This window comes from Oxyura jamaicensis, chromosome 1 (genome assembly GCF_011077185.1).
Source record: "Oxyura jamaicensis isolate SHBP4307 breed ruddy duck chromosome 1, BPBGC_Ojam_1.0, whole genome shotgun sequence".
Lineage (NCBI taxonomy): Eukaryota > Metazoa > Chordata > Aves > Anseriformes > Anatidae > Oxyura > Oxyura jamaicensis.
Window position 1 is genome coordinate 97,351,071 of NC_048893.1, and position 72,089 is coordinate 97,423,159.

A 72,089-nucleotide genomic window follows, 5' to 3' on the forward strand; every position below is an offset into this window, starting at 1 on the left:
GACAATATTAACCCATTAGGAGCTAGATTTGAAAAAGTTAATATTTAAGAAAGAACACAGTAGCTTCAAAAGTACTGAATACTGATGGACTGTTTATAGGACTATTTTCTTAGCTCATTGAATTCATTCTTGGAAGTAGTTTATGTCAGTGAGATTTTTAAAAAACAAGTACTAATGCAGAAAGGTATTTGGAGTCTGGCCTTTAAAGTTTATTTTTTAATGGAATACTTCAGCGGACCTTATTTTTGAAACTCTCCCCAAACAATGCTTAATTATTTCCGGGGAATAGATGCTTGTTTTGTTTCCTTCAGCTTTATGTCAAAATGTATTGGGCTTACATGTTAAGGTTTGATAGTGGGAGGGTTGCAGGGGTGGCCTCTGTGAGCTGAGCACAGCAGCTGCTCCATATTATGTAAGGCCCTGTTTCAGGTGGCTCCAAAGGGACTCACTGCTGGCCAGAGCTGAGCCTGGGAGTGAGACTGGTTAGGCCTCTAGGAGAGCAGAGTTAAGGATGGGAAATACTGCTGAGACACAGCAGCTGGGAGAGAGGAGTGAGAAAATGAGAGCAGCAGCCCTGCAGCCCCCAAGGTGAGTGCAGCAGGAGGGCCGGAGGTGCTCCAGGCAGGGAGCAGCAGTTCCCCTGTGGCCTGTGGAGAGGCCCCTGGTGGAGCAGGCTGTCCCCCTGCAGCCCATGGGTCCCACACAGAGCAGATCTCCACGCTGCAGCCCGTGGAGGAGCCCCCGCTGGAGCAGGTGGATGTGGCCTGGAGGAGGCTGTGGCCCATGGAGAGCCCCCGCAGGAGCAGGCCCCAGGCCAGAGCTGCAGCCCGTGGAGAGGAGCCCACACGGGAGCAGGGGGTCTGGGGGAGCTGCCGCCTGTGGGGGACCTGTGCTGGAGCAGTTTGCTCCTGGGGGATGGACCCCGTGGTACAGAGCCGTGTGGGAGCAGTGCTTGGAGAGCTGCTGCCTGTGGGCAGCCCCCGCAGGCTCAGGTCAGAAGGACGGCATCCGTGGGAGGGACCCCGCGGGGAGCAGGGGCAGGGAAGGACGGTGAGGGAGCAGCGGGGATGAAGCGTCAGGGACTGACCGCAGCCCCCATTCCGTGTTCCCCTGCCCCACTCGGGGGAAGGAGGTGAGAGAGGGTGGATGGGGTGAAGGTGTTTTTACTTTGCTTTTAGTTTCTTGCTGTTCTAGTATGCTAGTGATAGGCAATAAATTATGTTAATCTTCGTGTGCTGAGTTTGTTTTGCCCATGACAGTATTTGGTGGGTGATCTCCCCGTCCTTATGTCAACCCTTGGTCCCTTTGCATCGTATTTTCTCCCATTCCCTTTGAGAAGGGGGAGTGAGAGAGCGGTTGTGGTGGAGCTCTACTGCCCAGCAGGGTAAAACTGCCACACAAGAATTTTTGAGCATAGATTTTTGATACGTCTAATTTACAAAATGCCCAAATACAAAATAACTTAAAAATTGGAGGTAAGGGCTTTTGTTTTCTTGTTCTGCTCTATATCCACAGATATTTCATAGAATGAGTAGGAACAGAACAGACTGACTACATTCCCAAGGAGGGTTTTTTTTTCAGACAGTTTTGAATTGTTCATCTTATATCTAGTGACAGAAACAAAACTACAGCTGCATTGCAGATGCCAGCATTCCTCAAAGTACCATGTAATTTCAGAATATAATTTAAAATCATAAAATAGTGTTACAAAAACTTTTAATTGCAAAATTGTGAATATTTTTGTAGTCCGGAGGTAATTTTTTATAACATGCAACAAGTTTTATCTCACTTTAAGACAATTATGAGTATATATATATATATATATATATTATATGCATAGAATTGTAATACATAGCAATTACACATATTTTTATTTGCATATACCATTCTTTATTTGGAAACTTAAAGTATAATTATAGCATAGTACTTTATTGATCCGGTTGTGTTTTAGAGCTTAACTGAAGTGGAAAATAGGACTAGTCAAATGGTCGCTTTTATTGTTTCTAAACTTTTTCACCAAATATATCTTCTTTATTATGTCAGATCAAGATAGAAATGTGATAGAAATCGAGACCTTAAGATTTTCTCCAACATTTTCCAACACCTTCCAGGTATTTAGAATAGGTACCAAATCTTCATTTTCTACAGCTCAATGAATTTCAGACACTTAGGGTGAATGTCTTTGTCTTTGTCTTTACAGATCTAATCACCTTACATTACTTTTATAGTTGATGAGAAGAAATATGTACTTTTAGTGTCTGATCTGTTTTAAACATCTAATTTCAGACGTGATGAACTGTGCCTTAGCCGCTAGCTAACATGATCAGGTTCCACTGACTATAAAGGGAGCCTAGGAACACTAGATCAAATGCAAATGTCCATTTTAAATCAAGCGATTTCAGCCTTAGTGACAAAATTAATCTATCTTACTTGACTGTTTCACTTTGTAGGCACAGACATTCAGGGTTAGCTGCATTTTCTACTGATAGCAACAGAAATACAGTAATGTATATAGGGACCAAAATATCTCTTGCACTTTATATCACAGAAAAATACTCCAAAAGAATGTATCAAATAACTCAAATGCATTCTGTCTCAGGTGAACGGTTAACTATTACCTAATTTCAGTTTTGCTAAGGTTAGACGATAAGTTAAGAACATATAAAAACTGCAACTTTTAATAAAAGTAATCCGTAGCAAACTTCAACTGCCTACTAGAGGTGGACATCATCTGTTCTAATCATAAATCTACAGAAGCTGCAACTCTGCATTTTTAATCTGACTTCTTAAAGAAATGAATTTTATCTGAGCATCACGAGTGTGAGTCTGAGGTGAGGAAGCCCATGTCATAGACACCTACATATAGATGAAATCCATGCCAAACTTCATTAGTTCTGCTGATTGTTTGAATAATAATGATAATAAAAAAGCTGTAATAAAACTACGAGTTTTATTTGAGCCATTGTGGTGGTTTTACCGTGCTAGGCAGTTGAACACCGCAACCGCTCTCTCACTCCCCCTCCTCAGATGAGGAGGGGAAGAAGTAAAGGAAAGAACAACTCACGGGTTGAGATAAGGATGATTTAATTAAAGAGGGAAATATATATATATATATATATATATATATATATATATAGCAGCATCCCCCAGGGCTCGGTGCTGGGGCCGGTCCTCTTTAACATCTTCATCAATGATCTGGACGAGGGCATTGAGTGCACCCTCAGTAAGTTTGCAGATGACACCAAGTTAGGTGCGAGTGTCGATCTGCTCGAGGGTAGGAAGGCTCTGCAGGAGGATCTGGATAGGCTGCACCGATGGGCTGGGGTCAACTGCATGAAGTTTAACAAGGCCAAGTGCCGGGTCCTGCACCTGGGGCGTAATAACCCCAAGCAGAGCTACAGGCTGGGAGATGAGTGGTTGGAGAGCTGCCAGGCGGAGAAGGACCTGGGAGTGATAGTGGACAGTCGGCTGAATATGAGCCAGCAGTGTGCTCAGGTGGCCAAGAAGGCCAACGGCATCCTGGCTTGTATCAGAAATAGTGTGACCAGCAGGGCTAGGGAGGTGATCGTCCCCCTGTACTCGGCTCTGGTGAGGCCGTACCTCGAGTACTGTGTTCAGTTTTGGGCCCCTCGCTACAAGAAGGACATCGAGGTGCTTGAGCGGGTCCAAAGAAGGGCGACGAAGCTGGTGAGGGGCCTGGAGAACAAGTCCTACGAGGAGCGACTGAGGGAGCTGGGCTTATTCAGCCTGGAGAAGAGGAGGCTCAGGGGCGACCTTATCGCTCTCTACAGATACCTTAAAGGAGGCTGTAGAGAGGTGGGGGTTGGCCTGTTCTCCCACGTGCCTGGTGACAGGACGAGGGGGAATGGGCTAAAGTTGCGCCAGGGGAGTTTTAGGTCAGATGTTAGGAAGAGCTTCTTTACTGAAAGGGTTGTGAGGCATTGGAACAGGCTGCCCAGGGAGGTGGTGGAGTCACCATCCCTGGAAGTCTTCAAAAGACGTTTAGATGTAGAGCTTAGGGATATGGTTTAGTGGGGACTGTTAGTGTTAGGTTAGAGGTTGGACTCGATGATCTTGAGGTCTCTTCCAACCTAGAAATTCTGTGATTCTGTGATTCTGTGATAATTAAGGAAATATTATTATTAATTAAACAATTCAACTAAAGGGAAAAAAAAAGGGAAAGGGGAAGAGGAAGGGGGAAAGGGAATAACTAAACAAAACAAGTAAAGGCTATGTGGAAGTGCAGAGGAAAGAAATTACTCTCTACTTCCCACAAATGAGCGATGCTTGACCACGTCCTTGAAGCAGGGCCTCAACGCACGTAGCCGGTGTTCGGGAGGAGGACAGACGTTTTCGCAACGAGAGCCCACCCCTCCCCTCTTCTTCCTTTTTCCACCTTTTATTGCTGAGTGTGACATCATATGGTATGGAATATCCCTTTGGTTGGTTTAGGTCAGCTGCCCTGCTGATGTTTCTTTCTCACTTTTTGCCCACCCCCTAGGAGGGTCAGAGAGAGTCCTGATGCTGTGCCAGCACTGCTCAGCAGCAGACACAACACCGGTGTGATACCACTGCTGTTCTAGCTACAAGTGCAGAGTGCAGCAATGTATGGGCTGCTGCAGGGAAAGTTAACATCCCAGCCAGACCCAGTACAACCATCACAATCCATTGTATAATAGAGTAAAAAGACAGGGAAAAAAAAACACAACAACAAATCCTCATGTAATTTTTCTTGCACCAAATCCGGAGATAACTGGATATTAATTTACATTTTTCCTTACCTGGTTACCCTTTGCATTGGATGAAGTGTCTGCTTAGTCACAAAGGATTTAATAAAACATTTCATCCTAAATGTGCTGAAATTCATTTGGTTCCAATAAGATTAATGGTGTGCTTAAAATTAAGTGCTTAGGTAAGGTGTTGCTATTAGAGTTGTGTCACTCAGCAAAGAGCAGACCAACTGAAAATAAACATTCATGCACATGCATGAAGGGGAAAAAAATAAAGCCATATTGTTTGTACACTGTATACAGAAAATAAAGAGTGAATATATTTGTTCTGCAGCTTGGGATCCCAAACTTTTCATGGTTTTTATTAAGCACTATTGGATCACAATTCTCATTCAGAGACAATGTGGACAGACATCTCAATATATACTCTCTAGTTAAATATATGCAACAAACATCAAGGTCAGCCTCTGTTAAGACCAGATTGAATCACCTGTTCATACCCATGTGATCACATAGCGCCTGGATTCCCTGCAGACCATTTCTGTGAGAAAGTTTTTCCATCAGTGTCCAAGAGTTTGTAATTTGGTCTAGTGTAATGGATCTGTCTATGTAAAATAACCTGGTGTATGTCCAGTCTCCTGTCTATCATCATTTGGGTTTGATATCATTTCTCAATTTCCTTAACTGGATTTTTTTTCCCTAACAATTTCTTCTTGCCTGGAGAAAACATTCAGTAGTGAGTGTAAATGCAAGTTAAATATATGTGTTTCCAGCTCTCTCTCTCTCTCTTTTTTTTTTTTTTTTTTTTGTAATCAAGTAAATACAATTAACTTAGCCCACTTACCATTTTAACAGTTTGTCATCCAGCCTCAAGATAATATTTAGCAAAGATAAACATTTAAAGTTTTTTTTTTTTATTTGTAATAAATTTTGCTTGCTGTATATCTGACAACTGAAGCCTGATAAATGAGAGTAAATGAAATCCTAATGACTTTGAGAAATTTGTAATGATTCATTTGTTCACTTTTGTTGTCAAAGTTTTCTAGTCACAAGTGAGAATATATTCTAAGTAGGGTTAAAATGTGTTGCTGTAAGTGTTACGGTGGCTGGGAAAGCAATTTGCAAAGAACAATAAGTGCCAAAGATAGAAGACAAGCGCACTGGCTACCAGCAAAACAAAACACTAACCTAGCAAAGGGTTTGTTTAGCTCTATTCCAGATGGCTAGAATTTTCCAAAACAGCCCATCTTTTGCAATCATTACTGCAAACATACGCATTTTTTCTCTAATAAAGTTATGACTCAAAGTATTCCTATATGATTTGCAGATCTAAACTTTGAACCTATGTATTTCTAACCACTAGGGTAATGTTTTTCAGGTATGTAGTTAGGCAGAAATCAAATGTGTTAGGAAGGAATTGCAGTATATCATGATTTAATACCAAATTGATCAATGAATTATTGAATGGAATTTGATGCTGTAGTGTTCTGTTTAATCATTCTGCAAAGTGGCTAATTAGTTAATATGCTAATTTTCTAATGTGCTCTCTTTGGTATTGGATACTTTGCATGCAAGTGAAACCCAAATTTTTGTACAATAAGGATTCTGTTTCAATGCTTCTAAAATAAAATGAAAAAGTTATTGAAGCGATCACAAGGCATTTTCTAAAGCATGCTGTAACTCAATTATAGTTGTAAGTGATTTTGAACATCTTTTTGTGTGGGAAAGCACAAGTATATTAAAATTTTGGGGTATTGGATTTCAGAGATTTTTTTAATTATTATTTCAATAGATATAAAAAAAATCTTTGTTAGGGAAATCTACACAGTGAAAGTCAGTGTTCAATGAAACTGTATACCTTCTCTTTAATTCCAGTGAATTTTTACCATTTTAATGTACCATTTTAGTAAATAAATTGTGTGGTTTGATATTTAGTTTGAATTATATCAAAACATTTGTTAATTCTTTATTTTGATAGTTTCAGCAGCTGTGATCATTATTCTGTGATGTGTGACAATGTGTTGTATGTTGTCTGTAATTTAATGATTTGCCTTTTTTTTTTTTGTCCTTGTAGCTGTAACCTTTTCAGTATTCAATGGCAAAAATGGCCCACGGGAATTTTCTGATTAACATGCAAGAACAAGTGGCAAGGTAAGCATGTGCTAAAACCTTTGCATTCTGTGATTTGCAGTTTAAAAATATGGTACCAACTTGAACATATCTGACTCCCTCACATGGCAAACTCCTATAACTCTGCAGGGAAGAAATGGAAGCTTAATGTTAAACAAAAAGTATGCTAAATCTTTTGGAGGGAAAAATTAAAAAGCTGATGAAAGAGGAAACATCTAATGAGAAAATTAGTCTAAAACACATTTTAATAGCACCATTTGCTTCATAGCAACTGAGTGTATAACGTGGGTCAGGATGGTGAAAAGAAAGTGCATCTTTATACTCTTAGATAGATGGATTTAACCAAAAGAATTCTGGTTTTAGACGTGTTCTACTCTTAGACGTTTTGTACTTTGTGCCAGTATCCTTCATTCTGATCAACAAAATTCAGACATCTGTCCTTCAGCATCCCCAGCCAGGGAGTTGCTTTGAACCACCTCGTCTGTTTATGTTGAGTTCAGCCACATGTTGATTTTGCTCCTCTGTTTTCATGCTGTCACTCTCCCTGCTCTTTCCACTTCTGGTACCAAAGTCAGTTAAAGGCAACCTCTGTCAGTGAGATACAGTTACACAAAATGAAAAAAATACATATATATATTTTTTCTGTGCTAGGCAACGAATCTAGAGGTCTGTCATCTTCGTATCCTTATTACATCACCCTTTTCCATAAGGATTCAAATTCATTAATAACGTTAATGTTAAGGACAGTACAAGGGAGTTAGAGAACTGTATGTTTCCTAAGCTTTGAAAACAGATAGGACTGAAATTTGTATCGAGCCAAGGTCATTTGGTCATCCAAAATTTCACCAAGGATTTAGGATAGGATAAATGTTCTTGCGTGTGAATAGCTTAATGAAGAGACAGACATTGAAAACATTCTGGAAGAAACAACAGCACATGGATATTGTGAGGAGGAGAAGAAGAAAAATAACTGAGAGGATTTAGGCCCGCACATACTAGGAGCATATGTAGTCATTGACTCTAATAATGAGGAAGTTAGAGCATGTAAGCATTTTTTTTTTTTTCCTAGGGAACATAATTACTTTTGTGATACGGCATTGTTCCCACTGAGCTGACACCAGATGCCTGTGTAGTTTAACAAACAGCACTGATAAGTGGCACTTTTGATAGGAATGAGCCAGTTGCATATGCTAAATAAAGTAGCCAGCAGAGACTCTAACTTTTTAAAGAGATTCCAAAAGACACCAGAGAGGGATTATAAATTGCTTCTGGTGTCAGTATGATTTAATCATCCCGAGGTCCGAATTTCATTATGGAAAGTAACAGTGCCATTGGCTTTGAGTATCAAAAACATTGTAACCTTCAGAAACAAAAGTTCAGTCATGGGATGTTGTTCCTTTGATATAGATATTCTTCAAGAAAAGGAAACTGCAATCTTATTACTGCTTTTTTTTTTTTTTTTTTTTTTTTTCCATAAAATGCTTTCTGTGTAAACACGTGCGTTTGCTCCCAGTGCATAATACAAAATATATTTTAATACGATTTATCTATTAGTTATGTGAGCTCACAATTCAGTGACATACATGTCATGGTTGATCTGTATCAAGATATTTGTAGAGGTGAGTTACCGAGTTACAAATTGAATTGTCTGTATGAAATGCTCCTATCTTTGAATGAAGGAGAAACCAAAGTTTCAAGAAACAGGTATCGTGCCACAAAGCCACATGTAGCCAAAGCTCAAAAAAGCATTAAATCTGTTCAAAATCAAGGGTTGAAACATTACATTCAAAAAGATCCTGTGCCATGTAGTTTAACTTCTTTACCTCCACAATCAGAATAAATCTGGTGACCATCTACAGGTAATGGGAAAAAGATGGGACCTGGGGGAGGTTATGGTAAAGCTGCACCTACACAATGAGGCAAATTTGGACTTCGGCATTGGAGCAAAGCACGCTGAGTCTTACAGAGAGCTGTAGGAGGCCTCATGGCCAATCTGCCCTCTTTATGCGGGAACTTCTACCAGCCCACTGGGGAGCAAACAGTATACACAGGTTTCAGCCTAGAAGATGGTATGTTTGTACTGCCAACCTTGCTTTACCAACTAAAAAGATCTTTACACTAAAATTAATGACATTTTTGTAGCTAAGTTATTACCTATTAAGATATCCTGATGTTGGAAAGGGAGATGGTCCCGGAGTAACGATGCAACCTCGATGCGAGTATAATCATCCTCCTTTTCATCTTTTGAATCCTCCGTTATAGTCCTTTCCCACGTGGTATTCCCAAATTCTCGCCATTCTGTAACAGGGAACAGCAAGGCAGTCTCTCTGAAATGTCCTCATCGTTGTTCTAACTTGATCAATTTGATCAGTTTCTTTCCCGTTGTCTCAATACCTCTCTTAGAGAGTATCCCAACGAGCAATGATGCTGCAGCCTCCACTTCCATGGCTGCACTTCCTCTGAGAGGTAGGGAGCGACCCTGACGCGTGTCTGCCAAGCAGCACCCTCTCAGCCGTTTATTTTCCCAATCCCCTCCTCTAGCTGCTTACCGCAGTCTCGGAGACCTCAGTCGAGCTGAACTATCTGGCGAGTAACCATCCTCTGCTACCAGATGTTGGAAAGGGAGATGGTCCCGGAGTAACGATGCAACCTCGATGCAAGTATAATCGTCCTCCTTTATTGCATGTTCTAACAGAGTATATATAGGCAACTAACTACAGCACGCGCTGAAAACAGCTTATCATTGGTCTAGCTTCTCCGTGCACTTGTCTCTAGCTTGTTTCCTCATTATCTCTAATTCAGGGACGTGGGAAACAGCGCAAAGCCACCTGCGAATTCCTTTCCCACATCCTGAAAGTTATGTTTTCTGCTAGACAGTACCCAGGTCCAAGATGGACCCCCAGATATGGCTCCCCCAAAAGTGGCCAGGAGTGAAAGGTTTTGGTAGCCCTGGTGATTCTTTGTACCTGCTTCGTAGCCCCATAATGACTGGGGCTCTGGGCTTTCCCTCTTGCAAAACTTTAATCCTAACCCTAGACAGTGCCCAGGTCCAAGGTGAAACCCTAGATCTGGCTGCCACCATAATGAGCTTGGTGTAGAAGCTTTTGTCATCGGTCCTGTCTCCTTGGCAGCTTTTTACTGTTGTTTCTCTGTGGTGTGATGGGGCCCCCACTGCAGGTCGAGCCCTGTCCCTCACCCAGTACAGACTTCACCTGACACCAATAGCCCAGGCCACAGTGCAGTGATGCTGCCCGCTGATGACCCTGGTGGCAGTCATCATCCCCCCCCCCCCCCCACTGTCACAGGCACCACAGCCAGCATTCCCTCTCTCCTCTCCTTCTTTCCTGCTCTTTGCTTTTCTTCAACATTTTCTTTTCCCCTTTTTTCCCCATTTCCTTTCTGTCACAGCAGCCCTTAGGTCTGCCATGGAGCAGATATACAGGCTTCAGCCCATGGAGGATGCTGTGCTGGGGCAGGTGGATGTTGCCAGGAGGTCCTGTGGCCTTCAGAAGAGGACCCAGGGAACTGCAGTGCAGTTGGCCTCATCTTGATCCCTGGCAAGGCTGTGGAGCAGCTAGCCCTGGAGGCCATTTCCAGGCACATGAAAGACAAGAAAACCATCAGAAGTAGTCAGTGTGGATTCACCAAGGGGAAGTCATGCTTGCTGAACTTGATAAACTTCTATGGTGAAATGACTGCTTGATAGACAAGGGGAGGGCGGTGGAGATTGTCTACCTAGACAAAGTAAGGCTTTCAACACTGTCTCCCATAGAATGCTTATACCAAAACTGGTGAAGAATGGGCTGGATGAGCAGGTGGTGAGGTAGACTGAAAAGTGGCTGAGCAGCCAGGTCCAGAGGGTGGTGATCTCTTGTTGGAGGCCTATAACTAGCAGCATAACTGGGGTCCTGTTTCAACAGTTTAATTAATAATCTGGATGATGGGACAGTGTGTATTCTTAAAGAGACTTGTAGGTGGCACAAAATTGGGAGGAGTATCTGATATGCCAGTGGGATGTGCTGACATCCAGGGGGAATGGGAGAGGCTGGAGAAATGGCCTGACAGGAATCTCAAGACGGTCAGGAAGGGGAAGTGCAAAGTCCTGCACCTGGGGAGGAAAAACCCAGGTACCAGTATGGGCTGGGGGCCGATAAGATGGAAAGCAGCTTTTCAGGAAAGGCCCTGAGGGAAAGGTGTAAGGAAGACAGAGGCAGGCTCTTTTCAGTGGTGCCCAGTGACAGGACAAGAGGCAACGGACACAAACAGAAACACGGGAGGTTCTGTATCCAAAATGTCAGGAAATGGGTATATTGCTCCAAGGGTTGCTGCACGCTGGCACAGGTTCTCCAGAGGGTTTGTGGTGTCCTTGGAGATGGTCAGAGGCCATCTGCACATGGTCCTAGGCAGCCTGCTCTAGGTGGCCCTACCTGAAGCAGGGGGGTTGGACAAAGTGATCTCCAGAGGTCCCTTCCAACCTCAGCCAGTCAGTTCAGGAAAACACTTCCCAATTCTGTGGCAGCAGTGCACTCAGAACCCTGTGCCCACGTTTGATCCCCCACAAAGTGATGCGCAGACACTCTACAGCGTTTGATCACACAAGCAATTTATTGGAATCAGTGTATATGATGAAGCTCCTGGAGGGAATCTCTTGGGAACTCTTTCCAGGAGTTGGGGTGGTCACTGCCTGGAAGAAGTTGAGCAGTCCAGCTGTCTGGGAGGCCGGGGACACCACCATCCATCTCCTCAGGTACCCTCTCGTTGCCTTTCCTCTCAAGGAAGCGGTCGAGGTGTTTCTTCTCCAGGCAGCAGCAGAGGCACCGCAGGAGGTCATCCAGGCGCAGGGGGCAACCTTTCCTCTGCCAGGCTTGCCAGGGCTGTGGCTTTCAGGTGGTGAATCACAGCTGTCTTCAGGGCAGGGGGGAAAGCCTTCGCTCACCAGCATACGGGCGCAGGTCTGCAGATGTTTGAGGTGGAAGCTGTGGGGTCGGGCATGCCTGGCCGTGTGCCCGACAGACTGCATCTCTGCCACAGCGCAGCTCTTGGGCGGCGCCGTGCTGCTGGTGAAGCTGGCCGCGGCTACTCCAGGCTGAGGAAGGTGTCCGAGTCGTCTAGCCGCACCCCAAGCGTGATCTCAATGGAGAGGGTGCTCTCGGAGGCGTTGGCCAGCCTGAGCTTGCAGGAGCGGCGGGAGGGCAGCACCGTCAGGCGGCAGTGGCGTGACTGCGGCAGGAGCTCCCAGGCTGCTTTCACTGAGTTCTGGAACCAGCGGGTGGTTTCCTCCACGTCCAGGTAGGAGCCGGTGCAGAGGGTGCGCAGCAGGCTGGGCTCCTGTCTTCTCTTCAGCTCGTCCTCGGGGTGGTGGAGGAAGCACAGCATGTCCCCCACCAGCCGCTCCCTCGCGCAGGCGCACTCCAGCTCCACGCGCAGGCCGGGGTTCTTCGCTGGCGTCTCCCCCTCGGCGCCCAGCTCCGGGTGGAAGGCGTGCCCGGGGGGAGGCCTCAGGGGCACGAGCAGGCGGTACAGGACGTTGTCCCCCCGGGCACTCCAGCCTTCGTGGAGGCAGCCCACGCCGATGGCTGGCTGCAGCTGTGGCTTGAAGAGAGATTTCCCGGAGAGTCTTCGGCAGGCCCCAAGAAGCTCATCCACCAGCTCCTCCACCACCTTGCACTTGTCGTCCATGTACGGCGCTGGCCACTGGGTATGACCGGCCCAAACCCTGCCCAGATCCCAGGTGTCATCGGTGTCGCTGCTCCCTTCTACACAATCCTTCTTCTTCTCCTCCTCCTTCTTCCTTGCGGAGCTGCCCTGCTTGCTTCCACTGCCTGGCACACGTCTCCTTTTCCTGAGCCACCGGCAGAGCCCGAAGAGCAGGACAAGCAGGTCAATAAAGGTCCAGAGCTGCCACTGCTGCAAGGCAGTGAAGAGCAGGGCTCCCAGGGCCACCCCGCTCTGCTCCTGGCTCCTCTCCTCCATGTCGTGCAGCAGCTGAGCCATGCCTTCAATCAGCTGCTCCGCATGCTGCTGCATTCTCTCATTTACATCCGCATCCGTATCCACATGATCATCCACGAACCACGGCTTCTGGGCAATGCCCAGCACAGCCAGGGCGAGGAAGATCAGCCGAGCCATGGCTTGCAGGAGGTGCGAACTGCACTCACCGACAGCCGAGGCCACAGTGTGGTGGCGCTGCTGCTGCTGGCCCTGATGACAGCTCCCCCGCTGTGACTCGTCCTTTGTGATGTCACAGGCACCACAGCTGCAGCACGGCAACCTGTCCCCTCTCCTCTCCCTCTCCTCTCCCTCTCTTCTCCCTCTCCTCTCCCTTTCCTCTCCCCCCTCTCCTCTCCCTCTCCTTTTCAAAGGTGAAGAGAACCTCTCATGGGTGAATGTTGAAGAGAGAGAGTCAAAAGCCATCTGGACATGGAATCACAGACTGTCCCGACTTGGAAGGGACCCATGAGGATCATCGCGTTGAGCTCCTGGATCCACACAGGACCGTCCAAAAATCAAACCATAAGTCTGAGAGCACTGTCCAGTTGCTGCATTAGGAGAAGTATTGCCAGGAGGGCAAGGGAGGTGATCCTTTTCTCTTCAGTTCTTGTAAGACCGTATTTGGAGTACTGTGTCTAGTTCTTTGCTCTGCAGTGCAAGAGAGCAATGGACTTAGTGGAAAGAAATAAGGGCCTTGGAAATGATTAAGGGACTGAAGGATCCCTAATATGAGGAAAGGCTGAATGTGCTGGGACTTTTCATGCTGTAGAGGATAATTCTCAGGTGGGATCTTAACGACGTATATAAAGACCTGAAGGAAGGGTGCAGAGAAGGTGCAGGCAGACTCTTTTCAATGGAGCTCAGTGACAGGAGACAAGAGGCCATGCACAGGACTTGGAACACAGGAGGTTCGGAGGTTCTGACTGTACATCAGGAAACACATTTTACTGTGCAGGTGATTGAGCACTGAAACAGTTTGCCCAGAGAGGTCAGGCATTCTCCATTCTTGTAGATATTCAAAGCCAGCTGGACATGGTCCTGGGCAAATAGCTGTAGGTGCCCCTGCTTGAACATGAGGATTGCACCAGATGACCTCCAGAGGTCTCTTCTCACCTCAGCCACTCTATGATTTGATTAAATGCAGCATGTATCCTGTAGCCATCTGATTGACATAACATCGAATTTGTCTTTAGCCCAGCTTAATGGATATGCTCAAATTCATGATTCTTTGTCAAGCTTCCTGTGTTCTGAAGTGTCATAATTTCTCCGTTAAAGATGATGTCATGTGATATTTACTATTTTCCTGGAGCTATTTAGAATCTTTTCTACTTTTCTTGTTTGTACACTGCAAATAAGAAAATGTCTAAAACTCATACAATCAAAAACTCTGGTTTAGTATTTTGTGTTGACTTCTGCATTGCTGTAAGCTATATGATTATTATTATTTTTTTTTTTTTTCTGAAATCAGAGTGGAAGAAAAGCTTTTAAAACAGACTATTCGTACTGTAGTTTGCATGGAATAATTCTCTGGATTGGAAGTTATGAAAGTCAGAAACTGCTAAGTAACATGAGAAAAGGTCGTGAATGTGGTCTTTTTGTCATTAACATTACTTGCCAAAGCTGCTTTCTTTAGGAGTGGTAATTCTTGGAAATGAGCAGTTTTAACTTCATTTTTGAGACAATTAAGTGGAATTTATTAGTGAGATATTGCAGTGAGGAACAGGAAGAGTTTTGTTTATGTTTGTCTGTTTTAATAGTATAATTTTTGCAGTGATAGAGGCAGAGGACAGAGATCTGAGAATGTCCTTCAGAGCATTTAAAGTTTTTCCTTGTGTTGTGACAGACTTCTGAGTAGGGAGTGTAATCTGAGAATCAGAGTCCTTTCATGAGTCACTTCATGAACTTCATGAAACCATGTCTTTGTTTAAATCTGGAATCTGACATTGCTCCAGATTTGTGTCCTGGTGAGTTCTATTAGACCTGGAGTACTCCAACGGAAGAATTTGACTAGGTCAATATATTTAATGAAGATTTGGTGTCAGAGTCTGCGTTGGCCTTTCACATCTGCATCACAGTGTAAACCACAGATATCCTAGACAGAATTCTGGTCTTGAAATTTAAGAAGTGCGAGAATTTAAAATTTCAAAAAATCTTCCTGACAGAGACCTGGATTATCAGAAGGTATTCATAGGCATCTAGATAGGTCCAGAAGCAGACAGATAAAATTGGAATAAACTCTTCTAAATGTGTTGGTGAAACTAAATTTACGAAAAACACTACAACCCCCTCCCCCCCACACAGACTACAAAGCCATTTTTACCCTGTCACATCTCTTAATTTTCCCAGATTTTGGATCCTAAATGGCTTTTCAAAAATCATCGAATTGTCTAAGTGGCCTAATTGTGTAAAACATGACTAATGTCTGAATTGTGAGTTTTCTGATTGTCTCCCTTAATTTTTTGCTGTGAAAACTCCAGATATTTAAATCTTTATAATGCTCCTTTATTTCTCAAGTATTTTTACAGTGAATAGCTATCTGCTAGGCTGGTGCTTTGGTGCTCTGAATTCAGAGCTAAAAAGCTTTATTTTCATTTGAAATCCTAGAAAGCATTTTGTCGTTGTGTTCAATATCCCATCACCTATTTACATATCCAGCCAGGCACATAATGTATTTTAGACCGCTTCTACGATGACTGGCCCCTCTTTGCATGAGTAGGTTCATAGAAATGATCTGTTTGATGAGCCTGAAAATATAACGGGCAAAATCAGGGTTTCTTTTCAGAACCCACTGAATTCAGAACATTGTCTTCAGCCCTGCCTGGCCATAAAGATCATGTAAGATCAGATGCGTGTCATATTTTACAGAAATGCAGAGTCTGACCTACCTACTCTTCAAATAACCCTCTTGAAACCATTGGGGTACGGTGCCAAAACCAGAAGTGTTTGTAGCAGCTGTTGAATTGATAGAGTTGGAGTGCCTGTTGAGAAAAGCGTGGAACAGTTAGAAGGACGAAAAACAGAACAGCTGAGCTGAACAATGACAACAGTCTAAGAGTCCTGGGATGTATGAAGAGGCAAAATTGCTGGATGCATTACCAAGGACAGAATATGAGAAACCAGTGAATAGAAGTATCCTGTTAAAATTATTTGGACCAATTGCAGAGTAAAGTGCTGTTTAACATGGACCAGCTGCTACTGCTTCCCCTATTGCATGGCGTCATACATTCTGGAACCATCAGATTTCCTCTCCATTCTTCTGAACTTGCTGCAGGATTTCTCTTTTCATAACCTTACTGAGACCACTCCTTTGATTTCTATGGGTATGTCTTTTGGTCTAGCTCTTTCTTCTCTTCCATCCTTTTCAGGAGTCACCTTTACAGTCATTATTCACCTTACCAGCTACACTGGGTGATTTAGGGTGTGTAAGTGGTGTTCAGCAGTGAGTTAGGTCTTCAAGAAAGTCTAAGCATATATATTTTATAATACGTATTATTCAATCAGTTCCAGTTTAGAGGTCTTACATGTAGAGAAAGTCGTGTGGTGGATTCAGCATTAGAAAACCAGATGGTAAAGAAGAAACTGGAAATAGAACAGATGGACAATAAATGATATGCAAATTAAATAAGGCTTGAAAGATCTTGGGATTTAATTGTAGTTTTAAAGAGGAAGTACCTATTAAGTTTTATTTTATCATTTTATACTTTTTATACTGTGATACCTTTTTTGAAAATAGAAATCATATTCCCTCTACTCTTTTGAATAAGATTCAAATGAATACATAAGGAAAAATAAGTTATGTTTTGTTTCGTCAGTACAGCACCAGTTACCAGTTCCTGAAATTATATACTATATAAGCTATAATAAGTCACACACACACACATTCATGCAAACCAAACAGGTGATCGCTCTCTAAAGGTATTAATTTTTTGTTGGTTAGATTACCTGTACATTTTCTTTAGCTTAAAATCCATGCTTATGAGATACGTCAATGGAAGGTAACTAGCAAAAGGTTTATAATCATGGCTTCAAATACATGCTTGCATTGACTCAATTTGGTGCTTTGCAACTTCCCTTACAAACAAAAATAAAGTGTAGCTACATCATTATCAGGAAGAAAGGAGGTAGAAAAAAGTTCTGCTTTGATCTGCAATGGCTGAAAAGTCCCTGTTCAAGTTGGTCATAATTTGAGTCTCCTAAGCAATGTTAGAAGACGAGTCATTCTATTCACAATATTACTATCTGTATTACTCAAACTTAATAGAGCAGATTTATCTAAATAGCAATACCCTATTTTTATGCCACAAATAATGCTATTTGTTTCTGACAGTTTCTGAAAAACTGTTTGTTTCTTAGATGAAAAAATGACACCTGAACTGTTATTAATCAGAACCTTTATCAGTAAAAGGTTGAGTGATTTGGGAAAAATGTGCCACTTCCACCCTCTGAGAAAAATGAATGCAGGCTTCTACATTCTGCCTAACATATTATTCTGTTAGCAGAAATAAAATCTGAAGTACACTTACACCTTTAAAATCTGAAGTACACTTACACCTTTCTGTGGATGGTGTTGGATCTCCGTATTCTTCAGTTTTTCATTTTTATGTTTTTCTGTGTTTTTAACTAGTGGAGTAAAATGCATACACCTTCAACATCCAACTAAAAAAAAAAGTGAATATAACTTCATTATTGGTAAGGAGCAAGAATGTATTAGCAGAGCACCCTAAATTTTCCTGAATTTATGCATAAGCAAGGAACAAGACGCTTTATATACAAAAGAGGTGATTTTAGGTTCTGCCTTTAAATGCACACCACAGGAAATTGTGGTACTTTATTGCACAGTGCTCATAACACCAGTGTTGCTTATAAAGCCTGTATAGTGAACATGTACACAGCTATAGGGTGACCAAAGGGTCTTTTCAAAAATACTTCCTCATTTACGGTATTTCCTTTTCCCTCATTGTAAGTGGTAATCAAGCACAGATTTACCTTCAAGTTAGCGAAAGCACGAGCATAGTTCAGAATTATTTTTTTTTCAAATTATGTTAATCAGCTAAAATGTTAATCCTGCTTAACCAAAACAATACTATCTGCTAAATATTCTGTACAAAGTAGGCACAAATCTATAGGTATTGTCAGTGTTTGTTTTTTTGTTTGTTTGTTTGTTTTTCTTGAAGTTCGGTTTTGTCAAATTTTTTAACTGAGAAGACATCACAAAATGCAGATCTCTCATTATGATACAGTTTCATGGAGGCCAAGCTAAAAGTTTAGATTCTTCTCATGCAAAACTTATCTGTTAATTTTCTGTTTGTCCTGTGCATCTAATGGGTGTAAGAGGAGGAAGTAACTGCTTTATGTATTATTTAAGGTAGCATCTGATGCCATACCTAAAATACAGAGATGTTACCCGAAAAACCCATGATTTACAGGGTAAGAGTTTGACAATCAAGTGTCAAATTCTTAATTATCACAGATTAAAGTTTATTTTAGGTTTCAAGGCAATGTGGCTGAAGACAACGGTCTTGAAAATTTAGTTTTAATTCTACATTCATCTATTCCTCCATAATAAAGGTTATGACAGATTCCAATTAATTTGGTATTAATTTTGAAGTTCTTTTCAGCTATGTATGTTGAGGGAAATGTGACCTGCAAGTCTGTATTGATGTGATTTGATCTATTTTCAGAACTTTAAATACTTTACTCATGGGAACATTATTGATATGTAGGTATTGTGGTAATCTAATACAACTTGAACTTTCAGTTTAAGGTTTTGTTTCAGATTTACTGATGTTACGTAACAATATCAAGCATTATTCCATTTTGACATTTATCACGTAGTATAAGGCATTGGGAATAAATTCCTCTCTTAGAAACGTGTTTATTTTAACATATATTCCCGTAATTTCTGTGGAGAAAAATAACTACTATCCAACTTTTCCCACGTACACTTACAGTGCATTGATCTAAATAATGCACTATGGCAGATGATAAATTTGTCATGGGGTTTTGTTTACGTTACATTTGAAGCTGTTTAACTGGAAAATCTGTTGGCGAAAGAGTGAGGTTGATTTCTTTACATGATTTAGTTGGCTTTTCTTTTTCTAACAGTGAGGTCCATATTATGGCAAAGACATTAGCTTCTATTTCTGGAGAGAGAAATGTATTAGCCAGCAAATGAAAATGGACAGCCTTGAATTCTTAAAAAACAAACAAACAAAAACCAACCACACACACACAAACCAACAGCGAAGGCAACTGTTGAATGTAAACTTCCTCAAGCATGTTCTCCAAGAACCTGAATCATAGAAAGAGAAATATATTTTGGAATGCTTTTAAAGTAAAAATATATATATGTATATATATATATATTAACAATAGCAGTAAAGGAGGACTGACAAAGCAGGAGCATTTGCAGCCAGAACAGTTTCACAGATTTTCAGCAGGGAGGAAAAGCAGCTGCAGAACTCGATGAAAAATTGCTTTGGGATAGGAGTTGCTGCTTGCTCTTGCTTTGTTAGCAAACAGCTGGTATGGGGGCTGTAGGGTGAGTAACTCCGAGCACTGGGGTACACACTGCCCTTTGCCCACCTTTTTTCACCAATACTGGTGAAACATTAGCCCATCAAAAGTGCATTTGAAGATGAAGAGCGTTACAGTTTTACTTTACAAAACTTGTCTGGGAGGATATGAAGTACTGCTACAACCAATTTATGACAACATCTTATGCTTTTTTTTCCAGAAGTATGACTATTCTACATCAATGGCATCTATACTGACTTTGTCTTGCCAGGAAGTATTGCAAATAGTGACAACAGTGGCAGAAATTGGGGTTTTGGAAACTCTTTGCTGAGAAAGACCTTATGGTCAGCCCGTTAATATATTTTTTGAATGTATTACCGAACTTCTATCTGTGCATAAATTGTCATTACTAAAACCCATCCAAATAATGTTTAATATTAATATATTAATATTAATAACATACTTTACATTTCAGAAATACTATCACAGCTATGAATATGCATAAACATGGATAGGACTAATTTTGCCGGAAAGGTGATACCAGAATCACAACACAAAGATAAACTAGTCGTCTTTTGGTACATATTTGTACCTGAATGGTCTGGACAAGTTCTGATATGTAATTTTAGACTATTATATACTTCATTCTGAGCATACATTTTTTTACCTGAATTCCAGCCTTGAAAAATGTTCTTTCCAATCTGTCTCATTTTATGAGGCATGGAAATACATTTTTGCACAATGTGATTAAGTTACAGAACTCTTTGCCCCAGAATGCTATGTATGTCAAAGTGCACTTATGAAGTAAAGGAATAAAATTAAAAGTTCAAGCACATGGTGAAGAAGCAGTTTTGGCTCAAAAAATCCTTATGTCTCAGGTAGCTGGGATGAGTAACTGCCACTGTAGGAAATATCACTATATTCTGTTTTTATTCTCTATTCAGATTGTCTTTACTAGTCAAATAATCATTATTAGCCATTTCTAGAGGCAATATCATAGGCTAAATAGACATTTAATCCAACCAAGTTCAGCTACAGAAGCTGTCCTTTCTTGGTAGCTCCACCTAGATGTCTAAACTTGGAATATGGAAAAGATTCACTTCTCATTACAACATTAGGACAAGATACTTCACACTATATGGATATTTTATTGAGAAGGTGTATCTCCTTTATTTCCACTCTACAGCTGCTAAATGACATTTTCTATTTTCAGTTATAAAAGATAGCTCTGAGTGGCAAAAGGAATTCCTACTCCTTTCCACCTCCTGAGATGTCTGGCTGAGAGCTTGTATTTGAAACGCATCCCCAGTACAATTTGGGTCATTATTAGTAAAGCTAAGATCATACATAACTCGGTATAATGAAGATACCACACTATGTGCTTTTCCAGCTTACTCCAACAGTGTGAATCTGTGTGTTTCACTCCAAAGTGTTATGCCACTTTTTGACTTCTAAGGAAATTTTCATAATTTTGTATCATTCTTTAGGTGGGAGCAAAAAAATTCAAGACCTTACCAAATGGGAAGAAATCCTACTGTAAGACCCTGGAACACAGACATTTTGATGATGATTACACCTAGAGGGAATGAGGTTCTGTGCACAAAGCCTGCTAATAAGGATTAGCTTTTAGGTAGTATGGACTAGCCTACTACCTTATAGTGGCTTTCCGGTACCTAAAGAGGGCCTACAAGAAATCTGGAGAGGGACTCCTTGTCAGGGATCATAGTGATAGAACAAGGGATAATGTCTTTAGACTAAAAGAGAGTAGGTTTAGGTTAGATATAAGGAAGAAATTCTTTACTGTGAGGGTGGTGAGGCCCTGGAACAGGCTGCCCAGAGAAGCTGTGGATGCCCCATCCCTGGAGGTGCTCAAGGCCAGGCTGGATGGGGCTTTGGGCAACCTGGTCTGGTGTGAGGTGTCCCTGCCCTTGGCAGGGGGGTGGAACTGGGTGGACTTTAAGATCCCTTCCAATCCAAACCATTCTATGGTTCTAAGATAACGAAACCCAATAAAACATATTTGATAAAAATATTAAATTAGAGAACTTCCTAGATAATGCATCTGATACGCTTACTTATTCAGTTGAAGGACAAAGTAACAGGTAGTAACAGGTAGGCTTTCACAATAGCTACGTAACATTTCCTGTAATATATCAGTGGTAGATGCTCCCACAATATGTCTACTGCCAAGTAAGTACATAATGCTTTTCATTAACAAGCCTGCTAAGAAACACGAAGAGTTGTGCAATAGAGAACAGGTATTTCTAGGGTACTTTAAGAAAATGCATGGAATCCTTTTTTGAAATACCATACTTTATGATTTCTAGGAAAATACATGCATAAATCATGAAATGCCAGGAATTATGATATGCTAACCAACTGGAAAAGTTTGATTATTTGATACCATTATCAAATGGTATTAAAGCCTTAGAGAATAAAGGCATTAGAGAATAAGAAAAACAGTTATTAAAGGGATTCAGGCCATAGGGATTCATACAAGAGAGATTTCTGTTGCTGTAGTGGAAGATATGGAACAGCTTGTATTCACACTTCTTAGAACAAACAAATCTTGTGGCAGGTTGGCCTCACCATCACCGAAGCTGACTAGGAGCACTCCTGTGTAGGATAACTGCGGTGGTTGCACACTGATGTATAGCTAAACTCTAGCACAGGGGAATGGGGGCTGCGGTCAGTCCCTGATGCTTCATCCCCGCCGCTCCCTCTCGGTCCCTCCCTGCCCTTGCTCCCTGCAGGGTCCCTCCCACGGATGCCGTCCTTCTGAACTGAGCCTGCGGGGGCTGCCCACAGGCAGCAGCTCTCCAAGCACTGCTCCCACACGGCTCCGTACAGCATGGAGATCTGCTCCATGTGGGACCCATGGGCTGCAGGGGGACAGCCTGCTCCCCCAGGGGCCTCTGCACAGGCCGCAGGGGAACTGCTGCTCCCTGCCTGGAGCACTTCCAGCCCTCCTGCCTCACTGATGTTGGCATCTGCAGGGCTGGTTTTTTTCCACATCTTCTCATCCATCTCCCTGCTGCTTCTGTGCAACAGATTTTTCCCCTCTTAAATATGCTCTCACAAAGATGCAACTTGGTTCATGTGTTGCTCAACCTCAGTTAGCTGGTTCCTAGGCTGGTGGAATAGAGAAATGGTGCCAGAAGAGTGATATCTTGGTAGCACCATAGTGGATCAGGAGAAAAAGCAGGGAGAGAATGAAGGACATGTAAGGTAGGTGACAGGTTTGCTTCTTTTCCAGAATGGTGCTGTGTAAAAACAGCAAGTGCTGTCTCTGGCAGCTGCAGTCCTTTGTTTCAAGATTCTGTGGAAATGACTATTTTTTCCTCCTGAGGAGCAGACTCCCGCTAAAAGAAGTAGTTGTTCTATGACCCATGCAGAGGTGATGCCTGGCAGCTTATGCCTGTGCACAGTTTATAGATGTTTGTCTCACTTTGATGGTCCTAAGTGTGTACGATTTGGGGTTATTGGTCTCACTTTTTGTTCTTGGCCAGCAGAAACCAGATCTGCAACACAGCTTTTTGTTATGCAGATCCGTTCTCTGGCTATCCCATCAGATGAGCTGGTAATGGGAGCCTGCCAGGTACAGAAGCTGTTGTTCCCCCGTGTAGCTTGTGCCCTGCTTGTTCTAGCTTGCTCTCTGTCATTCTTTGTCTGCCCCCAGACATGGTCAGTAACCCCAGCCTCCTTCCTGCCTTGCTCCCTGTCCTCAGTCAGACGTAAGGAAAGCTGAGCATTTGCCACAGCTGCTTTCTTGCGGTGGTCCCAAAGGTCCTGCTCTGGTCATGTATGCCAAGCTGCTCAAGACCTCTAGCTGGCAATCATCATTAACAAGTTGGTCCTCAGGGAGATTTGATGTTCGAGTTGACATGACTGGCAATGTGTTCCTACCCTGTAGCCTCAGACAGTCCAGCCACTTCCCGTGGAGCAGCAGGCCTGACCCTGACAACGGGAAGGCTCCTGGGGCCTCACCGTACCCCACACAAGTGGTCTCAGGTGCTCAGGCCTCTTCTGGCTTCTGGGATCCCTTCTGTGGTGATACAACATTTTTTGCTCCCTTCTTCAGTGAACCAGATGGCCTGAAATAATGAGTGCTGGTTGCGGTAGAATTGTGGTTTTGGAACACAGTATGAAGAATGAAAGCTGTGACACTCAGGAAGTGGTATGGGTGTCTGTGACAGTGAATTGTACTGCTGCTTTGGGAGGACTCCTCTAAAATGTAGGATTCATTTCCTGTGATGGTCCTATACATACTGACTGCATGTGAATTCAGTCTTGATAAGGTTTCTTTTCATAAGTAGTTACAAGGCTGTCTCCAAAAGACAGCCCAAGAGCAAACTAGCATGCATGCATGCAGTGTGAAATATCAGAGAAGTGATGTTTTACCAAAGACTGAAATGAGACGTTAGCCAAATTGATGGATTGATGGTGTAGATATGGTTATAATTTAGAGAATTTCAAAAATAAATTAATATTTTGTATCTTCTAGCAACAGCACTCGTTGTTGCAATCTTGTGCCTTCTCACACAGTGCATCTCATGTAACAATAATAGAGATAATTATGATAATTATAATAAAAATTAATAATACTTGCCCTTTTTCAGTGGATTTTAAAGTGCTTTTCAACATTGACTAATTAAGTCTAACAATATGCTGCGAGGTGGGTAGCAGGTGTTTGTTCATCTCTCTGGATCATGTCACCCACCGTAGTAATACAGCTGCTTGTACTTAAGTCTCATTGACTTCTAAATTATCATTATGGTTTTCAGTAGATAATTTTCTTGCATTCTCTCCATAGTGTGTAGAGAAGTGGAAGCCCTTTCTTACATGACTGCTGTTTTGACAGTAAAATTTTACACGGGGAGGATTTGTGGCCGTACCCAGTCATGACTGTATCCAGCACGATGGGAATGGGAGCCTGTGCAGCCATGCAAACCCAGTCGTGCCTGCTGCATAAAGAGGTGCAGAGTATTTTGGCAGCAAGGCATGAATAGCCCCTAGACTATCCAAGAAGGTCACCTCTTAGATTACTCGTCTGGTTACTCAAATAATCAAGTGTTTCCAGACTGGTTCCTTAGAAGAAAGTTTTAATGTAGGTTTGGTGATATTCATACACATTAATAAAAACATAGGGAGTCACTTTTTTTTTTTTTTTTTCCTTTTTATCTCTTTCCCTTCTCTTGTTCTTTACTCTTATCTCCCTAAGCATGTACATGCACACACAGTTAATTTACTTTCAGATGTTAACAGAGAGATTATTTATGAGGTAAACTAATCTGAGATGCAACCTGTTTCTCCTAATAATCATGGTATAATCTGGATTCTTTGCAGCAAAAAAAGGATTTTGAGAAGGATATGAAACGGCAGATGCTTGATTAAATTTTTAAAGGGTAAAGTGGAGGATGTAGGGTAAATTTTCTGAACAGTGTACAGAAGACTCAACACAAATCCCATTATTAGTTTACAACATATGTGGGTGTTAAGTAATAACAGGATTCCTACACAGACATCTCTAATATACTGCTGTACAAATTTACACCCATGCTTTCAATGAGTTTAGACACTGAAAACTGGTATCAGTCTTACAGTTCTTATACACTAGCAAAATTAATGTTATTCTTCACTTTCTTAAGTAGCGCAGCATGATTTTCAAGAATAACACTACATAAAAGGACCGGTTCTAACTCTGGCCTTCAGGAAATTAATGATGATAGATAATAAATAATACATCATGAACTTTGAATATGGAATATCTGGCCCTTTTTACACCTGATCAGCCAAGTACCTTTGCCCAGGAGAGCACTTACGCATCTACCATGTCAGAAAGTACTAAAATCAGATAGTATGTAAATTATTGCTGTCCTGAACAGGATGAATTTGAGCATTTATGTTGGATTTCTCCTGAACTAAGTGTTTATACAGTCATGTGAGATGTTTTTATTTTCCTCACAAATACTGCAAATTGTAGGAAGAGATGACCACAAATTTCCTCATGTGACCTCTCAAAAGAGTGAATGTCGTACTAGAACATCTGGGTAATCCTGAAGCACTGTTTCCAGAGATTATAGAAGTCTAGACAGACAGAAAGCATCTAAAATGGAGAAAAAGTATTCCATGAAACTAACATGGAGATGTCAGGAATATCAATTAATTAAGAAGTGAAAAAGAAGTGTCTCTGTCTGGTATTAACAAAATGTCTGTAAGGTATTTGATTAGGGATTAATAAATGCGATGTAGATGAACTCCACACCTTTATAACAAATTTTTAAAATCATTAAAGCTTACATATCTCTCCCAATACTCTGAAGTGGCTGGGTACTACTGTATCTAAATCTTAATAATTATTTAAAAATCCAATTTTCAAGTACCTTTACTTGTTTCTCAACACATTATTAATGGCTTAGCCTATATATAGCAAAACAAAGTTTAAAATAAAATGTATTTCTACAATTGTATGTCTTCTTACTATGCATACTCTACTGTTAAAGCACAGTGCGTAGCAGAATGACATACTAAAGTTGGAAGTCAACTCATTTTAGAAGTCTTCTAATGCTTGTTAGAAGAAAAAAATGACAAGTATCTTTCTGCTGATTGCAAAACAAATTACTGTACCTACAGATTCAGAAGGATGTACTTTGTAAGGTGTCCACAGAAAGTAGGTTCTGAAAGCTGATTCCTTTCCTTCAGTGTGATGTTGGTGGAAGATTCTGACAGTTCACTCCAGGAAACTGCAAGCCCTCAGAACTAGTATTTTAATAATAATAATAATAATAAAAATAATGTATAAGTGGGGCTGTAATGTGTCCTGGGCATTAGGAGACTTTTTGACTTTAACCTTAATGAGCCTTAGTGAATTTCACTTTGATTTTTGGCAGAATTGAAAGGTTAAGAGCCAGGGCCATGATGATGGATTTGACAAGTCCTTGAAATGGAAGAGTCCCGTTGTAATTCAAGGGTATAATCCAACTAAAGAAACCCTCTTTATCTGTTTATATACATGCAAATAAATATATCGGTAGCATAAGGCCTTTCTGATTTGCTGCCGCAAATCAAACAGTAACCGATTTGGGAAGTTTTAGACTTGAGCAGTTCATCATCTTTAGTTTGTTGGTTGCAGAGCATGGGGAGGCTTCTTGCCAGACATGCCACGTCTTTGAGTCAATATGACATATCTAAGGTTTTCTCTTGTATATAACATCCTTGCCTTTTCAATAAATGGCTTAGGCACTGATATGTGAAAGCATCCCAGTTCTGAACAACTCTTGAAGCATTTGCTTAATGTTCTGCATAGGGGTGGATTCAAGCATACACTTAGGGGCTTTCAGAATTCAAGCGGAGTACCTGGCCTAATACCTGAAAGAATAAAACTCCACGTGTCATTAACCTTCCTATCTTGCTCCCATAAAAAAGAAGATCTAACTGATCAATTTCAATTGCAGTGACTGGAAAAAGATATAGGGTTAGAAATGAAGCCAATGGCAAGTTTAATACTAGAAACTTGATGTAAATCATGCAGGGCTTTAGCAGAGTTATGATACATGCTGTCAGAGGAGATCGCAACAGTCTTGCTTTCAATAGAGGAATGAAGTACACTTTTTTTTTTTTTTTTTTTTTTTTTTTTTTTCCTGGTGGCTGTTATGTTCCCGTCATTAAAAGAACTAATATGAACAGTCTCCAATTCTATAAAAGTGTTAGAACACAGAAACAGACATTATGATTTACAAGGCAGATCTTTTCCAAAGAAAAAGCAGTTATTTTAGTCTTTGAAAATATATAGCCTGCCTGGAACAACTACGTAGAGATGGGCTAGACATGTTTGAGCAAGATATTACAGAGCATGATCTCAGATGCAACGCAGAGCCAGGAAGCTGGTACTTTGAGTTTTAATCATTTTTTTCTTACATTAGTTTGGACTAACATCTTGCCCAAATCAAATAAAGATAAATCTAATCTAGGAAATGTAACTCAACATCTGCACCTTTTGTTTTAAGCTAAACAGTGCAGGACACAGTGTAGGAAAACATCCAAAATATGACACCATTTTCACAGAATTCATGAAGTGGGATATTGTCTTTTACAAACTATATTGAAAGGAATTAAGTAAAAGCCTTTAAAGACTGGTTCAAAAAATCTATCCATGAAGGTTTTTTTCCTCTTGGTTTTCTTTCTGAAGTAATTTCAGAAGAAGTTCAATCCTTTTTTTTTTTTTTTTTTTTTTTTAGACTTGTATCTAATTCTTTCCTGTCCATCTGTGAAAGGCCAGGAAGCTCAGTATGTTCAATCTATTACTTTTGGCAGCTATTATACTCCTTTAGTAGATAAAACTTGCTTATAGCTGCTTTCTAGCTTCAACCTGAGCCAACCTTTCCAGACCTTTTAAGTTGTCCCAGTTCCTTCAGTGACTTGGCATTTTAATTTTCATTTTAGAAATATTCATTTAGAAAATCTGACTGCAAACTAAAATAGTGAAAAAATGCACGAGCACTTCAAGTACCCCCTTCATGTTCTTTGTCCTCAAGGCTGTTTCTTTGCAACTGGTCCTTTGCTTATCTTACTTGGATAGGGAAATCAATTAGCCAAAGAATTTTAATAACGGTGTAAATGTATAGCATTTGTTTCTGTATCAATGACAGTGTTCGTTCATACACCATCGTTTGGTCCTTTCATTCCTTTTGGTTTGTATTCATAAGGCTGTATAGATTTATTAGATGATTTGACATTCTGCATGATAGAGACATCTGCTTTTATGTAGTTAACCCAGTATTATGTTCAACAACGCGTACACATTGAAACCAGGTTTTCCAGAAAATCTCTTAGACTGGATCAGAAATCATGACAGGAAAAGTCCATCATTTTGCATAGCGATTTGTCCAAATACATAAATATTTCACCATCAATCATGTGCCTAAATCCTTATTTAAACCTGGCTGATTCTAATATCCAACCACAGCTTCTTGGCATGACTTTTCTCTTGAGTAAAGAGCTCTCTGCTATCATTTTCCCTCAGGAAGTATGACCAATCAGCAGTCATTCAATACAATCGTGATGGTTTTATTTTGGATAAACCCGTGAGACTGAACTTTCTTATATATACAAGGCATTTTTTTTCTCACCCATCATTTATTTGTGTGACACAAGTTCCATGTTTTCAATGTCCCTTTTGAAATGGGAGCAGTGCAGCTGAACATAATCTTTTATTGCCGCCTTCGCCAGCGCTATTTAGGAAGATAAAATTACTGAATTGATCCAACTCACCATTCAACTGTTTATGCATTAAAAAGTGGTATTAACCTTTTTTTTTTTTTTTACCAACCATTTATTGTTATTATTATTTTTAAGTTGAAGAATTTTGTTGAACATTTTTAAAAATCCAACCCATTTTCGAAGTCCCTGTTTTTCAGAAATATAGTATCTCACGCTGTAAATATTGTCTACATTTTTAAAAGATACATGAAAATAATAGTTTCTTAACTGGGTTCATCATACAAACTAATTCACACAGTTCAAAAGAATTGCTGCTAGGCACAATGTATCTGCCATAAAATAGTATAATCTATAAGATTATAGGAATTCATAGATGTTCCTTCACACATTTCTTATATGGATGTTCTGGAAAATCATTTTCCCTAACAGTTATAAGAAGATTAACTCCATCTCTTCTCCGGTTCTTTTCTGGTGTTAAATTAATTCTGTTCTCAGATGTGTCTGTGTCTTTAGACAATGCTGTGGAAGTGGAAATGCATTTTGCATTTCTGTGGTTAGTATTAGTCTTTGGTCCAGTCATTACAAGTACCACCATTCACTACATGCAATGAATTTCTGAGCAATTGCATTTGGGAAAAAGTATGTACCCAAGAAGACTCAGGGCATCTGGTCTGGAATCAACCACAGATGGAAACGAATGAACCCGTACTGCTTTTTGTATAGTGCTGAAGGATAAGCGTGTCATCTCCAGCTTTCACAGACTTGTATTTCAGCCTTGTTATGACAGATAACAGTTCAACTACTAGAGAAGCAAATCTCTTTTGAGAAACATCCTTTATTCTATGCTATAGGGAATATGAAAATGAACAAACTTTGTACCAGTGTTTGAAAATATAAAGAAAAAAGCATCATGTCTCTTGGGGGCTTCCTGAAAACAAGGGCTACTTAAATGTGTCCTTAAAGTAAATTTGTCAGACGCTAGAGCTCTGTGTTGCCAATCCAAGTGTCAGCTCTGTGGTTTAAATGAGTTTGGACTGATTGAGCAGAACTGCTGCTTATGCCTGTGCAAATGGGAACATCACAGCAAGAGCACTTCCTCTTAGAAAGCTGTGGCAGAAAAAGGCTATTACAAAATTTGCTAACGGTTCTCACATACCAGTATCAAACATCTCCTGTAGCTTGAACTATGTGCTTGTGTGCAGCAGTCTGCCTAACAAGAGATAACAATTCATGGGTATTATTCCTGTCATTTCCATGCTTTTTGTTTCTAAGTGCATGGGTTCCTCACCATTACCATATGCATCATCTTTATGATGCCAACTGCATCTTAGAGTGCTGTATGCTTGTATCGAACTGACAGAAAGACTAACATTTCAGAAAAGGAGAACCTGAAGTGAACGCTGAATGCAATTATGACGTTTTATTACAGACCTATCAATTTATTAATCTACTTTTGATGGCAAATTGCAATTATATAACTAAGATAACCATATATATGTGATCTATTCCACATATTCCCCTTATTTAATTTGCAAATTACAGTGAATTGAAATCTTGCTTTTTTTTTTTTTTTTTTCCCAAATATATTTGCAGTTCACAATGTTGTTCTGGATAATATCAGTGAATAATATTTGTAGTTTTGTTTTTCTTTTACAATATTTATGTTTTAGCTGTGTCATTCAGCTACATTGCCTGCATGATATTTTGTTTGGAATGGAATATAACAGAGGTAGCCTTCATAGATAAATTAGAAGATCTTTCTTTAATATAGTTTGTATCATCTCCTTATACTTTTCTATTGTACTCCATATTTATGCTATCTTATTTCACAAGTTGCCCAAATAAAATATATATATATATAATAAAATAAAATACAAGAACATAACAAGGTGTAGTCACAGACATATGAAAAGATGTTAGAGAGTCATAAGCTCAACAGCATGTCCTAACTGAATTCTGATACTATCAGAAAGATGAACCTAGGGTTCTTTGGGTGTAAATACGAGACTTGACCCGTTTATATAAGCTGTACAATTGGGACCTGCAGCAGTCAGTTGTCAGCTCAGAGAAGGAAAAAAAATTCAGTTGTAGAGGAAACCAAATAATCATTTCATCAGAAAACATCAATAGTGGAAGGAATTTAATGTAATTTTTCTAAAACTTTAATAGTTTTTTACACAGACATTTAGCTATGCCTTGTTATAACTTAATTCGTCAACTCTTTTTTTTTTCTCATTTTCATCTCATTTCTTGGAAATGGAATATATCTGTTGGAGGAAATAGGAGGCAAAAAAGACTGCAATTGAATTCAACAAAGAAGGGCATAGTGTTAATGAAATAGTTTGTGCAATAGTTGGTTATTTCAGTAAGAAAGCAACGTACATCTCTTTTTTCTTCCAGAGTAACATATCAAACAATGGTCATGTCTAGTCCAATGCCTTCGATCTAAACAACTCTTAGAGAGTTGTCATCCGTAATAATTGTAGTGATGCACTGCTGAAGCAACTGTCACCATCAGGAGTCAGGTGCTAGCAGAAGTTGGGACTCCTGACATGACAGGATATTGCAGTAAATACTTAAGAATTGCTTGCATTTTTAAAATTTATTTTTAAAAATATTATTTTTTATTTTAAGAGCTTTTCATGTAACAAAGAATATTTAACTTCAGCACATTTGACAGAGTATGATTGACATTTTGCAGAGATGAGCTGCAGATATGAATGCAAGATACCGTGTTCTGTTCACATATATTTATGACTGAATTTAAATCTCTGCTGCCTTGCATCCTGTATAGGTGCTTATTCCAGTTCACAGTGAGTGTAACAGCACAAGTACTATTAAATCTGGTAGCATTTAACACCTGTTTTGCATAAAATAAAAGGTTTTCCAGATGGAAGTGATAGAAAATCAATCTGAAAGGCAAAATGATTCATTACTGGCGTTAATTTATGGTGTTGTTTGATGTCACAGCTAAGCTAGTGGCTAGCAGCTGCCAGAAGGAGTGATCCTGCTCCCCCCTTCTCACCTCTGGCCACATAATTCTACCACTCCTTGTGCTCCAGCAGCATCAGACTTCAGAGCCAGCTGTCAGGATAGTAATCCAAGAGCAACTAATTTATTTATTTATTTTAATATATTTCTGTAGATTTTTGGGTGATGTTTTCTTTCAGAGGCAGCTGGCTGCTAAATTGGCTACCAAACTGTCCTTGGTCTGGATCAGTAATTATCTATTTGACCGTATCAGAGTGAATAAGGTGTGCTTGGAACAGGTGGAACATGTAAACAAAACAATAAAAGTAACCAAAATGGTTGCTTTTATTTACATTTGTAAATGCAGACTGTAAAGCTCTTATTCAATAGTAAAAACAAACAAACAACAACAACACCAAAACTTTCTTTGTGTAAAGATGTTCATGTTACTGCTACCACATGCAACAGAGCTCACGCAGCCCAGTCTTGTCCACGCAAAAAGGCCAGTCTTCCAACCAGGTTTTCAAAACCTTTATATTAGAGTAAAAGAATTCATCACTCAGATCTAAAGAAAATTAAATTCTTTGGCTACATAATGAATATTTCCAATTAATTGCCATGCTTGGCACATGGGGAACATCAAGCTATTTATCCCTAAATAAGGCATAGAATTAATTATGGGCAAAAGAAAATTGGCTGAAACCATTTTACAGGAATGAGTCAATATTCTTATTTAAAAGGAAAAAAAAAATACCCCTAACATACTACAATATTATGATTATATCAATAGGAAAGTTAATTGACGTATTCAAAGATATTAATAGTAATTCACTTGGCTGAAAAACTCTTCTGTAAAACCTTTCACAAAAAGCTATTATGGAAACTTAGTTTCATATCCTTTCAAAGGTTGTTTTAAATGTATTGTATTGTGAATATGTCACTTTGACATCAATTACATTTTGTAGATTTAAGACCTGTATTTTTTAAATAAGAGGCAACCTTTATTTAAGTGTAAAGATAAAGTACACAGAGTAATATTTATTTATTTATTTATTTATTTTAGAATAGCAAAAGGATGATAGAAGATGCCCCAATATTTTAATATATTTTCCTAGATCTGGAAAGTAATGAATAGAAAATGTGATAACATTTTAGATAAGTGAATTCAGAAGAAATGTTGGGTAGCATTAGAGTATCATTGACAAACCTAACTAAAAGGTTAACTGAAGAAACATTCATTTTTGATAAATGCATGAAAAATACCCAACAGCAGGAATAATTGGTCTATTCATACAAGTTTTTGTATTACAAAAAATAGCTTAGGGCCACTGAGGAAAAAAAGAAGAGACAAAAAAAAAAGCCAACAACCCACCGATAAGGGAATTATTGTATCAAGTTCAGGGAAAAGTTCTTCTTGAATGTATAGTGATGATATAACATAAACAAATTAAAATCAAATCTCATAGAAAATCAGAAGCCTTAAAAATAGCAGAGGAAATAACCATTCATACTTTAATTTTAGCATGCATGCATGTCATACAGATAATATGTATTTATTTCCAGTTTATTGCAAAATAAAGATGATTTAGGGATGGATTATTGGAAATCTCATAACAATTATTTGTAAGCAGAAAAGGTTACTTCAAAGGGACAACAGGACTTAGGACAACGGCATTTAAGCATTTCTGTTACTTTAAAAGTATAGATAATTTTTGTCCATTATTTATATTTTCTAATAGCTTTTTTTTTTTTTTTTTGCTTCAAAGTGTTTCCTAAGAAACATTTCTACCTTTCTCAAACATATGTTCTTCTACTTGTTGCTGTTGTTTTTTCTTTATCTACCACAAAACTAAGATAATCTTATGTGTTTACCTAAGGTTACCTCTTAGCCACGTTCATTATGATGTTTTACTTTTGAGCCTTCAAGTCTTTAATCAATGCTTTGTGAAAATGTTTTGTCATTTCCTGCTTGCTTGAAATTTTTGTTTGTTTTTGAATATTTGTTGTCAGTTGCAGCTTTAAGATCACACGAATACTTCAGGCAACGATAAACTTCATTTCAATGTTGGGAGAATCAAATATGGTTTTGAAACTCATTTTAGTTTTCACACATAGTGAATCTCATGTTTCTGCTGAATTAAAATACAGTAGGATCAAATTTTAAGGTATTGATTGTCACCACCAGTTGTCACACGTTTTTAAGTTGTCACGCTGAAGTTATAACAAGTGGCTGTGTTCTGTGTTCTTTTATTTTGCTCATAATTCAGGCAAAATATTGCAAAGTGGTATTTCAAGAATAGAGTCAGTTCTAAAAAAAATCTGAAAAAAATAGTTTTGATACATACTTTTGAAGAACTTGCTTACTATGCCAGATATATGCTACTTCTAAGGGAAATAAAAACTTAGGAAAATTCTTGTTTTGAAAATTGTCTGTATTTAATTTTGTTTTCTTTTGTTTATCAGTGTTCTGTAAAGACTGAAATTAAGCACAATTAGTGGCAGTAAATCCAAGAGTCAATTAATACCAGGGGATTTGAATTTTGAAGTTCATTTTTTGTTCAGTTCAGTTTGTTTGTTTTTCCACAGGCGAGATTGCATCATGTTAATTTCAGTGACCTTTTAAAGACAGGAAATTCAACTTGCTTTCCAATAGATTTAGTGTCAGTATCAGTATTTACTTATTTCTTTATTTTTATTTTTTGTATACAGTGGTAAAATAGACATGCAGGCACGGGGAAGTGGGTTTTACATTTCTGAAGACAGAATAGAAATGAAAGGTAAGGAGCTTGCTTGGGCTGAGCCATTGGCATGAGCCCCCTTCTTGTAGCAAACGCCCTGCAAAGTGTCAGGAGGAACTTATACCATCCTTTGGAGGAAGGACTCCTTATGATCTTGCATCAGCTAACAGTGAAATGCCCAGTTGTTTTTTGAACTCTATAGGCATTTTATATATATATTTTTGTGTGTGTGTGTGAATTTCGAACAAAAAAGAAATCAAGGTTTGGCAACAGTTGGGTTGACCTGGTATAGTGCCCTGGAGAACAGGCCAGTGATAGTTCAGTGACAAACGAGCATAGGTGGCAGTTTAGCAGAGCATTGTGTCTGTATTAGGGATTGGCTCGGTTGTTTTGGAGCAATGCACCTGATACTAGGCTCAGACAGGATTTTTTATTTTACATTACAGTGTATTTTATGATTTTTAACTATATTTTGGTCAGATTGTTTTGCTGGTTTGTTTCTGTAGATGGAAGCACAAAGATCCCATTTGGTTGGTTCTGTTAAGTATGTACATTCATGACTGAGCTATTCTCCCATTGTTTTTGAAGTCAACACGTTGTTTATTCCCTTTTCTTCTAAGATGAGACAACTTTTGAGAATGTGATGCAACTTTTGAGAATGTGATTCTCAAGTGGAGAATCTTAATAGGAGTCAGACATCCCATATTTTCTGACATCCCATGGTTTCTGACATCCCATGTTTTGCAGGGAGTGTTCTTTAGGTGATGAGGTGACGGAAGACGTATCGGTACAATTTGAGGAAAAAAAAGAAAAAAAAAAAAACAACTTATTTTCTACCTCAGGTATTTTTGTGATATGTATTTTGCAGTATGGAGCATACAGTCTGACCTCTGTAGATTTCTAAACTGAAGAAGACTCTGAAATTGGAACAGACAGGAGACAAAGGTTGGCACAAATATTATGGAGAAGATCCATGTAGTGGGTTGACCCAGACCCAGCACAACCCACATTTCCAAAGTTAATTTTACCATATTTAAGTTAGCAAACCGTGCTGTTTTACACTAATGAAGAAGTTGAGGACCTCATTCTTTTCAGGAGACCAATCCTGGACTTTTGTTCAATATTAGGCATTAGGTATATTGGGACATAATTAATAAAACAAGTTTAATATTTCAACTATGCACTTTACTGACATATTGAAAGTCAGCTCTACTCAGAAATACTAATTAAATTAACCACCAAAATATAGAGTTCGTTCAGCACAAGAGATTTTATGTATGCTCATCAGCAAAAGGTTAACAGATTTATAGCGTTAAGCCTTTTTTTTTTTTTTTTTTTTTTTTAATAAAAAATCAGCATCCTTATAAAAAAATCCCTCTTACAGGCCAGACAATCTCCTTTGTGAGCTGTGGCAACAGAGCACAACACAATCCATTTTCTCAGGATGAACATTTGACTCTTCTGTTATCTAGAATGAGCTCATAAAACTCTTCCTTATATGCTGTCTGCAACAGCTGCTAACACATTGGTCCTTTCCATTAACAATACTACTTCCTGAAGGCTATATGAATTTCACTGAATCTGTTTGAAGGATTTGAAATCTGAGCAAAATACTGGAGTATTCATGTTTTGTGCTGCTGAGAAGAAAATAGGAACACTGAACAGTAAGTTGCAATACTGTCAAAGCCAAAAGCAGGGTATTTTTAAAGGATTTTCTCTGACTTTACTAACATGCACAGTCCTAATGAATCAGGAAATAGGCAGGGCAAATCTTAGCAATCATGTCCTTTAGTCACACAAGGGATGACTCTCAGTACTTTATTGATGTTGGATAAATGTTCCCTGTCTTAGGGAACAATCTAACCGAAGAGAAGCAAAATACCTGTAATGAATTCTAATAAAAGAAGAAAAAATGAAGGCAATAGGGAAGACAAGTAAAAAAAATGCTGTTTTCTTCACCTAACTGCATGTTTCTTTATCAACATGGATATATCATCTTTAAACTCAATAGTACATTGAATCAAGTATCTCCTTTGTAAGTAAATTAGATTTAAAGAATATTATTTTCTGAAATCAATGTCTCTTCTTATGTCGCAGACAATGTCGCAGAAATTATTCATGAGCAAAAGGGCTCTGTTTAATTGTTGGAGAATTCTTTTCAGTTTATAATGAGCAACCTAGACAATGTATAGATAAATGAGTGAGCAATCTTTTCAAGTCTGCTGTAACAAAATAAAGTATTTAGGCCTGTTAATTAAAAGTATTAAAGGCGTATTCTTGCAACAAGCAATTATTCAATTGAAAATAGTCTTAAAAATTAATTAAGTTGAACTATCCCTCTTTGTTTACCAAGATAAATTTGTTTCCTCACCAGAACAGTGGAACTTCAAGATTGTTAATTTGACACTATATTTGAAGACACAATTATAGCCTTAAATTTCAAATCACAGCAGATTTTCATTTTTCCATTATGTTTATTTTAAGAAAAAATGAAATCCCGTTACATTAGCTATCATATTTATTTTCACCGGTGTATTCTGTAGGCCAGATGATTTTGTTAGTGTTGGAAAGTGAAATCTAAAACTTGTTTTTTCAATATAACCAAGCTGAACCTATAATATACTAATAGGGAACATCTGAGGCGTTTTAATTTGAAAATACTGACCTCTTAAGGAATTATGCCATTTATGTGCTTTTCTGCAGTAATTATAATTCATTATTGTAGTGTAACTTTGATATGATTCTTAATAAAATTCTTAAGTTTTGGGACAGATTTGGAGGTTACTGCCACCAAGTCCTTCAGATTCTGTTAGTGTGTACAGATTATTAGGTGGAAGGGATATTGTTTTTATGTAAAATGGCACTGGCTTATTCTGGAAAACCACCGCTGTACCCTTACTCACCAAACTCAACAAACCAGACAACAAAAAATAAATGAAAAACATAAATTATTTTTTAATACATACTTCCTAAGGGGAACTAAGAAACTGGCTCAGGTTAGTTTTGAAAGGAGCAAACTATAGGATTTTTTTTATTATTATGCTATAATCTTAGACTCAAGTATGAAGCACCTGTAATGCTTTCCTTAGCTCAGTGCTTCTGTAATATGTCAGCTCAAACATACTTAGCTTGTGAATAGGCAAACCGTATTCCTATACCCTTTGTGATTGGATCAGTAGAAGCATCTTTAATATTTACAATTTCACTTACTAGGTTGTTAAATACACTTACTGAGGTAACTCTTTAATTTTTTTTCAGAATTCAAGAAAAGTTTTATAAATTTAAAAAGTAACTTAATTTTGAACTTAATTTTAAAGCAAGTTATAAACTGTGCATAGTCATTCAGGAAGCCCTTTCTGAATTTGTAGATCATTGTCTCCTTTTTACTTTGGTGCTGAACTACTTGCACACTTCTAAATATGTAACTCTATAATCAAGATAAATACTTTATGATCAGATGGCTTCTGTAAACTCATAACCAGTTGTAGTGTGGCCACTGTCCTACATATTGGAATATAAAATATGTTATTGTTTCCATAGCACTGATATTAGGATGTTACTAGACTAGCTACCTAAATTTACAAACAAAATATTTCTAAGCATACCACTTCGGACGTTTATGTCATCTTTCAATATTAAAGTATTTGTAATTTTTTTCACCATTAAGAGAAAACATGATGTTCCAATAACCAAAATATCCTCAAAAGGGAAAAGTATCCATTAATGTTAAACGGATACTTTACAGTGCCGTTAAAATAAGTTATTTTCTATAATATAACGATCCATATGGGGGTTGTAAAATAGTTTTTTACTTGAAATATATGGAAAGAAAATCCTCCTTTTACAGTACAGTTTATGGCTTTTGATAACATATTCCTCATATTTTTGTTTCTCTGAAATATCCATAGTAAAGCCTGCTTGAATTTTCACAAATACTCTTACTTGAAATAGAACTATATACCTATACTATACTACCTACAATAGGTAGGATATAAAAAATTGGGCTTTTTTTTTTTTTTTTTTTTTTTTTTAGTTTTGCAAAAGATAATCTCAGTTGTCTCCCTTCCTTGTGATCAAAAGGCTTTTAGGATTACATGATACCATACCATTTCACATTTTAATTTAAAGATAGCTTGACAGATATTCATAATAAGTAACACTATCAGTCCTCATATGCGTATTTCTAAACATGCCATGAAAATATTATATAATATTATAGCACAACAGAGGCTAAAAATGTCTTTTATTTCCTTTGTAAGCACATTTGCATAAAGTAAATACAGTTTAATGCCCAAAGGTAATTTATTTCCATTTAAGATGATGAAAACCTCCCAGGCTGAAAGAAAGTTGGTCCCAAAAGTTACTGTAATTAGCTCGATGATTCCAGTTAATGAAGTACCCCCCCATATAAGACTGCATGTTTTCCTCCGTAACCATATTAGTTACAAAATTAATTGCTATCACTTTGTAACACTCAGTGAAAGTACAAACAAATTTGTAATAACATGATGTTAAAATACTGATTAACTTATGTATGATAGTTATTAACTAATTTCTGGATCAGCTTTGTACTGCATAGTAAGAGAAAATAATATTTTAGATAATTATAATTGATATATGGATAAGGAAATTAAGATTTGTTTTTATTTAAAATGCTTACCTGCCTGGTCATGTGTATGTAATGTGAATTAGTAGTGCATCTGCTGTACTAGATCACGATACTGAAGAGGTTATAATCTCTATATTATTTGCCCTATCCAGGAAATTTATGCAATTTTCTCACTCAAGGAATTGGACTTCTGTTTAATTAGGTAGAAGCTTAAAATGTGCTATATAGTTTTAGCCCTATTAAGACTGAAATGTAACATTCTAGTTATATCTGCACTGTTTATATTCAAATGGTGGCTCCTTACGTAGCATACCAGTCATAAGATCTTCAAAGCCAAGGTTAAAAAGCATATGGCATTACCAGACCGCTCTTTCTCCATTTGAAGACACGCAGTTTTACTTGACACTGAAGCAAACGCCGTGTAGGAGAGAGCACCTTAGGGCCTGAGCACTGCTTGAGAAGAGGTGTACATTTGCATATTATCAAGCGTCATGAAGACATAACATATGACCTTTAAAAAAAAAAAACAAAAACAACAAAAAGAAAATAAAAAAGTGAATTTTTATGCCCTAGGGCACTTACAGTAAAATAAAAATTCAGTAGGCCTGCAAGTAGCAGAGCAGTTTTGAAAATAATGCCCCAAATTTCCATTTTGGATCATAAAAAAAAGTAAACATTAATACCTCTGAGTTGAAACAATACATATGAGTAGCAAGGTTGCTTCCAGGATTTGGAAAGGAACACTGGCTGAGTTTTCACCTAGAGTCAGCTACATTTTCTGATTCTGTGCAGATCTATTTTGTATGAGTTCTGACATTGACATGAAATTATATTCCAATTAAACTGCATCTCAGTTAAGAATTTTCTAAGAGGTACACTTAGCTGAAGGTGCAAAGCTGATTTTCTTTAGCACTGTAAGAAAACATTTAATGCATAAAAATGTGGAAAATACTTTTCTTTGTAAGTATCTATGTTTTGCAAATATCTGTCCCTGCAATCACTTACACAGTTTTAATTTTCCTATTAAAATATCTTGTTAACTGTCATGTTAATAATGGTTCATTTAAGTGGTATACATGTTTCTCTTGGATAAGGTTCACGCACTGAGCAGGCTGAGAGAACTTAGGTCATCAGTAGAGTAATTTCTTTAATACTGAAAATGTGGTCAGAAGTCAAAGAGAAAAAATGTTTCTATCTTTGTATGTATACATACCTACTATAAAGCATACATCTATTAAGTATAATCTATAATTAATATATAAACCACAATGGATAACAATGTATAACGTAATTAATATATAATACAACATATATAATATATACACCTACATAATGTTCAGATATTCCAGAGGAATTCATCAAAGCAGGATCTAGGCAGTAAATCTGCTATAAAATTGTTTTGAACACACAGATGGTGATGCATGATTTTATTGTTGCATTTATTGATTTTATTGTGGTACAGTACAAATCTGCCAGCAATAAAATAGAATATGATGATACCAAAATGTATGAAGAGATATTTCACTTCATGCATAATGAAGAAAGTTGTTGAACCAATATGTTAGAAATGTGTGATTTACAGAGAAATAATGATTTGTTATTTCTTACTTATTTGGCCTGTGTGGCTTAAGTTTAAGAAAAAAAAATCAAGCATTTCAAGTATCATCATTCAGGGCAGCTTTAGTAGCAGGCATTCCTATTCTTGTGTGAAATATTGTTTGCTAATAGTGAATAGAGAACCTTGAGATTTTATTTCCTACATTTTAAGTATTCCAACTCAAATGATAAACCAGAAAACTACAGTCATTGGAACACTTTGAGCTTTGATTACACCGCATGTGTTACACCTGTTCCTCAAAGAACTCATTCAACCAGTACAGAATGTGCCCCAGAACAATTTTCCCTTTTTTCTCGCATTGCATCTTTTACATTAGCTTATGCCGTAACATTCCATACGAACGCTTCTGACATTTTGTGCTGAGACATATGAAAATTGATTAAGCTTCTCTAGGAATGCTACCTCGTTTAGCAGTGTTTCTGCTTTGTTTTGAAAACAGGGAAATGTGAACTCTCCAATCTGAGGGAAAGATTCATTATGATGATTGGGAGCTGCTAAATCACCCACCTGCTTCCCCAGCTGACCAACAAAGAGGGAGAATATCATACAGGTAAGGAATGATTTCTATTCATCTGCTTCAATGAAAGATGCATTATACGGTTATTTATGACAATGACCAAATCAGGAGAAGATGCCTGGATTTTACTGCTTAGAAGGCCTTGCAATGAACTGGCCATTGTCAAGGGAGTAGTTTGTTGCTTTTTGATATCTTTCCAATATCACGAATTGCTTGACTGTAGAATGAGATTTCTAAAGTTTCATAGCATGTCCTAATGATGAATTGCCATTATAGCTAGTCCTCACAATAAGAAAAAAGCTTTGCCTATAAAGTGGTCTCTCCTAGCATCTCTAGTTTTGTATTCTAATAGTCAAACTTCAATTCATACTTCCTTATGTGGATGGTTAAGCTTGGAGAAATTGCTGAGTATCCAATAAGAAAGACAATGTTTGCTGGGAGATTTATATTTTAAAAGAGAAAGTGAATGAAATGTAATGAGTCCAGAGGCAGATTTCTTTGTTCCAATTTTCCAAAGTACACAAGCAGCCTGTGGTTTCTATTTACATAACAGGTATATGTTTGGTGAAGAAGAGAATGTAAATAATTTTATGCATGTTGTATCACATAATCATGGACTACTGAGATCCCTAGAACTTCAAAAAGGACTTTGAGATACATTTCTCTTTCAGGAAACTTTAATGCATGATTGCATTCATGATACAAGTGTGGCACTGCACAGGTACATTGCCATGAAACTGATAGGAAAAGGGAATAAATGGAGACAAGAAAACCTTAAGCCTCCTTTGAACCCTTTTGCTTTCCTCTCATGCTTCTCAGAGGGTGCATCCACACCTTCCTGTTTACTCCCAATGTCCAGGGCACCCTGGGGAAGCTTGCAGTCTCCTGACTTGCTTCTGCCCTCCTTGGCCTCTTCCATGTTGCCCTGGAGGAGCCAGCACAGAACACTGCTTTGAACAAATATCCCCTATGCACCACCACAGCTCGTAGTGTCTTCCAGGCGACCTGTCTGTCAAGCAGTCATTAGTCGTATTCAGTCTGTGTGCTTAGTTTCTGCATTTAACTTATCAAGTCACTTTTTGAGTGTCTAGATTGATAGACTCAGAAGTGGAAGTTAAGTGTTTCATGCTTCAACCTGCAAGGCATTGTAAGCTCCTACTCTTATTGTACAAGATATCAAGGTATTATCTCAGAAGTATCAGAGCTTAGGGAATCAAATGCTCAGATGCCCAGCTGAGACAGACTGCTGTCATGCACACAAGCATCACGAGAACCAGCAAGGCTGCATTTCCTGCACCAGATCCCCTGAGGGACTGTCTCCTGGCGGTGTACTCAGAGCATGTAAAACACACTGTGGTGAGGGCACAGCTCTCACAAAACAGCATGGCAGCTGTCATGTTTGTTCAGAAACATGGCTAGCAGCATACATGATGTTTGTTTTCGACCCTTTCCCTTCATCCTTAATACCAGTGGGATGCCTGGATGCTTTTCTATTATTTTTCTGCATGTTTGCATGCTTAAATCTCTTACAAGGTAGAAGGCAGTGCTAATCACTGGGTTGCTGACAAGCCTGGCATGCCAGAGTATGCTTCCACAGCCTTTCCTTGAAACTGTTTTACTTTCCAGAGAATAATTTAAAGATTCAGAGATAAAATATCAAAGAAAAGGAGAGAAAGAACGGGTAAGGAGCAATGGGCTGGGAAGGGAGATAAGGGCTGTTCCTGGAACAGGGACTGATTTTTTGGGCAGGCTCTGAGAACAACTGCTGGCTTTGAGCATTATGGGTGAAGAAAGCAGGAAGGCAGCCATTCTGCTGGAGCTCTCCAGGGCACTATGGAGCCAAAAGCATATATTTTTTTTTTTTTTTTAGTATTCAAGCAATTATAAAATTGAAACTGTAAGGATCATTGGACATAATGTGTCTTTAGGCACAGGCAGGAGTTAGTCAGTGATCTTGATAACTGATATGGAGATAGGGGCTGAAAATTGCAATTATATGTATTAATCCTCCCAAGTGTTGTTACAAATCTAAACCCTACAGTCTAAGCTCTAAATGTTTTCATTGTGAATAGATATGCAAAACTTGGTTCATTAAAGTACATTTACCAAAGATTTTATGAAGGTTTTTTTATATATGTAGTATAGAAAGGTGCTACTAAAAGACACTCTAGGATGACACAATAGATTTTGTTTCACAGTACACACATTAAGCTACCAGAGATTCCTCCAATATATGAAATATGAAAACTGCTACTATGCATCAAAAGTACTGAAGAATGAGTATTGTGAATTTTATGTAAACAAGAAAAATACAAATAACTTTTTTCAAAAATCAGATCTACCTTACAACAACACTTTTTGTTTTCTCAGTTAGAAGTACACTACTTAAAGACTTACTGTTTTTATTTATTTATTTTTAATATTCTTTTCATTGGAAAATACCATTTAATGAATGCAAAGCTTCTTTTGTGGAAGAATATTGGTACTGATGAAATGGGAATTGTGCAGGTTTCTCACATTCAAGATGTAATTTCTGCTTAAAACAGCAGAAAAGCAGAGACAGATGTATTTGGGGTATTGAGCAAGTGCTTAGAATAGTGACTTAGTCCTTGAAAGTTCAGGTGGGCATTATGTTGCCCAAGCTAAGAGATATTCTAGGACAGAACTACCTGAATAATTTGTAAGATTTTGTACATAAATATTTATTAATCTGGACTAATTCTGAAACCTAACTAGCATGTACTTTTACAAGATCTGGGAAAAAAAAAAAAAATGCACTTCATTCTGATTCAATTCAACTGGAACTAAACTTCAATTTCATAAAGCTCAGGTCGGATCTCTGGCCTGCACATGGTTGCTGAAAACATTTTTCCCCATCCTAATTCAACATTTTGGGTTGGAATCTTTGGCCAAATATGTTTTTGTAGCTTTCATAAAATGCTAGCATTTTTATGAAGGGTAAGCACTGACTTTGCTCCCTGTGAGTTAGGAAAAGGACTGATCTTGCACCTGACCGGTATACTTTTTTACTTCTTGGCTATTATACAGTGGGCAATAGACTTTATCTCCTCAAATTTTACAAAAAAGTATTAGAAATTTCAAATCTTTGAGTTACACAAAAAAAATCAGAAGTCTTGAATAACTTACTAAACCAGGAGACATTGTCCTCTTGCCTCTCTGCCTCTTTTTCTTTTATTTTTTTATTTTTTTTTTCTGTATATTTACACACATTTATTTAAGATATCTTCTGCTTTGTGATGCATTATGATTTTAGAGATACTTGCTATACTTCAATTAGGAAGCGATAACTAGTGAGTTAACTTTTTTAGCTCAGCATATGTGGGTATGTACAAACTCATGCATAAACATAAACCAAACTACCCTTGTGGAAAAAAAGGCTAATACCTTTTTAGAGCATAAGTGAAAAATAGCAACCAATGAAAACTAAAGACTGCATGATCCTAATTGCTGAGAGAATGACTTATTTGTCCAAGCCGCCTAAGAAGACAGAAAGCTGAGGAGTGGGTAGACATGTGAGTAACAAAAGATAACTTTACAGTACATCAGCTCTGAGAGTTTAATGCACTTGTATTAAAGCATGAGTGTGTGGAGGCGTATGCAGTGACAGGCGAAGAGAGCCGTGTCTGTTATGCAAGTGGAATGAAGCCAAGCACAGAAGATGGGGATTTTTTTTCTCCATTGACTTCAAGCTCTGAGTTTACACGCACTGTTATAAAAGCAAATTTGCAATTCAGCTAACAGCCATTGCTTACACAGTGACAGAAATATACACCAAACTAATGTAAATGATCTTAGTATTTAGTAATCATGTTCTCTCTGACCTTGGAAAACATGCTTTTGCCTCCCTCATATTTCTTCTGAGTTCTGCAGCAAGGATTGCTTTCCTGCCTTGTCATTTTGATTGGATTAGTTGGTGAGAACCTTTACATCTCGCAACTAGCTCCCCTTTTTAACATGTCAGATACTGTGTTTTGATTTTACTTTCAAGACTCAAAGACTCTTTAAGACTTCTTATTCTCTTCCAATAAACTTGTTTCCCAGTGCTGAGAAATCAGTTTTCGCCCCAATTGATACTAATTGCCATTGTTTCTCTGCTAAGTCTCCAAACAAATGCTTTTCTACCATTTCTCATGATGACCCTGAAGTGTGGCAGACTGTCTTCATAAATGCCAGCTAACTCCTCAAAAGTCTCTTTTGCCATGCTGTCTACAAAAAGCCTGACATATATTTGCTAAGATCATTGTGAGCAGTCATTTAAATGTGGAATTCACTTGACTTCATTTTACTGATGAAAGGATTTGCCGGTGAGCTGTGTAGCCATTGGCTTTGATTAGGGATCACCTGCATTCTCTGTTCCTTTTATCTGTAACTTTGACATATTGTTGCTTTTCTTTGACTGTTTAGGTTGTATGAAAAGACTGTCTTCCCATTTTTGTTGCTTACGGGAAAAAGGGTTAAGCCAAACAATCAAATGATCAGTTTGCTATACCCATCTTTGCAACATGCAAAAGTCTGCTTTTGACAGAAGAAATGAAAACTATTCACTACTCCAAGGTCAAATGTTACAAGAGAAATGTCAAAGACATTTGAAAAGGCTTGAAAGAGCTGCAATTCATTAAGTTCGTCAAAGAAGATTACAAAAGAGAGAATATGTCTGCCTGACTGCTAAATGGAAGGAGAAGTAGGCCAGCTGGAAATGGGTGCAATAGGACCATAGTAAAAATGACAAAAATCTTAGGCAATATATTGTTGTTATATAGATCAAAAAGCAGGATAAAAACAGCAGCTGCTCTGAGAATGGAGAGTTGGAATAGAAGCTACAAATGAAGGATGGAGAGGAATGCAGTAGTGCCTACAACTGAAATGCCTATTGCAGCAGCTATTTCTCATTTCCTTTCCTCTGCAGCCCATTAGATTCAGCAGCAGGACTAACACCTTCCACGAACTTGCCATCACCCAATGGAGAACTTTCTTCACTTACAATCATCTGTGTTTGTGATTCCAATGCTCAAACTGACAAATCATCTCAAAGAGTGCATAATACTGATAATTCCATGTAGTTAAGAACTTCCTGTGTAGTTAAGAATAACTTAGGTTATCTGAAAGTATTTCAGTCATAAGACTGGTTGAGGTCATAAGACTAGTTCTACAACTAGTTCTACAACTACAGGCAGACCAAGAAATCAAAATTAAACAGAAAAGAGAAAGAACTCCAGAGAGCAGGTGTACCAGGAGCATACACCTGGTACAAATCAAAAATAGAAGTAGAAGAAAGGAAGTAGTAAATTTTTACATTAACTTTATTGTTTTTAAGTTTCTTGCAGTACACAAAACTATAGACCAATTTCTGCTCTGGAAAACAAACAAAAAAAACATATTTAGGCAACTTTATTTTATTTTTTACCTTGTGCTGCAACAAAATATAGAGGGACATTGAACAGTATGGCTCCCATGGAGACTTTGTGAAGACTTAGACACCCGTATATGATTCACAGATTAAGTTTAAAGTAGAGAAAGCCAGTCAATGAGCTAGTCAATGGAAAACACTGAAAAAAAAGTGATCTCAAATTTCTTCCTCTTCAAGGCTCCTTTCTGTCAGGGTTTATGTCCTAAATCTCCTTCTGAAAGGCAAGTGCTAAATCTTTTCATTTACCAATAGAGCTGGATTTGTACCTTCAAGAGGAGGAAAACATGGTTCATTCTCTGCAACCTAAAATCTCAGTGTATAGACTGAAGAGAAAGCGTTAGCAAAGTGATAAAAGGTATTTGGGAGCTCAAGAGAGGACACATCTTCTACCCTTTCTATTAGAGCTGTTCAATCTTTCACTTAAAATCAACCAACACCAGCCCCCTCCCCCCTTTTCTCTTTCCCCTTAGATTCAGGAGGCTGAACAGAAAGCACGAAAAGAAGGAAATCTTTTCATTTTGGTAATAAAGACAGTTATACGTAGAAAAGATCTACTCCAGTGGCTTTATCAAGACCTGGTTCATTATTTTACCCAGTACTTCTAAAACACATTCCAGATAGAAGGAAGTCCAATTAGGGACCTAAAACAGGCTATATATTGAACTAATTTTTTGGTTTGGTCAAGAATGATATACCTCTATAAGACTTTAGGTCCCTGAGGTACTAAAAAATCGAATTGAGGTGCCTGTTGGAATATGCTAGCCTCAGTAATTAGGTAACAACGAGGTGGATATTTTCTTGACTGCAGTTTTTAATCTAGATATCTAAATTGTGCAAGAAATTACTACTTTCCATGTATGGGTAGTAAATTTGGGGTTCTAAGAGATCGAGGTTCATTGTTTACACAATGGGTATTTGCTAAATTTTAATCAACTGAAGTAGACCCTAAAAACATCAAATCTTTTTAAAAACTGCATTTTTTTAAAAAAACAATTACATGGCTTTTATTGGTAATATATAATTACTCCTTAAGAATGATATTTAAGAAGAAAAGCCTGCTTCATGTGAGTCCCCTCTGAGTTCGTTTATCAAATTTGTTTTGATACATTACATTGAAATGGTTTACATTGAAAGAGGTTTACATTGAAAACCTCTTCTGTGCTAAGATGTTTAATTCTATCAAATATTAAAAATCATAATCTCCTTGTTAAATTTATGACGTATTTTAGAAATTCCAGCTCTGGCTAACTTTAGATTTTTTTTTTTTCCTCATATGCTCAACCTGGAAAAAGAGTCCTAAAATAATACAACTATAATCTCTCTCTCTCTGTCTTTTCTTTTTTTTTACTTAATATATTAAACAGTCTTTTAAGAAAAATTATATGCCCCTATAAAATTGTCCTTATGCATAACATTAGACCAAAACACCTATAAAACCACCACTGCTAGAAAACTTCCTGAGTGTCTTAAGAGTACATAAAGTATCTGCCCATCTGCTTTTTCCACAAACTAACAGATTTTATATTATATAGTTATATATGTGACACGTGATAATATATATTTTTGTGATATATAAAATATAGAAGTATATAAACAGTATATAAAACTATACATTTAATTTAAAATATGAAAAAAAATGTATGTTGCAATTATGTCATAAGTGTATCATAAACGTACCATAATGTAGCATAATTCATAATATACTATAACTAATAATATATAAAATGATACAAATAATATACAATACATTCATTTCTTGAGAGTATCATGGAAGACGTTTGGCTTGTTTTTTAAGTCAGTATTCAATGTTAAAATTTCACAGTCATACAAGATTTTGGACTTCATTTAAAATCAATTAGAATTTGGAGTTAAGTTACATTCTTTATGATAAACACATGTAGCAATTGTTTTTAACTTCATATAAGTGAATCTATTCTCAGATGTATAATTTTATTTATTTTTTAAATTCACGGTAGTCTTGGTTAAAAAAAAAAAAAAGGAGGGGGGGTAAAGGGGAAGCTGAAGTACAACATTATTTATTCTACGGCTCATGAGGTTCCTTTTGTCCTCAGGTTAATTGTTCACACCTGTGTGCAATTCATTCAGGTTAATCCAGAGCATGTGATGCTTCAATTTGTACTAACCTCAAAGATGATAACTTGCAGCTGTTCTTTAAGATATGTGGTAGCATAAAAAGTAGAGGCCTATGAAATATGAAGAAGTTGAATGTTTCTTGATTTTTAAATTGGTTGATATTTAGAACTGTTACCTAATCATTAACTTAAATGACCAAGTCTTACTAGTATATAAATATGATTGAAAAAAAGGTGATCTTTCTAATCAGAGGTAGAGCCGCTTTGTCTGTAGTACTTAAATAGACTTGTTTCAATTATTATTTATTTCATTGTTTCTATGTTGATGGAGAGAATTAGAAATTAGATTCGGCTTTTTTTTCCCTCCAATTTGAGTGATAAATAACATTTTCAAGTTTTCTGAATTTCACATATTAATAAAACTTTCTCAAATAGGTCCCTTTATTTTTGTTGCTAAATATCTAACTTCTCAAAGCTTTTAGCATTTCATAATTTCTAAAATCTGATGGTGACAAAACAGCTAATATATTTTTGTTGTTGCTGCTGGTTTTTTTTCCTTTTCTTATTTTTGGATAGTAAAAGTTAGTTTGTATTCATAATGAATAAATGCGTTAAAAGTCCTGTCAACTTTTCTGACAGATGTGAAAATGTGATTGATTTCTGGCATGTGTTTATTTTTCCCCACAGAGTGACTTTAATTTGCGTATTTCCTTCTTTTAAGGAGTGAGTTGATGCATGATGGAGAGAGGAGGAAGAAAAGGGGCCTACCAAGAAATTGGTAAATAAATGCTATATTTCAATTGCTTATTAAAATAAAAGAAAATAAACTAATTACTGAGACTGGCAATGTGAGTAAAATATAATCTCATCGACTTTTGTCATGGTGCAGAAGTAGGGGGGAAGAAAAAAAGAGGACTTTTGGGGAATGTTGAGGTGGGGATAACAGACCTAGATGGTTCCAGTGTAAGCTCTGTACTGAGAAAAGGTGGATGTTGTAAAGGTCTTTACAACTGTGCAAATAAGATAGCAGTACTATGAAAGTAGTATCAACAGTGCTATCAGAGAAATGGATTGTTTTACAAGAAAAACAATTGAATCCAAGAAAGTCCAGAAAAGCTTGTGGGAAGCCAGCAAGAGGTTTTCTGTGGACAAGACACGTGCATAAGTGTCTATTTGAAATTTTTAGGAAATATTACAAGCCACCATAAAATTTTCCTACATAGCCTAAATTTACTTTTCCAATTCACATTGTGTTGGGCACAGCTTTTCCTCCTTCTTCCAGGACCCCCTTTACTATGCAAAATCCTTAATTCTGTTAGTGAGTTGGCTGTATAGCTTTGACTAAATTCTGCCTTTTGTTAGCTCTCATAGTTTAGCCTGTGGTGCTTATGCAGCAGACATCCTGCAAATACCATTTTGGCAAAAGAAAATAGTATGTGTTTAAATAAAAACAAAGCTTTACACTTCAGGCAATAACAGCTGTTTTGTTATTGAATATTTGGCTGTGTTTTGACATTCTGAAAGGGGCAACTTCTTTCAAGAGATATCTATCTTCCAGTAGGATTCCAAAGCAACGAATGGTTTCTGTTTTCTTGCTATGGTGGGCTTGACTAATTAACACGAGGGTGTTTCAGTTAGGATGTTTTTTTCCTGCCTTCTGAGCACTGTTAGCATGTCATGGACAACAGGGGAGAGGGTACCCTCCTCTTCTCTTTATGAAATTATTGGCTTGCCAGAGCTGAAAGGAAAAATCACATGATACTATTCTCCCTTCCCATGGCAGGGGTTTTGGAACTACATAACCTTTAAGATCCCTTCCAACCCAAACCATTCTATGATTCTATTTGTTTCTACTTATCTCTTGCCTTCACTACAGTCTTGTAGTAGCTCTGTTTTCAATCTCTGTTCTAAGCCAGGTTATATTGATTACCCAGAAAAAAAAGCCTATGAATACAAAGCAAACCTTTGATGGCAAGTAGCATAGTAATCAGTAACACAGACCAATGATGGCAGATATGTTGGGCAGTTCAATTTAATGACTGTATTGTTCAAATGTTGGGAGCATTACGTCAAATTAGTCAGGATTGTGAACTGAATATCCATTACCATTTGGAGCATATTTGATGCATTTCTGAAGCACATCAGATTTCATCATCAACCCTGCTTGTTAACTACTGTACTTTGTTCATGGTGTGACGCAAGGCACAGTATAAGGGGGCAAATGGGAGATCTGCTGCAGAAAAGATGGACCTAGTGCAACCCACAGTCATTTCTATTGTCCAGTCTATAGTGTCCATCTCTCCAGTGTGGAAATACTTGAACTTCCCAGTTAAATTATGGGGAAAATGAGCAGACTGTGAATTATTTGACATGAGCAAAAGGACTTGTTTTCTTTTCTGAGAAACTGCCAACCTGTTTTTAATTACATTTTCTAAAAATCCACAGTCTGAAGCTGACACCAGCATGTGAAGTTTCAGTCCATATGGTAGAGTTTGGTGAAATTAATGACAGATGACCTGCTGTAATAATGGATGCTGAGCTATCTTAAAGATGCTTGTCAGTATCTCTGCTGGCTGAAATACCAGAGGAAGATATTAAAACTAAAGAGAAGCTTGACAAAATACTGTGTTGAACTTAAGACTCCAAGTTAAGTTCATGAAATGTCAGCTCTCCTAGCACTTGCTGTGTAATTTCATTTTGTGACCTTTGATGTATTTACCTGATGCATGTAGACAGACCTTGCATGGTGCCTCTACTGTAGTCACACATATACATGTCTATATCTATAAGACGTTAAATGCCACAGCATGAATGTACTGGTGTGGTTTTGGCCTTTGCTAGCTCAGTGATACCTTCAATGAACTTGATTTCATGTTCACATTGGTGGCATATAGATCTTCATTTCAGTTGCCTACATGTGGAAAGTGTCAGTTTTCAGTGACTAGGGGGTCTTTGACCCATGTGCATACACGGAGTCTGTGATCATTTACTGAGGTTGGTTTAGGTATGATTAAGCACATAATAGTAACTAACAAAGCCTATCGGAAACCATAAGCTTTATTGTTCACACTTCAAAATAAAATAGCCTCTCTTCTTACTTTTTCAGCAGCACAAAGGACAGTGAACAAGATCATGTTGTCCGTGTTGTCAAGATGCCAATTTCAGGAAAAACAACTGTCCGGATTTTAGGGAGAAAACTACTTCCTCAAGGAACCTGGAGTAAGGTACAATAATGGGTTAAGGGGATAGTACTGCCACAATTGAGTCTTTATGGCTCTGCAAATAAAATGGATCTCATCCAGCAGGGCTGTCAGGGCAACATCCTTCAATACACAAATATTACATGCATAAAACATTTAGGAAAAAGGTTCTAAAAAAAATGTAGTGACTTACAATGATGCACCTGCTGGCAGTGTGAAATTCTTTATGCTGCTGTACAATAGAAAATGGACTGGCTGACTATCAAGGACCAGAGGCATTTAGCACTTCCACTGAAATACCCAGAGGTTGTATCTATATGGGAGCAAGAACTTAAAAGTAAAGGTATTTGCTAATTAAGCCTGTGTCCGTTTTGAAACACTGATTAGTACAATTAATCTGCATCAGGGCTTGGGGGCTATGGGGAATTGTTTTGATGGCAAAACCTCTAAAAATACAAAAATTAAAGTAATAAAGGCTTTGCAGAATACATATTGGTGGGAAGTGAAAATGTTTTAATAAAAAGCCACGTGTCTTGTCTTTGAAATATATACATCTATTCATTATTTATATGAATATATAAATGCACATACATCTATTCGTTTCCATTTCTGGCGTATATTCCCTGTGGGAATTTTGGTGTTTCACCATAGTTTAACTATAAAATGTGAATGTAAGCAACAGCATATTATTGGTGTGCATAACTGAGCAATGCCAAAGATGTCTTGCCATTAATCAAGACACATCCCTATTCTTTTAAAGGACTGAAGCCTGTTCAGCTCTATGTCAGCCATAATAGTTTGCCTAAGTTCTGCCAAGCACTAAGTCTAACTCAGTACATGTGCAGCAGCAGATGAGGTACTTTACATGTAAGCTATAAGGAAAGAAAGCAGGAGAACTCTTGTGCCAATAAAAGAATGCTTTCTGCTAAACAAAACTGACAACAAAACAGTTCTAATAGATAAAGTGAACCTTGATGTAAGGAACCAAAGCCAAATAGTGCTCATGTCTCTGGTATTTAACTCTATTCATAATAGTTTCTAATGAAAATTCAAATAATTATTAATATTTTAAGACAGCTTTTTTCTTTAAGGTATCATTTTCAGTAAGTCTAGATGTTATTCTAGAAAGACTAAAGTCAGGTTGTTCTGGATCCACCTTCAAAAGGCAAAGGCAAGATTCTCTTTAAGCAAAATGTCATAGTCTCTTCAGCTGGATTTCTTTCAGCAGCGTTTCCAATGGATTTTTTTTCCTGCATTTTCTTTTTGCCCAAATGTACGTGTTCTTCAGAAGCATGTCAGGACTAAAAGAAATGCAAATTTATTCTGGTTTTATTTGTATTGTGAGGAATATAGAAAAAATGCATGAAAGCCGTCTCTGACACTTAAGTTTTGTGTTCAAGGTTACAATTTGTTCAGTGTGACTCTGAAGCTAAACAAGGGAGCTAACTGTACATATTTGACATGATTCATTTACAGTTTACCATTTATCAAAATATTTTTGCATACTTTCATACTAAATTCACTTTTTGTATCAGGTACTCTGTTAATATAGTATACTGTATCTCTGTCAATGTATGATTATCACAGAATCACAGAATTGTAGGGGTTGGAAGGGGCCTCGAAAGATCACTGGGTCCAACCCCCCTGCCAAAGCAGGTTCCTTAGAGCAGGCTGCCCAGGTAGGTGTCCAGACGGGCCTTGAATATCTCCAGAGAAGGAGACTCCACAACCTCCCTGGGCAGCCTGTGCCAGTGCTCCGTCACCCTCACCGTGAAGAAGTTGTTTTGCATGTCGGTGCAGAACTTCCTGTGTTCCATCTTGTGGCCATTGCCCCTTGTCCTGTCCCCACAAACCACTGAAAAGAGGTTGGCCCAGTCCCTCTGTCTCCCACACTTAAGATATTTGTAAACATTGATAAGATCCCCTCTCAGTCTTCTTTTCTCAAGGCTGAACAGATGCAGGTCTCTCAGCCTTTTTTCATAGGGAAGATGCTCCAGGCCCCGTATCATCTGGTTGCCCTCTGCTGGACTCTTTCCAGGAGATCCCTGTCCTTTTTGTACTGGGGAGCCCGGAACTGGACACAGTACTCCAGGTGGGGCCTGACCAGGGCAGAGTAGAGGGGGAGGATCACCTCCTTTGACCTGCTGGCCACGCTCCTTTTAATGCACGCCAGGATCCCATTGGCCCTCTTGGCCATGAGGGCACACTGCTGGCTCATGGTCAACCTGTCGTCCACCAGGACTCCCAGGTCCTTCTCCTTAGAGCTCCTTTCCAGCAGGTCGCCTGTACTGATACTTCCAGTTGTTCCTTCCCAGGTGCAGGACTCTACACTCGCTCTTATTAAACCTCATTTGGTTTCTTCCTGCCCATCTCTCCAGCTGGTCCAGGTCTTGCTGAATGGCAGCACACCCTTCTGGCATTTCAGGCCCTACTCCCAGCTTTGTTTCATCAGCGTACTTGCTGAGGGTGGTCACTATTCCCTCATCAAGGTCGTCAATGAAGATGTTGAACAAGACTGGACCCAGCACTGAACTCTGGGGAATACCACTAGTCACAGGTCTCCAGCCGGATTCTGCTCCGCTAGTCACCACTCTCTGAGCTCGGCCAGTCAGCCAGTTCTCAACCCACCTTTCTGCCCACTCCTCTATCCCACACTTTCTCAGCTTTGCTAGCAGGATTTTGTGGGAGACACTATCAAAAGCCTTGCTAAAGTAAAGGTAGACGACATCCACTGCTCTCCCCCCATCTACCCAGCTGGTGATGCCATCATAGAAGGCAACGAGGTTGGTGGAGCACGGTTTTCTCTTGGTGAATCCATGCTGACTACTCTTCATAACCTTCTGTTCCAATTGCTTGGAGATGGCATCCAGAACAAGCTGTTCCAACACCTTTCTAGGGACAGAGGTGAGACTGACTGTCCTGTAGTTTCCCAGATCCTCCTTCTTGCCCTTGAAGACCGGAGTGACATTGGCTATCCTCCAGTCTTCAGGCACCTCTCCTGTTCTCCAGGACCTTTCAAAGATGATAGAGAGCAGTTCGGCGATCACCTCTGCCAACTCCCTTAGCACGCGTGCATGCATCCCATTGGGACACATGGATTTGTTTGCATTGAGCCCACTCAGACACTCCCAAACCACTCTCTCATCAACCAGCGGGGAGCTCTCCGTTTCCCAGACCCTTTCTCTTCCCTCCAGGGTCGAGGAGTCCGGGGGGGCAGTCCTTGAAGCAAAGACTGAAGCAAAGAAAGCATTCAGTATCTCCACCTTCTCGGCGTCTCCCGTTACCAGGACACCCCCCTCGTTCAGCAAGGGACCCACATTATCCCAGGTCTTCCTTTTACTGTTTATGTACTTAAAAAAAAAACACACCTTATTATTTTTTATCTCTTTTGCAAGCCTCATCTGTAGGTGGGCTTTAGCGTTCCTCGTCACGTCCCTGCAGGCCCTGACAACACTTCGGTACTCCTCCCAAGAGGACAGACCCTTTTTCCACATTCATAGACCTTGCTCTTCTTTTTGGTCTTGTCAATGAGCTCCTTGCTCATCCATGCAGGTTTCCTTCCCCCCACTACCCCGATTTCCTACTCTTTGGGATGCACCGATCCTGAGCTTGGAAGAAGTGCTGTTTAAATGTTGCCCAGCTCTCACAAGCACCCTTACCTTCTAGCAATCTAGCCCATGAGATACCCCCAGTCAGGTCCTGTAAGATGTCGAAGTTGGCTCTCCAAAAGTCCAGGGTAGCAATCCTGCTTTTTGCCATACTTCTTCCACCAAGTTCCATCTTGAACTCCAGCATGGTCACTGCATCCCAAGCTGCCCCCAACCTTCACATCCCTAAGAAGCCCAACCCTGTTGGTAAGAACAAGGTCCAGAAGCAAAATATTATTTACTATATTATAGTATTATTATTTACTATATGATTTATACTATATTATACTATATTTACTATATATACTATATGTATTATATTATACTATTATACTATATTATTATTATTTACTATATTATTTACTGTTTTATTTACTATAAGGAAAGCTATTATTTACTATTGAAAATATTTATTTTATAATTAGAGTTTTTAGAGGCTATTGCTCTTGTTTTCTTCTGTAAGAAGAAAACCAAAAATCTATTCTAACATTACTGCACATCCTGGATATGTCCACAGCATTACAGAACAGTGAGGACAACTGGTTACACACACTTTTTAATTTTGAACAACACTTCTATATGTTACTCATGTAAAATGCCTTATTACTTCAGTCAAATCAGAGATTCAACACCGTGGCTCCCCATGCTTTAGTAGGTAGCTGTAGGCCTTCCTTGGTAGTCTGATTGTCCTGCTCAATGTACCGTAGTATGATTCTGAATTGTATTGTAATTGGTAGTCTCTATTCTACACTCATGACTATGTAAAGAACTTGGAAATTGTTGGTTTTGAAAAACTGGGGATTGTCACAGACTCCTCATAATTTATCATCAGACTTTAAACCAGACCAGAACTGAGAGCCTTGATATCTTCCCTGAGGTTCACTACTCCAACAATTTCTAAATCCCTCATGTTTACCTAGAGCCAGCCATAAGCTAGTGCAATGGAAGAGGCAAGCAATTCTGAGTAAAATGTGAATTCTGGTAGCAAATAATTCTTTAAAAATGTTTTAAAAATAAAAAAAGTCTTGTCTGCTTATACCATTTTTTTTTCTTTACTCTGTTCTTCATTGGCTGAAAGTTCAAACTTAGGTAGTACTGGTATTCAAAATAAGAAGGGTGGGGCCTGCAATCATATAAGAGTTTGACCAGCCAGTACAAATTTCTTCAATATGTCAATACCGTGCACAAACTCAGAGGAGTTAGTGTCTTTTGGCCCATTTCCCCATGTGTGGCTTCTCTGTATCACCTATTGCAACTGTTATATGAAAGACTAATAGATGGGTTTACTGTGGATTTTAAACATGACAGATCTAATGACTTCAAGCAAGCTGAGAATTTTTACAGCCTAAGAATGTGTGCTGATAGGTAGGAGGAAATATTGAGCTGTTAGCTAACTCTTAAATCAGTCCAGCAGATGTGGAGAGGCATGTGATGGGTTCTGTATAGAATCGATGATCTGCAATTGATTTATGGCCTTTAAACATTAGGGTTTCATTGGATTTCACTTTCTTGTTCTCTTTTCTTCTCTCTTCCCTTTACTTTGTCAAGGATTTAATGTATCAGCATCATTCACAAATACAGTGTGAAGAATAAAGGAAGATACACCTCTCCCCCCCCACTGCCCCAACTTAATTCTTGCAAAAGTTAGGCTTTTGATTTTCCATATTTTTCCTATAAGTTTATTTATCAAAGCATTTGGAAAATGAATGAACTTCTGTGAAGTCTGAAAGAATTTCAGTTTTGAAAATTACATACACTCACCACAAAAATCTATGCTGCTAAAATTACCTAATGTCCTTTATCCTTAGCTGTGATGTTTGGTTTAAACACATCTGTGGATTCAGCCCCCAAAATAATTGGTTTGCAAAGAATGAAATGGTGTCAAGGCTTAAGTATCCTTCAATTTATTTTTTATTTTTTTATTTTTTAAAGAAAAAGGGAAATACTTCGTATTATTCTCCAAACCCATGTCAAACCCATAGTTTGTTGACCAACAGGGAGAAATTGTTCAGAAATCAGATTAAAAAATCAGTAAGATAACTGTTTCAAGGTGGTTATTTTGTTAGTAATATCAAATCAGTTTATAAAGATGGTGATTTCAGTTTCACAGTTGCTACGTTTATGAAATCCTGCAATACATGTAGCAGAATAAGTTTTAAAAAGAGGCAAGTGTGTCAGGTTACCTTCAGTTTCTTATCCTTCCAGAAGTTGTTTGGGAATACTCTGTAATACTTTTTTTTTTTAAAAAAAAAAAAAAAAAAAAACAAACTTGAGAATTTGAGGACATTCGCACTCTCTGCACTACTCAGAATAGAGAAAGTTGCCACAAGTGACACTTGTTCGTTTCTGTGGTCATTTTTAAGAGTGGCTGCTATGTAATACTCTAGATCTGGCTGCAGATTCAGACTCTTGGAATTCAACATGTAGGTGTGGATTTTGGATTGTTTTTCTAACCTGATTTAATCCAAATACTTCATAGGGTCATTTTTGTCAAATGACTAAGCTCGCAATATGCTTGTTGTACCTTCTCTTTACTTTCCCTTACTTCTTTTTCTTGCACATACAATTTTTTTCAGTAACCAGTAAAGGTCAAATTGCAAAATATTGCTCCAGAAGATATTCAAGATTCCAAAGAATTAAGTGCAATCATGGATTGGAAACATGATATTTTAATGTTGTTATATGAATATTGGATAGTCATACATTGTAAATGGAGGCAAAGTTGGCACTTCTGTTCATGTTGTACAGGCCAAATAAAGCTAACTCAATTTTCTCAAAACTGTGCTTCTAAGGTTTCTCTTGTTTCTCTAATTTTTATAGACATAATTATAAACCTAGAAACATCAAACACATCAGAGTTTTTTTGAAGTGCCTCTGTCATTTAAGAAGTCAAATTCCATTCAAATTTCCTTTAGCATGTGCTAGTGTATACGGTTTATATAACAACAGCAAATAAGTAAGCATGGAGAGATTCAGGAAAAAAATAAATAAGTACCTGCTTACCAGCTTTGCTGAAGCAGGGCTGCAGAAATACTATGAAATGAAATTTTGTTGGTTTGTTTGAAGTTGTTGTTTATCATCTCTCTATCAAAATATAGCCCAAGCCAATTGTACTTACTCTTCCTTCACCTCAATTATGAATAGGTTTAGTACTGAAATATTATCTTCCTTTAATTCAGTGCTTTGTATTTGTGGGGTACAATAGAAGTTATAAAATTCTCAAGAAATGAGAGAAGATCAAGCCATCTCTTTCTTTGCACAGCTATTGTTTTTTTACTCACTACCCATTCCCAATGCTCGTCTGTCTTCCAGTTTCCTCAACCAGGACTTCCATTTTCTCTTTATCCTCTCCTCCTGCACCTTGTTTACTCACTGTGGATAAGATATCTTTAATTTCATTTCAACAAAATAAGTATGTTCTACTCTGCTCTGTCTCTTCTATAGCACAGTTCTGTATTACTCCACTTAGTTCTTATTTATTTCCTGTTCTTCTTCCCCTCTCAGTGTAGCATTCATTAATGTATCACTTACAATCCACAGATCACTCTGGATTTTTCCTTTGTTAGTTTGGATTCTATTCTGGTACCATGTTGTCTTATGGACCAGTGGGATACCTCACATGTTCTCAAGAGGTCTCCACCACCACAAAACTACAAATGGAGTTTTATGGAAGCATTGTAAGAAATTACTCAAACAGCTGTACGGACTCCTTTTATTTCATGCGAGACAGGTATAAATAGTGGCCAAACACACCTGAACAGCTGAACACTGGATCCCAGTTTTTATAAGGCAGTTGTTGAATTAATGGTTTATGTGGTAAACATTCTCACTTAGATAAATAATCAATGTTCTGCAGGTAGATGACAGCCTTAGACAACAACAGAAGTGATCAATCTCTCCTAAATCAGTATTCAGCAAATTTTTGTCTTCAGGCCTTCTGTTTCCTACTCACACAAAACTTCTTGTCTCTTATAACAGAAGTCCCGCCGCCTGTTTTTTGTTATTGCAAAAATCCTCAACCCTCTGAAGACAGTTGTTTTGCTTCATTCTCTGTTCATGACTATGACCTTTTATAAGACTTTGTCATCTATTTCATGCCCTTACCACAGATATGGATGAAAATCTAGTCTGTTACTATTAGCAGGATGAATGGAATTGTTCTTCAGTTGTATCCAAGCACCTCTATTCTAGATCAAATTGCTTCATGGTCAGCCAGAATCTTTCAATTTTTTCCCCTCCTCTATCATAGCATTTGCTGGTGGCTGAAATACTGACAGAATTTCTACTGAAGCTTCTATTTTTTTTTTTTTTCTTTTTGAAAGTCATTTCTTGTTGTTATGTAGATTAATGAATAAAGCATTATTTTTTTAAGGCATTTGATTTTTAAAATGTCAACATGGATTTAGATGGGAATTCACTACAAGAGCTAACTTTCAGCAGCTTAACTGTGGTTTGACTTTTAAAAAAAAGAAAAAAAAAGATAAAGTCTATTTTGTGATTTTTGTATGCTAGCTTTTTTAAAAAAGGATCTTATTTGAAAACTGTTCATAATTGAAATGCAAAACCAACATTGTCTACATCACAAATAACTCTCATGCATAGCATTAAAGTTTTATGATTGCTTACAAGAGGTAGAGCATTCACAGGAGTGGGAATCTGGAGTCAGGGTGACTTCATCAGCTCCAAAGTTATAGCTAGATTACTGTAAAAGTGAATGACACAAGTAGGATGCAAATCAGTTTTTTTGAGTGTTTCTTTCATATGATTTCTGAGGTCAGAGTATTGCTATGATAGCAGCTTTTAAGAAGGGAACTTTGCTTGTTTGGGGTGCAATGCAAAAGATAGAAAAGGACTCTAGTATTCTAGTATGTTGAGAGATTTCATGCAGACAACCCAGGAAAAATAATCTAGCAGTGTGGCTACTGTAATTTGCCTTTCCACTCAAAGGAAAGAAGAGGGAGAAGCATAACATGAAACTGTTTTCAACTTTGAAGTATGGAATTAATGGAGACTTTATACCCGCTCTGTTCCTATATAGTCAGTTCTTTTCAGCAGCTAAAATGAGTACATAAGAACAGGCTAGCAGTTGCTGTGAATGGTTTGTGATCTTTGTTCTTCCAAGCATGTTTTAAGAGTAGTGCATTTTAACCAAACAATTTTTGCATTCATATTAACTCAGAAAATAAATGTTCTTATATGTAAATCCTTTTTTTCATTGCATACATTTCATTCTCTCTTTGGGTGGTTGGTTGGTTTAGTGTTTTTTTTTGTTTGTTTGTTTTGTTTTTTCCCTTCTATGTATAGACATTCTCCAGAGCTTAGCTCTTAAGTTGTTGAAATTTGTGTGTTTATACAGTCCAGGAGCTTGGGTCATTTCCTAAAGGCTTGAAGTTCTAGAGTATTGGCAGCACGTTTTCTTCGTGGTAGGTATATAAAAGAGAAATATTCATATTTTTTTTTCAAAGTTTTATACTGTTAATCTTCTGAAAATGATATGCTCAGGTGTGAGGAATTAAGAATCTATCAAACAGTTACAAGTTCTCATCGGTATTATTTTTACTAGTTAACCGATATAGTGCAACTTTCTGTTCCTAACAAGCTTCCTCCAATCTTAATACAAATGTTAAAATGAGTCACAGATGATCTTAACTGCATGACTTGCTCCTTCAAAGTTTTCATTGCGTACACACTTTACCCAGCTTGGGCATTTATTTCCTGGTACAGTCACCCATTTATGCGACTCTCTCTGAAGGCTTCTTCATGCCTCATTCCCTGCATGAGGCATGGAATTAAGATGTTACATGAAAGGAAATATAAAAATAAGCCAATTTGCTAGCAACGAACCCGGACAAATCTGCTACTGTTCCCCAGGTATAAGCATTTTGTGTTCTGGCTTTGTGATTTTTCCATGGAAGAATACCTTTCATTGTGTTCACCCAGCACAATACTGACTTCCTCCTTTGTGCTGCCCCATAACTGCAGCATACTGGATAATGAGCGGGGCCTGTAGTTTTAGCAACATGTACATCGCTGTGCCATATATCAAATTTATCAAAATTACATAGCGTGATGACTCAAAATATCAGGCTTTCTTTTTATTTGATGGGTTAATTTTATTATTTCCAAAATGATTAGCATTCTGAACTGTAGGCATATCTTGAAGTGTCAGTTCTTTCACTGGGACAGTGTCAGTGTGCACCTTATTCAAAACAAGTTCAGTTAAAATAAACTTATGTGATCATGCTGCTAGTGTATTTTGGGGCTGAAATAGAGGAAAAACAAGGGTATTTCATACCCTGTTCATATTCATGCATTTGAAGAGATCCTGAATTTGGAGATTTAGAGCCTGTTTTCCACACCAGACATTTCTTTTAAAAAAATGAGTTGAAAACTTCAAAACAAAGGAGAAGAGCTATGCTTAAAAGTAAAAGAAAAAAAAAAAAAAAAAAAAAATAACCAACTAACCAAACAGAAAAACTGCTGGAAAATAGAATGTGTTCTGATGATTATGCCAGTAAATAGTGGACATTCTATGAAATACACACAGTTTTACAAATTTTTGACAACTCAATAGTTTTGAAATTGTCTGTTGCTATTTAATTTTGTAATTGTTTACTTACTTTACCAATTTTACCAATTTGTACAAAAATTATAAATCTAGCTAGAGAAGGAGACAATGTCATGACTATGAATTCTTTAAACCACGTAGGTAGACAAATGCTCAGATTAACCAAAATGATATGAAAACAAACAAACAAACCAGTAACTCATTAGAGGAAATAAAATAAATATTTTCATTTTTAAGTAAGAAAAACTGCAAAGCAGAGTTACATATGTGGAATCACATTTTTTCTAGTGTGAGTTGATAAAATGTGCATCCATTAATATTTTATAGGAATAAACATGTAGATTTAGCATGTAGACAGCATACAGCTTCTGATGTCCTTTTTTTTTTTTTTTTTTTTTTTTCTTTCTACGACTTTTAAGCGATTTAGTGTTGCAAATAGCCACAGTGCTTAGTTTTCAGATTAATTTTATGGGGCTTTTCAGAATGGAATAAGGGTCTACATGAATCTAAGCTATGGAAAATGTGACTGGTATTTGGGCAAGAGGTTTGCCTCACACGGTAAAGGAAGTGGATTTCTCATAACTCCTATGAATTCTGCTATTCTCCTTGTAGGATTTGCCCTTCGTGGCATGTGTGAAAATACTCCATAGGATAATCAGATAGAAGTGATTTAAAAAAATCATATTTGGAAAAAAAAATACAGTATCATGATCTTTTCCACAATATGCCTTCTGGGGAAGGACAGAGAAGGGGAGAAAGAACAATTGGTGAAAACAGTAAAAAAGATCACTCTTACCCAAAAAGCTCTCATGTTTCTTGGTTTTGCTTGCCTTTTTAAGATGTATTACAGTTCAGTAATAATGGTCTTGAACAATACCAAGGACGCCTTATCATCCACTTCCTGCTTTCTGTTTAACTGAGTATATGTTCCAAGCAAATTATAAGGTCTTTTTTCTGAGTCAGCTGTAAGTTTTGTTCATGGAAGTTCCATTCCTTCACATTTATTCCACATAAAGTAAATTTGCTGTATACTTTTGTCAGTGGTCAGCTTTAAAAAAAAAAACTACAACCAAAAACAACAATCAAAAAGCAACAATCAAAAAACAACAGAAAAAGCTTATCTCCTCACACCCTTGTTGATATTCAGTCTGCCACATACAAAAAAGTCCCAATTTCAATGTGACGTAATATGCAGTATATCCTGTATCAGAAACCTTAGGTAGGATTTATTAGAAGAAATTTATTAGCTAGAGATTATACTGTGCCATCAGTTCTAGTTCTTCATGTTGTTAAATGTACTCAGACCACATTTTGCTTGTATTGTGGTCCCCACCTTATGGTGTAGTAGAAGTATGCTTTATTCTACAAGGGGGATTTTGCGTATTGCTTTTGTAGATGCTGACCACAAATAGGTGGCTATTTATTTTTTTTCCCACACCAGTTGATACTGTACAAGTCCCTTTTTGTGTGGAAAATGTTATATGCCTCTGACAACTGAAGACCGAGGCACATAAGTTTCCCAAAAGTGCTGCAAATGTGTGATTCCTTTAACCTATCACAATGAGTTCCTGGGAAGTTACAGACTCGTAGCTGCAACTTTTAACTATAATTCAGTGATTTTATGAGATAAAATGTACTAGTGAAAAGCGTTCCAGTGAAAAGCTGATTGTTTCAAAATAAACAAAACTGCATATAAAGCCTCTCTTTTTCAATACCTGTTTTTTTTTTTGACATTTTCTGGTCACACAAAAATGTTGTCTCCACTGAGCTGAAGGAAGACATGGTCAAGTGAGAACTAATTATTATGCTGTAGTTAAGGAAGCTTATAATAATAATAAAAAATAAACAATCTGCCGAAACTCTGCCAGTTTAACACTAATGGGAAAAAATGTAGTTTATTGATTGGAAAACTGTTGTAAGATTTATTACTGATTTACTTTATCGCTGTTTTGAAATACAGTTTTGTGCATCCATCTTCTCTATGTCCCATAGCTCTCTCTTGAAGAAAAAAATAAAATATAAATCAAAATCAGATCAGGAAAGAGTAATCCGCTGCAGAATGGATTTTAAGTTAATAAACTGAAAACATGGGTACCAGAAAGCAAGCAGTCCAGTTGCTGGGAAACTCATTTGGGATGCAAAATTTCACATCTATTCCCTGCCTTGTTCAGTTAAGGAACCTTACTCTTAAGTCCACATTAACCATTAAGTCTTCCTTTATTAATCAAAGGATAGAAGTAGCTCTCCATATCTGAAAGGTGTAAAGAATTGTGCAAACACACTATTTTTCTGTTGAAAACCAGAAGTCTGGTCACATAGCCTAGATTATATGGTGTATCTTTTATCGTCTATCCTTTTAGTGCATACCCTAAACTTAAAGCTAACCTAGGATGTGATTCTGTGCAAATTTTCTTTGTGAAAATGTCTTGATTTTATCCCAGGAAGGAATAATATATATATATATTTATATATACATATATATACATATATTTAACTGTTAAAATATTTGAAGAATGAGTAAAATATTTTCAGCCCAATTTATTCTAAATTTTAGCATTATACATGCACACATAAATGTTGTGTGTATATATATGTGCACATATAGTTATATGCCATTTATATGTGAAATTACATGCATTTTATTAATCCTTCTTGTATCTGCTCTAGTAGATTGCAAGCCATTTATTTTCTGTTTTATACATTTAATTTAGACTAATTTCATTGTTCCCCAGTTAGACTCATTTCACTCTTCCTTGCATTTTGAGTTGGAGAGACAAATACAGTCACTGTTTGTTCACAACTGCTGTAGCTAGTTGTCCTTACGTTAAGTGGCCCTTCTGGAAACTATGCTGATAGTACTGAAAAAATAAATCATGTAAAATGAAACTCACTCTGTTCTTATTGATTTTGTTACAGATGCCACGTAGCCATGTGACAATCAAACTCCACTTTGTTATAGTGATGCTCTGTTCAAAGTAATTCACAGTACTTTAAAAGTACAATTGTAATATAGTAGTTCCTGAAGCATCACAGATACACACCTAGCAGTAAAACTGCTGCTGAATTTGCAAGCCTTAGTTCCTGTCTTTATTAGAGAGAGTGCAGTTTTGTTTCAGTTTATCATACACTCATAAGCTGGACCTTGCCTTGGTAATACAAGTAACCATTTATGCCTGCTCTCTCTGCATACTGTTGAAAGGTTTGAAATAAAACTATGTTAGAGTAGATGCTAAATAATCCCATCCATTGTAAAGCAAATATTAATGTATAAAAGAGAAATGTGTGAACTAAGATGCATGCATGTATACATAACAGTGCATATGACAGCTTGCCTCAAGTTACATTTTTTTATTTATAAGCATTGCATGCATGAACAAATTGTTAAACTGGAAGAACATTTGAGGCACCACAGACATTCGTCTTAGTAATGGAAAGGATCTAAACGTGACTAAATCTCCTCAACAGCTTTGAAAACCTCAGTCGTGACTGAAAAATTGTGGAATAGCTGATTCTAAAATTATCAAAAATATTAAAGAAGCTAAAATGCAGAGAATCAATATATTTCAGTAGAAGTAAATACTAATTCTGTATGATTCAAACTGCCTAACTGAAAAATTCACATGTATTTTACGTCTGTGAAGTTACATAGCTCTAGCAGATTGAAATCAGAAGGGCTAACCCAACTTAGTTTGAAAATATCAGTCCCTCATTACAGCATTGCTTAGACGATCTTTGGCACACCTCGATGTTTACATTTTCATCCTGTGATTCCTTATGAACTTCAGCAAGAAAACTTTAGAAGAGTCGACTATACATACAGTTATGTTTGGCAATGTGAATAGTGGAAGTCTTTTTAGGTTAAGCCGCAACTCAGTTCTTTCTGTGTTAACTTCCTGCTATTGAATGTTTGCAGCTCTTTGTGAATAATCTAAAAATTTCCTTTTAAATAAAACATGCTCCTCTGTGGTTACCCAATACACTAACAGACAATGAAGTGTACTTCATTTCTCTCTCTCTCTTTATTTTTTTTCATTTCTTTTTACCTTAGCATTGTCCCATCCCATCTGTCTCCTGTAGCAAAGTGAACTAGTGAAAATGTTGAAATAGAAAGGAAAGTAATGGGAAGACTACACATGCATACACAATTGGTAGTCAGGTTCAAAGTTTTATTTCAACTGCTTCTAAAGCTGTAACCAACAAAAGAACTAAAATTTATATATGTTTTCAATAATGTGCCTTTACTGCATAGATGAAATAAAATCTACTGCCAAAATACACTTAGATATTGTATAGCACTTAGATATAAGGAATAAACATTCCAGTAAAAAAAAAATAGACCAAAAAATGCTTTTGTATAGTGATACATAGAAATAGTAAATATTAATTTGTTAATGAAGGAAGATAGTGGCTATTAATTTTGTTTACAATTACGAGGGAAGAGAAATCTACTTGCTTTATGTGTTTAAGTTTTTAGCAGTTTTTCATCTTCATGATCTAAGAAGCTGTGTGCACAACTATGGTATGCAGAGGTCATTTATTTAAGAATTTTAAGCATAAATTTGTTTTAACAGTGATGCCTAAATGCAGAAATAGAAGTCACACGAGTGACTTTTTTCATTAAGTTTTACTGATTACGGGAATGGTGTCTCCAAGATTTAGCCCTTAGTAACAGCTAAGGAAACCATTTGCTCATAAAAGATTTAAATATCACTGGTTAGAGGCCTGTTAATTACAGTCCAAGTTTATGTACCTTTCTATTCACCATATCTGCAGGCAGATATACTCTAACCACTTAAACTTATTTTTTCCTAATGAATTTTTAGACCCATAAAAACCAAACAAACAATAAACCCCCAAACCCTGAAAACTGCATTTTAAGCTGCTTTCACTACAGCATAATCTCTTTTAAATAAAGGAAAGTTTGAACCATGGTCACAGCTCAGTAAAATATAATGTGGTTCCCTCACAACAAATCTATGGAACGGAAAATAGTACTTCACTAGAAGAGGCAGTATGTTCTAAAGTGTAAAATTCTGAAGTAGTACTCAGGGTGATATTTAGTTGTTTCTCCTCTCAATTTATGGGTTATGTTGAGCAAGTCCTTCCTACACCGCCCACAGTTTCCTTACTTCTAGAGGGGGAATTATGGATATATATAATGTAGTGTTTTGAAATCAATGGGTGAAAAATAGTATGGATTAATTGAGTGCTTCTGGATAACTTTAGGATATACAAAAGCTATATATATATATATATATATATATGTATATATATATATATAATTTAAAGTAGAGGAACACAAACTTTCATTATCTGCTATTTTATGTTTCCTCACAATTATCTCATACTATTTAGAACTTGTAATTTGCTTCCCTGTGGAGTTATTCTCCTGGGATTGTCCATCAAAGCTATGGAAAAGAAACACCATACATTTGCATAAATATTTAATATTTTAATTGCCAATGCTAATTATTAAAATAGTTGTTTAGTAAATGCTTAATGATTTAACAGAATTTAATGATTCAACTTCTCATTATTTAAATAATAATAATCTACAAATTAGAAATACAGGAACTCTTATTGTCATTGTTGTTTTTATTGACTTTTTTTCCACATTCTCTTCTCAGTTACTTTGCACAGTTGTTTAACAATTAATCCAAAAATTAATGTAACTCTTTCATAAACATAAAAACCCTCTAGAATTAGTTGTTCTGCTTCCTGATTACATATGTCAAAGGTCTTGATCAATTGGATGTTGGTGTGAAAAGACGTCATTTGTTTCTCAGGTACCAGGTTTATATATAAGGGTTCTCTACAGGAAGTCCAACTTATCCCAGAGTGGTGAACTTAGTTCATTGTTTTCTATTATAGCTCATATTTCACTTAGGAAGAACACATTTCCTGTTTTTCCTAGATAGCCACTCATTCAATCTGTTCCAGTTCTTCAGTTTCCTAAAATCCGTCTCATAAGAGGATGACTTCTGTTAGTTTTCATTCTACTTGCCTAAACTTTTCTTAAAGGAATGGAGTAACTCAGACTATTGTGAGTTGAAATGGTGTGGTGCAGATGTGGTGAAGTCAGAATGTGTTTGAACCCTTGAATGGGAATTTCAACAGCAATTCAGCTAGGATATTTATATCAAATTAAAGCTGTTAAATTACTAGTTTCAGAGCAGATTGCATAAAAAGGATATATATATGTGTATTTACATTTGGAAAATATATTTTTATTGTGGCATATTCTTGATCATAAGCTTAATGAGATCAAATTATTTAATTTTGTGCATATGTCTTCATAAGAAATTAATCTAAATTGGTGTTCAATACATCTGATTTACATGAATGTCTGCCAAGTTACAGATGATTTTAAGTTAGGTACATACTACTTGTTTCCTGCAGTACTTGAATTTTTGCTAATCAAGCTCTGTTGGTATGACATTTGAGACCTTAAAGGATGATTAAAGTTTGCAGATGTTGGCACTATATTTGACACTGTCTTTGGGATTCAGAGAGTAACCAAGGTCAAAAGATATCTTTATGGCCACAAAACTTGTGATACCCTTTTTTTGACCATCTTCTCAATTTTTCTAACCCTGTATTTGAATTTGTATTAATTTGTACCATTGTGATATTGTCAAGGAGATGTTTTGATCTGACAATTTTTTAAAATATAAATTAGCAGAGAGTAATTATGTGGCTTCTTTGAGATATTCTGGCTACAGATAAATAGAGTCAATCAGGTGACCTGCTTATCTTTGTTTTCTGTGTCTGCTTTCCCTGCACCTCAGCATACTTCTTTCTGGACATTTTTTTTTTTTTTTTTCTGTGAGATCTGGCACACAGCCACAAAAGGGCTGGAGAGCTTTTAGGTATGGAAGAGACCTATTTGCCCCCAGTGCTGTGAAACAACCTGTGCTGCAGGCATGTAGCATAAGCTGTACTACTTCTACGTACATACTATTGCCTGTCTCTTCCCATCTACTGCTAGTTGATTCATCACCTTCCTTCAGTCAGGTTTGAAATGATTTCTATGATTTAAAATAAAATAAAAATAAATTAAAAAATACATAATAATAATAATACCATCAACGTTCAGCAGCAATTTATTATTTATAATATTCTTCATTTTTTTATGGCTCCTTCCATTTGAAAATTTCTCTGTGTCACAAACATCGGTTAAGTCTGGCAATATCCTTAATAAGTCATTACAAGTTTTTCCCATGGTTTAGTAGCACACAGTCCCTTGAAACCAAGATGGCTATCAGGGATGAAATGAAGGATTCTTTCTCAGAAAATCCTGATGTAAGCACGAGAAGAGCTTGCATCTGCTATAGTGCAATTACAGGTTACATGTGATTGTGGTTAGACATGGCTTGTGGGCATTCTCTCAACAACTAAAAAAAAATCTGTCTTGATAATTACTTTTCAGTGAAGCCCAAGCAAATGAATGAAAGTTTTAAAATTTAGCAGTTTTTCCTCATTTGAGCTTATTAATTACATCATTGTTAAAACAACAACAACAGCAACAAACTTTTATTGTCATAAGGAAAAATCACCTCTTCAGTGCATTGTATTGCTGGTACATAAAATCGATTCATGGTGTAGATCAAATAAACAAAGAAAATAACTTGATGGTATTGAAAATTTCTGTCATCTAGAGTTATACAGTGAATTATCTCCACTTCTGAACACAACAGAAAATTCTGGATTAATTACTTTTTATAAGTTTTTTACACCAAGTTCAGATTTTGCAAACTTTATCACTTATCTGGTTTGGAAGGCACATAGCAACCTGAGTGGAGGAACAAATCTTCAAAGAGATTTAGAACTTACAGGAAAAAGGTATATGTGTGCAAGTGACAGTTCCCAGGTGTAGTTATCTTACAGAGTAATGTGAAACTGGAAATGGAGTATCTGAATTAGAAGTCTTCCAGAAGAAAAAAAGTGTATGGTCAGTTCTGCCAGGTGTAATCATCTTATGGTTTTATTGAAACACTTCTGAATATGTGCTTGTATAAAGCAGCCAGGTCAGTTGCTTATGACTGGAAGAGCTTGCCAATTTAGCTTTGCCATGGACTGCTCAGAAACTTGAATGTTTTGGAAGTGGACATATGAGGAAGCGAACTTTATATGTATTTCCAGAGCCAAATATTAGTAAAAAAAAAAAAAACCAACCAAATGGACACACACACACAAATATATAACAAAAGAACAAACCACCTATCTATAACCCCAACCATTAGCAATATCCATAAATGAACTAAATGAAGTAAATGAGGATTCTAAAATGTCTAAGATGCTGGATTAGATTTTAATACTGCTAAGTAGCTTGTATGAGAATATGAACAGGTAAACAAAACACATTTCAAGAAAAAATGTCATATAAAGTTGGTAACTTCTATATTGATTTTTTAAGAATACAACTTGTAGGTCAATACCATAAAGTTTCTAGTGCGTAGTACTTTTGTTCTTTGCAAGCCTGCATTTGGAAGCATACCTCTTTTTGGCTGCATATTCAGAACCTCTTTTACTTTAGCTTAATATCCCTCCTCCCTGACTACAGTTTGTTCTGTGCAAGTCACATCCTGGGGTGAAGTAAATTATGGCCGAGCTGCTACCACTCCATCATTCTTTAATTCTCAGATTTTAAAATCCTCTGCAGCCCTTAGGCATTTTTTTAATGGAATTAATGCTTTGTCAGGCTCATGTTTTAACAACTCTTTTTTTTGGTAAAAATATTCTCTATCCCCATGTTTCATAGTAGGCAGATTGTTCACTAAGCAGATTAAAAAAATGAGAGAGAAAATGACGCCAAGCCACTAGTATTTGTAGTTACATGCATTTTTCTAAATGTGAAAGCTAAATGTTTACATGGATTCAAAAGGAAACAGCACAAATCCAGGGCATAAAAAAAAAAAAAAAAAAAGATAGCTGCTAAGTACAAAGAGACGACCTCAGCATTAGGAATCCTCCACAGTGTTGGAGGTAGTGAGAGTACCCTGGAAAAGTGTCACGCACTTCTTGTCCATATGTTACATTCTTCTGGAGAAATCCACTTGTGGCCAATGCTGCAGAAGGAATTCAGGGCAGGATGGTATGATTCTCTGACCATTCCTTCCTAAGATTTTTTGTTATGATTCTGTATGGTCTCACACAAATTATAACATGATTGAATGTAGAAAGAAAACTCCTGTTTTCTTTTATAATATTTGTAAGAAAAGGCAATCTCTCCAATTCCACTTCAAGTTCAGTTCAGTAATTATATAACAATACACCTATTTTAGTTACTTTAATATCATAAGAATTTGGAGGATTCTGAGTCTTTGTACTAGCATCATTCTGAAAAAAAAGTTAAATTGCATTGATGCTAAATTGAAAAACATTTTTCTTTAAATAATCCCAGTGTATAAACTCATTAGCAAACTTTTATTTTCAGGCAGTTTGTGCTGCACTAAAAATATATATGTTGTAAGGTGGGGGTGAAGGGAAAGGGAACTCCTGTAATAACATATTTCAAAATGCTTTCATTCCTAACATAAGCCTAATGTTGCCATTGTCAGTAGAAATGATAGCAGTGCCTTTGTTAAAAGACCTGTTGACAAAGCAGGTCTCGTCTTACTATACATATTGCTTACATCTGTGTTGACTATACCAGATAATATTGATGTGAGAAAAACTGAAAAACCCTAATTTGTTAAGCTGTTGGAAATCCTAACAAGTCTGAGAAAAGTTCAGAGGTGGGGAAAGTACTATGGCCCGTTCAAAATTCAACTCTGTTTGCTGGCTGAAGACAAAGTGATTCATTCAAAACATTCTGAAAGATCACTGTGATGAACTTTCATATCCACTGTTGACTATTTCACTGTTGGATATTTCTCTTTCTAAAGGTGACTTCATAAAAGTGTGGTACTAGGGAAGCATTTAATAAAGAATAGCTTTGGTATTTGGAGACTCTCTAAAGTCTGTCTGACTCAAAGCATAAGATTTTGTGGGTTCCAAAAATCTGCTGAACAGTCTTCTAAAGGAAACAAAGACCCTTTGCATGCTGTGTTGTGCAAGGTAGCATTTATATATTGAGTCAAACAAATTATCCATTAAGCTTTGTACATAAATCT

General features: G+C 37.5%; 2 long non-coding RNA genes across 2 annotated transcripts; both read left to right on the forward strand.

Moving 5' to 3' along the window:
• Positions 1-537: 537 nt before the first annotated feature.
• On the forward strand, positions 538-8,948 carry LOC118159437. The gene is made up of 3 exons (XR_004747121.1): positions 538-588; positions 6,805-6,881; positions 7,930-8,948. It is a non-coding gene; the product is annotated as an uncharacterized LOC118159437 (long non-coding RNA).
• A 42,715-nt stretch (positions 8,949-51,663) lies between these two features.
• Positions 51,664-59,618, forward strand: LOC118158154. The gene is made up of 2 exons (XR_004746806.1): positions 51,664-51,783; positions 59,385-59,618. It is a non-coding gene; the product is annotated as an uncharacterized LOC118158154 (long non-coding RNA).
• The last annotated feature ends 12,471 nt before the right edge of the window (positions 59,619-72,089 follow it).